The following is a 69,762-nucleotide window of genomic DNA, read 5'->3' as shown; positions in this document are numbered from 1 at the left end:
AGAGAAGTCGTGCTGAGGGAGGGGAAAGAGGGGCACTTAGGGGCCTCGGTATGGGGGGAAACAGCCAGGCAGAAATTTTTGACAAGGAGCTGGAACTTATTTTTCTGCCCGGGCTTGCATTCACAGGCATGACAAACAGCCGTGAGATTATCACTCCTGAATATCTGCTCCTGCTTGGGGCAACAGCTCCTTCCCTATGCCCGTGTTTGGCTGTGCCTGAGCCTGAGGAAACGCCTGTACATTTAAGGATGTCTGTGGAGCATTGGTCAAAAACGGGAAGCCGAGGGTGACCCAAGAGCGGACAGTGTGGCCAGGTGCATACTGAGCATTATGAGTAGTGAGCAGCCACCAGAAAGGACAGAAATGCGCCCCACTGTTCCAGCCACCACTGGGGGAGGATTACCATGCGCCGCTGGGTGGAAAGCGAAGATTGAGAAGTGTGTGTTTGACGAGACCCTAGTTTTAAAAGCAGCAGCCCAGCATGTCATGTCCAACTGCAGTTGGGTTGTATGTGGTGCACACATGGAGAAATATACCCGCATGCTAGAATTTTACAGAGTGCTGGTACTGGGGGACAGGACATTGAGTACTGAAATCTCCATCACATCTGTGCACGCTTGTTAAATTAGAGCTGTGTGATTATTTGCAGACACAAGACCGAAATACTGTTGGCATTTTCAGAGCTGTAAAGTTCTGCTTCCCTGTGAGGTCCACTCATCCATGCCTTTGCTGTAGTACAGGTGTGGCTCCCCACTTGGAGCAGCACAGCCAAGGACAGTGTGCCTTGGCCTGCTCAGCCAGCGCCCACCTTCCGGAGGTGGGGCTCCCCTTAGGGACTCTGTAGCTGGGTCCGGGGGTGAGTCAGACTGGAGGCTGCCAGTGCCTACCTCACTATGACTTGCATTTTGCTGCACTTTCCCACCACTCAGTGCTGTCCTTTGTCCTGGCTTTCTGGAAACCTGTGGGGCAGGAAGATCTGGGAGGGCAAGGAGAGGACTGGGACCTGGGCAGCATCCTTGGAGAGGGGAGAGCTTCCATCTGCCTCTTGCTGAGTTCCCTGGGCTGCAAACTTGCACCACAAGCCCAGGCACTGTGTGGCTCGTGGCAGGAAGAGAGATAAAGAGGCCCCAGGAGTCCCTCCGGCCTTTCTCCAGGAGGTGCGGTGAAGGCACCTGAGGCAGGGCCCCTTCCGACTGCCTCTGCTCCAGAGGGAGGCTCGGTCAACAATAGCTGACCAATGACCAGTGCTGGTGTCTTATTGCATCTCATCATTGAGCATTTAAGAGTTGTTGGAGCACAACAGGCATATGAAAAAGTGTTCAACATCACTAATTTGCAGGAAAATGAAAGCCATAAGAAGATGCTACCTCACACTAGTGAGAATGGCCCACATTAAAAAAACTGGAAACAGGGCCCTCCCTGGTGGCGCAGCGGGTTAAAGCACAGCACTAAGAAGCTAAAGCCACTTCCGCATGAGTTCGATCCCCACCCAGGAACTGACCCACATGGCGCAGCAACCCTCTCCTAACTGGCCCGCTGCTCCCCTCAGCAGTGTGCTTCATCGATCTGCCTGTTCTGCTCCCCACTCTGTCTCTGGTGAATCCTCTCACGGCCCCTGAGCCTCTGGCCTGTACCCTAGTTCTGTATGCATAAGTAAATAAATCTTAAAACAAAAAACAAAAAAACTAGAAATAACAAATGCTGGCTAGGATGTGGAGAAAACCACTATGGGAAGCTATGTGGCAGCTGCTCAGAACACTGAAAATGGATTGGCCATATGATCCAGTGATGCCACGCCTTGGAATCACCCAAAGAACACAAAAAGCTAATTGGAAGGGAAGCCTGCACTCCTGTGCCTACTGCAGCACTATTCACAATAGCGAAGATACGGAAACAACCCAAACACCCCAAAACAAACGAATGGATCAAAAAGTTGTGGTATATTTACACAATGGAATATTACTCAGTGTTCAAAAAAGACAACCAAATGCCACTTGTGGCAACATGGATGGAGCTGAAGGGATTACGCTAAGCAAAATAAATCAAAAGGAAAAAATAATTAGCAGATGGCTTCACTTATATGTGGAATATAGAGGAACTGAACAAAAGGTCAAGTAAAACTTGCAAGCTGACCATAGGTCTGAGGCACACAACATGGGAGGGGGATTGAGATGGGGGAGGGGGCGCACAGGGGCTTCAGTGATGGATCCTGGGTGCTGTGGTGGGAGAGAACTACAGGAGCACACCTGAGGGGAGAACCAAATACTGTCCAAAAACAAGCAATGGTGTAAGTAGACAAATTATTTAATTTAAAAAAAGAATTGTTGAAGATGTGGTACATATACACAATGGAATATTACTCAGCAATGGTAATGGAATATTACCAAAAAAAATAAGCACATGCCTTTTGCAGCCACATGGATGGAGCTGGAAGGGATCACGCTTAGTGTAATAAGCCAGAAAGAAAAGGAAAGTACTGGATGATTTCTCTCATAGCAGGAATATAATGGACCAGGTGAGAAAATAATAATAATAATAATGAACAGCTATAGACCAGAGACACTGTATGGGGGTGGGGTGGGGAATGGGATCAAAAACAGTGAGGGGAGAGAAATGCACTGAACTATGGTGATTTGGTGATGGGAAGCCCACGGGGATTGCAATTGAGATGGAAAAAGGCACAAAATGATGTAAAAATAAACTAATATATATATATATATGAATTGTTGGCCCAGACCCCATTTGCAGCTGCAGGAGTCAGAGAAAACCTAGGAGACCCTGAGGCCTGCAATGACAGGCTGGTGGGTGAAGCCAAGTTCTCCTGCCCCTCCTCCCCCTCATCATCCTCACTCCAGCCATGCCCCGGCTGTCTACCCTCCAGGTCAACACATCTCTCTATTGGTGCCTTCTCCGGAAATTTACATGACCGCGACACCCCCCAGCCAGTCACGGATGTGACATCATCTCAGTGGGGAGATGACAGCTGTGCCGTAGGAGGCGGCATCCACTGGGCCCTCAGTGGCTGCAGTGGAGTCCTTGAGGTCTTAGGAAATCAGCGTATAGGAGGATGGCAGGGAGACGGGGAAAATGCAGTCCCTGGAGGGTCTGCACCCAGACGGCCAGAAGCTGTGCCCTGTTAAGATCTAGCAAAAACTACCCAGCAAATAAATAATGGCCAGAAAACAAACTTGTTTGGGGAATAAAATGCCATCATGATGCCCGGCTTCATAGCTAAGTTAAGCTTCCCTTTTCCAGTGGACTGCTTCGGAAGGAATTTGGCTTCCTTCACTTCAAAGTGCTCCCCTGTAAGTTGCCTCATCAGGTCCTATAACTGCTTGAAATGTTGGCAGAACTGCTTTAACCAATGGGGTAAATCAGGCCCACAGAGGTCAATGTCTTCCCCAGTTCCTATAGCAGGAGAGCAGCGAAGCCAGAACTCAACTTACCCTATGTGCTAACTCCAAGTGAGTTTTTTTTAATAAACCTTTCCCTAAATCATTTTAAATTTACAGAAAAATTGCAAAGGTAGTACAAAGAGTTCCTGTATAGCCTGCACTCAGATCCTCCAATTGTACATACCTTTCGTGATTCATCATCACAACTAATGACCAGTGTTGGTGCATTATTTATTATTTCAGGTTTAAATGGATTTCTTATTTTTTTCAATTATGTATGTGTCTATCCATGCAAGGACTGGGGTGTAGGACCCCTGAAGGCTACCAGAGAGCTGCCTGCAAATGGTGAGTTCAGGGGATCCCAAACTTGTTGGAGACCAGCTCCAACTATTGAGGTGTCTGGAGGCAAGACAGGCAGGACCCTAAGGTGGGAAGGCGTCGGCGAGCGGAGATTCCTAAAAAGGGGAGAAGGAGAAAAAAGGGAAAGGGGGGTGAGGAAGACACGGGAGTCAGAGTTGGGTGCAAGTCTTCCTGCTCTGCCTTCAGCAGAGGTTTATTTTATACATTAGGAGCAAGCAGTGGGATGACATCAGCACAGGAACTGGGCTGAGAGATTACAATCATCTTTTTTTTCTAAGGACAGTTTAGGGTCGTATTGCCCTTTAGCTGAGATATAACATTCTAAAATCAATCAAAGTTAAAAACAGGTACATAGGTGCACAAAGTTTATGACTAATATTACCATAGTGGAGGCCAATTAATATAGAAGTCCCTTAAACCTTATCTACTACTTAATGGGTTTTTGTTTTTCTACCTGAGTCATCCTGGGAGGCAGAAGAGGAAATTCCTTGCTAATCAAATCTCTGAATAGGAGACATAGGTGAATTTCCTTATATGAAGACTACATAGTAGAACCCTAAAAGACTAGCCAGAAGACTTTTGTGGATTCCTTTAAGGTGTAGCAGGTGGAAAACTTGACTAGTTTCAAAACAGGCAACCTGGATGAATTTCCACATCTAAAGGTCAGACAATAGGAAGTTTGAGTAATTCTTTAGAAGCTGAATAAAAGGCTAGGTGAGATAATAGAATGATAAGATTTGGGTTTTCCTCCATCCATCCGGCAGTGAGAGAGAGTTTGCAAAAACAGCCCTTTTGTTTTATTTATCAGTCAGTAGTCAAGTCACTTGACTTCAGGGGAATTTTTCACCCTGGTGCAGTGCTTGCTTGTCAGGGCAGGCAGGCCTTATGCGGCTGAGGCAGTCCAATTGTAAGCTGAAAGTTGCTCAGAATATTTTGATATTATGATTATACAAAACAGGGCGGTCATAACATAAGTTAGCAGTGGAAAGTCTGATTTTTCAGAGCTTTTCCCGATCTACCCAGAATCTGTCAGACGATAGACGTTGCATAGCTTGTGTCACAAACTCACACCATGAGTATGGCGGCCGAAGTGGCAGAGAGGCATGAGGAGTGCCCAGATGTGCTCTTCTCCCTCTGCTCTGCCCCACTGGGTCACGGGGCACATGCCCAGTGGACACCAGGGCAGGTGTCCTTCCCAAGACTCTCTGGTTTCCTAGGTTACCACAGAGGGAGATTCCTCCTCACGGGTACTTGGCCCTCTTCTCTCCAACAGTAGGGCAGACCCACACACCGGGAGCCTCTGAGGAAAACCCCAGGCCTGCAGCTTCCCGCAGAGACCCCGGGGTCTCTGCCGCGATGAGCCCTGACAGTTGTGCAGCAGTCAGGGAGTGATGGCGCCTGAGAACACACCTGCGCTGCTGTGGCTGTCAGGGCATCTCTGGGTACTTCATGCACACTCATCATGATTTGTACCTTGCTTGCTGCCTACCTTATGTAACCAGTAAAACCTGAGAAACAATCTTGTCAAATTGCCCTTCTGGAATCTGGAAGAAGTTCAAGCCAAGCTGAATTAATCAATAGTCCCACGCCCAGGGCACACATAAACTCCTTTAGAAAGTTGAACTGGAGCCCCAAGCCTTCACACACAGAGACATCCTTGCGTTTCAGACTTGAACAAAAGCAGACACAGTGTGTTCTAATCCCCTAAATCAGGGCTGAGAGGGAGCAAAGGTCCAGATACAATTTATTCCATATTTGAATTATGTTTCTTCTTGTTATGCAAATTTCCAGGGTGGGGCCAAGGAAGCAGGAGGTCTTTAAATGTGTCCCTTGGGTGGATGATCCTTCCACAAGAACCTCTGCTGCTGGGAGAGGCTGTGTCTAAGGTAATGCGCCCCCACTTTCCTTTTTTCCTAGGTGAGGCTATCCAGCTGGAGCCTGCACTAGGGGCACCGGTGGGTCATCTCTGTGGCTGGTCCCTCCCGCCCCAGCAACATCTTCTAAGGATCCTGTGATTGGCAAGCCCACTAACATCCCCCAGCAGGGTGGAGGGCGGGGCCCTGAGGAACTGGGGTTGTGACTCCAGGTGAGAAGCCTTGACTCACTTGTAGCAGAGCCCAGTAGTTACAGGTGTGAGCAATAGAGCTAAAAGATGAAGAGGGAGGTGTTCAGGTTCTGGCTCGGCTGCTTCCTAGTGAGACTAAAGACAGCATTTCAAGTCTTTTGATCTCGCTTTAGTCATCTATAAAATGGACTCATAGAAATCCCTCTTTGTAGAAGGTCCTACAGAAATTTTGTGAAGATCAAAGTGGGTGGCCCAGGGAGAGTCACCCCCTGGAGCTCCTGGGGGCAAAGCCCCAGGGAGGCAGGAACGATACAAGGAGGTGGGAGGGAGGACTGGTCCTAGGAGAGGGAAGCCAGCTGCTTCCCTTGGGGAGCCTGCTGGTTCTATGCGTCACTGTAATCACCTGGAAGGGACACTGCCATTCACGCCATCCACAGAGGAGGCCCACTCCTTCCCAGGCATTCTGCAGGTCTAAGCAGTAGTGAGTGGGGGCTGAGGACTAGGGTCTCCCTCACACCAGGCCCTCCTGCACTGGGCCAGGCTGCGCTGGGGACCGGAGCACAGAGGCTCATCGATCTCTGGCCTGACCACATAAGGCCAGGGAGGGAAGCTGGATGTTGCTTGAAGGCTGTGTCACTGGGTGTGTGGTCAGCAGAGAGGCCAGGTTCATTGCCAGCTGGGCTTCAGGGTCCCAAGAACAGGGGTCCTTCTACTGTCCTGTAAGATGCAAATCAATTACAGATTGTGTGTGTGTGTGTGTGTGTGTATGGCTATTTCCATTTTAAAAAAATTATTTATGTAGTTATATAAGCACATATAAATACATGTATATAAGTACACATAAGTATGTATATAACTACATATAAATATGTGTATATACATACATGTATGTAGAAGTCATATATATTATAGATGCACATTCGCCCCATATACAATATGTAAATATCACATATTAAATAATTTTTTAAAAGATTTACTTATGCATACAGAACTGGGGTACAGGTCAGAGGTGTGGGGTGAGGTGAGGTGAGAGGATTCACCAGAGACAGAGTGGGAAGCAGATTGGCTGAAATACACTGCTGAGGGGAGAAGCAGGTGAGAAAGGAGAGTTCTGCTGAGCATGTGGGTCAGCTCCCTGGCTGGGGATGGAACTTGTGCTGCAGTGGCTTTGAAGAGCTTCAGAGAGCTGTGCTTTAACCCACTGCATCCCTAGGGAGAGCCCATATTAAATAATTTTATATACCATACAACTTACTACTTAAGCCATGTCATTTATTAAAATAACTATATGTGTGGAGTATATATGCATATATATTTTGGTAAAATGGAAATAGCCTTATATTTTGCTCTGATATTAGAAGGCATGAAATGTCTAAAACTGGATCAAAGCTCTCTGGGAGGGCAGTGTGGAAGTGCTGAGGGAAAAGCACAGGGAGACTTATTTTTCTCCTTGCTCTCTTGTGTTGGTTTTAAATTTTCTGCCATGAGCTTGTATAACCTACTAAACAACTTAACAAACATTTGAAAACTGAGAGTTCACTGAAAAAGTCAGGTCACTGGTAATCCCATGCCCACCAAGGTGACCATGCTGGGGCTGTCCTTGTCTGGTCTCGAAAATGCAAACACACACACGCACATGCACAGACCACACTGGCCCAGATGCCTGTTGTTCCATCTTCTCTCTGTCTGGGTGCCAGGACACACCCGGCCCAGAGTCCCTGTAAAGGTGTGTTCTCTCCTGGTCTGCACATTCACCCATCACACAGGTGCAGCACAGTTCACTGAGACGTGCCCTGCCAAGGGACATTTAGGATGTTCCCAGCATTCCTGCGATGAGCTTTCTAATTCATGGATATTTAGGAATGCTGTCATTTCTATAAGCTCCTGAGTGCAGACCTGCTATGGCACAGAGAAATATGTTTTAAAGGTTTTTGCTGGATGGAACCAATATGGCCCAAGAACAGCCATCCCAGTGTGTGTAGTTTATTGTACCAGTAGCAAGAATCCCCCCGTACTTCTGTGTGACACTCTAAAGCTCAGCTGGCTTCTGCTCTGGCTTCTGGTTTCTGATACGACACACACTGGTTTAACCGCCAAGCATTGCTCTGTCTGCCAAACAACACCTGCTTTTCAGAACAGTGGCAGGCCAACAACAGGGTACTTGGTTTCTGCCATCAGCTTGATGGTGGAAACACTACCTGCTCCTTCCAATCTAATCTAGAAAGTAGCCAGGCTGGGTGTGCAGAGTTCTTGGAATTTGCCTGGATGTGTCACCAGCTTTGTAAGCAGGTAGAGGCAGGAGTGGGACTTGAACACAACCCGGTTCACTGCCATGAGCAGGGCGATTCCACTTAGGATGGCATGTCTGCTTCCTGGCCCTTACTGCAGATAAGTTTCTCATCTGCTTAGTGGCGTATGGTGATTCCAGAAGGGTCTCAAAAGTGTTGGGTTTGAGCATCCAGAAGGCAAATGAATAGTTTGTCCCCGCGCTCCTAGGGAGAGCTTCCTCTTTCCATACCATACGCGGGCGGGGAGCAGCTGTCGGCTGGGGTACCGTTCCCGCGGCGCCCAGGTCCCAGACGGAGCAGGGAAAGTGCCCTCCTCTTTCCCCGCTCCAAGGTGCGTTTCTCCCCAGGAACCATGAGCAAAATCTGTGAGGTCGTGCAGCGGGCCAGAGATGCCTTCAAATCCGGCAAGACTCGCCCGCTGCAGTTCCGGATTCAGCAGCTGGAGGCGCTGCGGAGCATGATCAAGGAGCGCGAGAAGGACATTACCCGGGCGCTGCAGGCAGACCTTCACAAGGTGGGTCCCCGCCGCGCGGCCGGCCGGGAGGCCACAGCAGCAATCCCGGGTTCAGAGTGAGGAGGCAAAGATGGGGCTGCACGGGGGCAGTCGCTGCTTGCATTTGGGACATCTGGGCACCAACTCTACCCAAAAGCACCGAGTCTCAAACACTCTGTCAGGACTCTGACGAGAGGGGCAAGTGCCCTTTCTGTTGCAAAGATGGGGTGCTCTGGTGGGTCTCGTTACCTTCCCCTCGACCGCCAGCCAGGGGCTGGCCACGCCTTCCCTCAGTTTGTCTGCCCCTAGCTCCGGGCTTCACGTCCCTTTCCACCCTGGGGGGGACAGGAGGCTCCCGTTACAGCCGTCAATGTCAAAGCCGTGGATGCTTGCTGTCCTCAGCCTCAGCGCTCAGCCTCTGCAGGGCCGCCGGGCCCCCCACACCCCGTCCCGCGCAGCGTGGCCCCTCAGAGCCTCCCCGCTTTGCCGGGTGTCAGTCTCCTTTTGATTTCTAAGTATTCCCACGGGGACTCCCCGGGCAGGCTGCCGCGCTGAGCCAACCCCCACGCCTCGAGTCCCCAAGTCCTCTTGCTGTCCCCCAAGTCATCGGGACCTGTTCTAGACGTCTATTTGCCTGGAACAGAGGAACTGTGGAACCCAGCCCCTGTTTTTCAGTTTATACCAATAGAATTAACAAAATTTCTCTCGAAAAGAAAAAACCACAAGAGGAAAACCCCTCTGTTGACGTCACAGTTTCTGTTGGACTCGCCACAGCCGAATTGGGGCGTCCTGCTGTGTGAATCTGGCGCCCCATCCTCTTTGCCGGCTCCCACAGACCCAAGAGCACTTGCTCTGGCGGTCCGGCTCCTCCTCCTCCCAGCTAAGGCTCTGGAGGTCGTCCTAATTCTCTCCCCTTCTTCAAGGGGTCTCCTTAGGGCTCTGTGAGGGATTCAGTCTCGCTTTAATTTCTGTCTTCCCAGCGGGACTCCCGGGATGGTCCTCCCACTTGTGCTCGCCAATGACTGTTAAATCTGCACCTGCAGTGCAGGCCTGGCTCCGTGGCCACCATCCCCCAAACCCCCAGGGCCCCCTCAGGAACCTCAGCCTTGACGTGTTCAAACTGCTGGGGCTTTCAGCGCTGGCAGAGAGGGGCCCTTGAAGACTCGCTACCACAGTGGCTGCTCCCCGTTGTGTCCTGCCAGTGCTTCTTCCCGCCCAGCCCACGAGTCTGGGGAGCCTGTGGTAAGCAGTCCTGCTAGCCTCCATCAGGGAGCTGACATGCCAGGCTCTGCCCAGCAACCATGCACCCGCCCTGTGAGGTACAGGACCTACTCCCACGTTCATATCGCAAGACTGAGGTCAGAAGAAGGGAGGAAGCACATTCAGGGTCCCAAAGCTTGGAGCAGAGCCAGGAGTTTCTACACATGGTGACTTTCTTCTTCGGGTGCGGGTAGTGTGGCCTCCCTCCTGGGTCAGTGAGTTCACACGATACCTCTCACCGTAGAATGAATGGAATGCCTTCTACGGGGAGGTGGTCTATGTCCTGGAGGAGATCGACTATGCGATCAAGAAGCTCCCTGAGTGGGCTGAGGATGAGCCCATGGAGAAGGCTTCCCAGACCCAGCAGGATGAGCCCTATATCCACTCCGAGCCCCTGGGTGTGGTCCTCGTCATTGGCGCCTGGAACTATCCCTTCACCCTCACCATCCAGCCCATGGTGGGTGCCATTGCAGCAGGTAATGGACTCTGGTCTAAGAAGGGGAATTGTGTGGGATCCCTGTCCCTCACTAAGGAATGGGGTCCCAGAAGCTCAGGCCTGAGGGAGATGGGCCTGCCAGGTAACCCTGATGGATTTGGTCTCCCAGGAGGCTTCAAGGACCAGTCTGTTTAGCCAGGTCTCCTGGCACCGAGGCCCAGACTGACTTACATGTTCCCACAACCTGTGCCTTGCTGCCTGAGTGTGCGGGGACCGGGCTGCTCTCAGCGGTGATGCATCAAGCCTTGCTAGCCAGTTGGAGCCCGCTCTGCTCTCCTGCCAGGCCCTGGCCAGTTCTCACCCCTTCTTCTTCTTTTTTTTTTTTTTTTTAAAGATTTATTTATTTATGCATACAGAACTGGGGTGAGAGGATTCACCAAAGACAGAGTGGGGAGCAGAACAGCTGACTAACGAAGTACACTGCTGAGGGGAGCAGTGGGCGGGTCAGGAGAAGTCTGCCACGCCATGTTGGTCAGCTACAGGGCAGGTGGGGATCGAACTCATGCTGAAGTGACTTTAGCATCATTAGGGCATGCTGTGCTTAACCCGCTGTGCCAACAGGGAGGGCCTCTCTCCCCTTCTTTTTCCTCTTCCCTCACATCTTAGTAACTACAGAGGGACTGGTGGTGCATTTTCTGCAGCATGTCCTGTGTGCTGTGTGCCTGAAACTCTGTCCGTTCCCCTGAGGATGCAGAAGATGGGGAAATTCTCACAAATTCACTGGGAGGTCCCTGGCTTGGGTGGGGAACTTGGTGTAACCCTGACTGCGCTGTGCAGGGAACGCTGTGGTCATCAAGCCCTCGGAGCTGAGTGAGAACACGGCGAAACTGCTGGCCACCATCGTTCCTCAGTACCTGGACAAGGTGAGCTGCTCCTCAGGGCTCAAGGAGAACCTTGGTAAGGCCAGGTCTTTCTCTTGTGGGGGGTTGGGAAATGGTGGATTCTTGCAGCAAGGGGTCAAGCAACGGGTAGCTGCTCTCTGCCACTGGGTTGAATGGAGCCCCTGAGCCAGGAGAGGGGCCTATTTGTCAATGGCTGGCCAGGAAAGGTGGAGAGGGCTTGTTTCTGAGACTCGCTTCTCTCTTTGCATGGAAGGATCTGTACCCAGTGATCAATGGGGGTGTCCCTGAGACCACAGAGCTGCTCAAGGAAAGATTCGACCATATTCTGTACACGGGGAGCAGCAATGTGGGAAAGATTGTCATGACAGCCGCAGCCAAGCACCTGACCCCCGTCACGCTGGAGCTGGGGGGAAAGAGCCCCTGCTACGTGGACAAGGACTGTGATCTGGACATTGCCTGCAGGTGAGGCGGCTCTGGGCTCGTCTGCCCCAGAGCTGCCATCGTAGCTGCCTCCCAGCACACACAGACCACACGTCAGCATTCTCCTCTTGGGCACACAGACATTGCCCTGCCCTCGTGGAGCCTTGCAATCTGGGGTGGGAGCCAGGCGGGAGGTGGAACCACGTGTTCACAGGAGCGGCCTGGGCTATCCAGGAAGGCAGCTGCAGAGGAGAGGTCTAACAGAGCTCTTTCCAGCTTCCACGCCCCATTTCCAGGGGGAGGGGGGCTAAAGCAGCAGTGATACCTGGCAGTGTAGGGTTAAGGGCATGATCAGACAGGCAACAAAGACCACCCACCCTAAATATGTCCCAGAAATCCCCACTGGTCACTGATGAGTGACGCCATGGCACCCCAGCCCTCACCCCCACCCCATCTTTGGTGCTTGTTCATGGATGTGGGTCAGCTCCGTCTGCATTCTGGAAGCCAACGGGATGCCTAGGGAGCCCCTGGTGCAAAGGGCACAGCTTCAGGCTCCAGCCTGCTGGGGAGCCTCTGGGGGTGCCTCCCTGGCCCTTGCGCCGAAGGGAAAGCCACAGTGCTGTTCCCGAACCTCCCATCTAATCTGTTGTTTTCACAGGCGCATTGCCTGGGGGAAATTCATGAACAGTGGCCAGACCTGCGTGGCTCCAGACTACATCCTCTGTGACCCCTCCATCCAGAGCCAAGTTGTGGAGAAGCTGAAAAAGTGTGTGAAAGTGAGTGTGGGCTCCTGGGGTGAGCGAGGGGCCGCCCAGCCCTGGCGGCCCTCACACCTGACTTCACGGACCGTAAACAATACTGGGTTAGCATTGCCGATGTTCATATATTCATTGTGGCTGATTTGGAGAAGCTTTAAAAGCAAATATCTGGGGAGAAAGCCTCCATCAGAGGGCTGCCATGAAAGAGCCACTGCTAAGCCACGGGCCCCTTCTCTTCATTTTCCTTTCTGGGAACACACGGTTTGTTCCTAATGTAGTATCTGCTGGGCTAAGCAGAGGACACAGCACTGTGCATCCTGAAAGCCGTGGAAGACCTCGGACACGGCAGGCAGGTAGATCCTGGTGTCATTGGCCAGGCGGGGCGACATGTGCCCCACACCGGGACCGTGACTGTGCAGCCTCTGGCCATGACAGGGGTCCCTGTCCTTTCCTGAAACTACCGTGTCTTCTCCACAGGAGTTCTATGGGGAAGATCCCCAGAAGTCCCAAGATTACGGAAGAATCATAAACTCCCGTCACTTCCAGAGGTTGATGGGTCTGATGAAGGGCCAGAAAGTTGCCTTTGGGGGCACGGGGGACGCAGCCACCCGGTACATAGGTGTGTGTGTGCCCTTTGAAGAGAATGTGCACTTCCCCAGACTTGGTGGCAAAGGTGCACAGACACTTACAAGGCAGGCACAGCCCTGTCCTGGGCATGTCACTTGCCCCTGCAGGCCTGAGTAGGCTCTCAGCGGCAGGGCCTGACCACAGGGGATCCCTCTTGAGCCCCGCTCCCCACAAGCTGAGAGTGTAGCTTCATCTCCTCCCTGTGCCACTGTCAGCTGGGCACAGGGACCACAGGTGGCCGTGAGGCTGGGTGTGCTCAGTTAGGCCGAGGGCTGTCAGGCCCAGGGCCCTGCTTGTCCTCCAGATTACTGAGGAGCCTGAGCGCTGCTGGACACTGTCCTGGGCCCCTGGAGGGGCAGCTCCTGGACTCCCCATACAGGTTCACTTGTAGTTCTCCTCAAGGCCTGTCAAGATGGCGGCTGGAGCCTGGGGCAAGTGGCAGGCAGTTTTAAGCCTCCATGGCCTTGTCTATAAAGGAGCTGGAGGGAGCTCGGGGGCCTGCAGGGGTCTCAGCGCCGACTGACTCTGGCTTGCTTCCTGCTCAGCCCCCACCATCCTCACGGACGTGGATCCCAAGTCCCAGGTGATGCAGGAGGAGATCTTCGGGCCCATACTGCCCATCGTGTGTGTGCACAGCCTGGAGGAGGCCATCCAGCTCATCAACCAGCGGGAGAAGCCCCTGGCTCTCTATGTGTTCTCCTTAAATGACAAGGTGCTCCCAGGTGTTTCTTCGGGGGAGCCAGGGCTCCGGGGCACAGCACTCACTGCAACAGGGTCCTGAGGCCACAGACCTGGGTGCGCACCCAACTGCCCTCTTCCCTGCTGTATGACCTCGGGCAAGTCACCTACCCTTTCTGAGCCCCTCTCTCTTCAGCTCTGAAGTGAGGAAATACCCACCCAGACCACGAAATGAGCTGGTATCTGAAACGGTGCCCTGCATGCAGTCTAGGGAGCAGGTGCTGTTACTACTTCCCGCACAGTGTGTGGGAGAGCAGGAGACCCTGGCCAGGGCTCAGGGGCAGCAGGTGTAGGCCTGGGCTCTGTACCCACCAGCTCTCCTCCGTGGCTCGCAGACATACCCCGACAGCGTGGGAGGGACACCTGGGGAAGGCTGGGGTGTTGAGGGCTGCCACTATTGCAGGTGATTAAGAAGATGATTGCAGAGACATCAAGTGGCGGGGTGACAGCCAATGACGTCATCGTCCATATCACTGTGCACTCTCTGCCTTTCGGTGGCGTGGGTGAGTTGGGGCTAATTTCACCACCTCCCTGGTCCCCTCAGGTGTCCTCTGGTGGGGCAAATCCTACCTGGGAAATTCCCGCTCACCTCTTGTGTGGGCCTCTGGCCTCCGCCAGCACACCCACCAGTCATGTTTCACCTTGAGCCTCCCAGGGGTCATTGAGGTCACTCAGCGCACTGGGCCTGATTCATAGAGGCCCTGAGGAGGGCGGCATGGGCAGGGGTCATGCCGCCACTTTGTGTTGTGGCTGGGTTTACGCTGGGCACTGTCTCTATTGTCCCTGGTTGGGACAGCTGGGAGGTGAGAGGAGTGCGTTGTAGGCAGGACCTGTGGGTCTGGGGTGGCCTGGGGTGGCCTGGGCCCTGAGCCGGCTCCTCCCTGCAGGAAGCAGTGGTATGGGGGCCTACCATGGCAAGAAGAGCTTCGAGACATTTTCTCACCGGCGCTCTTGCCTGGTGAGGGCTCTGCAGAGCGATGAGACCCTCAGAGCCAGATACCCACCGAGCGCAGCCAAGGTGAGAATGGGGGCCATGGAGGAGGCGGCTGCTGGGAGTCCCTGGGGGCTGGTGCAGGACAGAGGCCCACTGTCTCTCCTCCTGTCCTCCTCACAGACAACCCACCGCTGAAGAGACAGCTGCACCCCAGGGCCTCCCGGGCTGTGTCCTCACCCTGCTCTCCAGCCGGTCAGAGAGTGGCTCCTGGACACCCCAGCAGCTCTTTCGGGGGCCACTGCCTGGGCCAAACCACATTCTGCCCCAGGGCCTCACCTCTCCAGGTGCCCACCTCCTTTCTAGACACAAAGTGACAATAAAATTCTCCAACTGAAGGACTCACTCCAGCATGTTCCTTTGGCAGCCCTGCACCTAAGCAGACCCCTGGCCTCCCTTCCACACCATCCTCCCCTGGCGGCTGCCTCCTGCAGGGAGCTGTTCAAGCCAAGTCCCCGGAGGCTTGCTGGCCTGCCTGCTCTGCCCCAGGGGGGATTCGGAGCAAGCCCAGCCACCTGTCCTGTCATGCATCTGTGGAAACAAGTCAACTTGGCAGGAGGATGGGTGGCCCTGCGGGAGACGCAGCTTCCACTCGCCCTCACCACCTCCGGGGTTGGGCTCCCTCCCATGCCCTAGCGCCTGCACAGCTTCCCCAGCCTCCTCCTTTCTTCTGTTCTGGCTCCTGAGCACCCAGGTATTTCCTAAAACAAAATTCAGGCCATGTCCCTTAAGGGCAAATAAGAGGCTGAATTCTCCCTGCCAAAAGTAAAGAGACTCCTTTCGCTTCCCTTCTCTTTGAACTCTTCAGGACATTTGTCACTGTATGTTCTTCCTCTGTCTCTGATGTGTGTAAAGCTCTTTTTTAAAAAGGAAATAAGCTCTTCTTCCATCTGGCAAACTAGGACCTGGGTCACTGCTTTGAAGGGTAACATCCAGGGAGACAGCGCCCCCTATGGTCCGCCTGGGGCAGGGCGGAGCCGCCCCCAGGCCTCGTTGCCGGCAGCTGGTCTCCTACCATAAACACAGAAGTTTGTTTTTGCCCTGGGTGCAGCTTGTTAGCTAACACCGCGCTTTGCCAGGGAAAGCAGGGTGTTGTGTGTGTGAGAGCCGCGCCGCCGTCGTGCTGGAGGGCGAGCTGCTGTTTGTCCTACAAACATGTGTGTGAGGGTGTGTACCTGGCTGTGCCAGGGCTAAGGTTGCTTTCTGATTTTGCAATCTCTTAGCAGATCGCCAGGGACGTGCCTGACATCCTGGCTTACTTCAGAGACAAAGTTACTTTCATTCTCTATTACTTATGGAGAGGTTTTCTGGGTTAGAAAACTGTGGTTTTAATGGTTCTCCACCCCCCCACCCCCCTGCTGTGAATCTTCCCAGGAATTCTGGCTGTGCTGAGAATATAAACCCTCAAGTCCAGAAACTGCCCTGCAAGGTGTGTGACGTGGGTCCTCCCCTACTCAAACTCAGCCCATACCACCAACTCCCTTTTCAACACACACAGGCCCCTGAAGTTTCCTTTCCTCAAGCGGGGGATGCCCTCCGAGATCTTTTCATGGCTGACGCCTCAAACTTCACCTCTCCAGTCCTTTCTCCTCAGTTTCTGTCACTTACCCCTCTCTGCTTCTCCCCAAAGCCTATTTATCACTTGTCCTCACCTTGATTGGCCTAGCTGTTTACTGGCATCTGTCCTCAGTAAGTAATAAGCACTGACTTTTGTCTCCGTCAGCCCACCTGCCGATAACTGTGCAGTTAGGGCTGGGAACCCATTTACAGGTCAGAAAACTGAGGTTCAGGAGGCTATGCCACTTGGCACCACTTTGCCCGCTGTGGGCACCCCCTTGCAGGGCATCTGTGCTTTCATGGCCTCACGGAAGTGTCCCCTCAGCGGCATCTTGAGTCTGTTCTCAAAACCCTTGCGTCAAGGGCCATTGAGAGAGCTGGAAACAGCCAGCTTGGAGAAGAGAGGGTTCAGGGTTCCAAAGCCTTGCTCTGTATTGTCGCGGAGGAAAGAACGCAAAGGCACATGGGTTAAAACGATCACCATCTTCTCCTGTCCTTCTTTTCTTTGAGCTCTCCTCCCTCTCTGGTTTGCTGATTGTTACAGCACTTACAATGTGTTTTAGTTACAAATTTCCCAAATCTGCTCTGTTCTGGGCTCCTCCTATTTCCAAAGAATATTTAAACTAAAAAGAAACAATTGAAAAAAAACTTGGCCCCAACAGTATGATTGGTTCAATATGTTTTTCCCCCTTTCCCCTGCTTTATTTTTCTTTATAAAGAATGCATTGAGAAAAAAAAGTTACTCAACTGTGACCCAAACAAATGCCATTGTCTCAAACATAAGTGGCCAAGAATCATTATCACTTGTACATTGCCAGGAAACACAGGAGACATTTCTAGACACTTCTGGCTGTTTCTGGATAGCTTACACATCAGGCTGGACTCCCAATTCATGGCCCAGTGGCTTCACCTTTAACAAGTCATTCTTCAGTTCCATTGTCTGAAAGCTTCTATCTAATGTTTTCATTCTCAAATTAAAAAAAAAAAGATGTCCTAATCTCTTTCAAATTATAAACATTTTTAAAAAACATAAAACAGAGTAAATGTTTGTTCATTTACTTGCTTGTTCAATAAACATTAAGTGGTCTGTTCCGTTGGTGGGATGTTGGTGGAAGAAACAGAAATTTCTGAGCTCGTGGGTGGTAACAGGTTAACCTCGAACATCAGTGGAGAAGGCAGAAGGAGGTTGGGGGCCCCTGCTCCACAAAGTCCAGCAGACACAGTCACTAACAGGGACCCCACCACCTCCATGCAGGCATTGGGGGTTCACCCTAGCAGGGGGAGGGAGATCCATTGGCAGGACCACTCACTTGACCCCTCTGAGCTGAAAACAAGCTGGGATATGTGAAGAAGTTTGGGTTTTTGTTGAGAAGCAAATGTCTTTGCCTCGTGGAAGGAAACAGACAAGAAACAGAACTACCGGATGAGAAACATACCTGGCAGAGGGCAGTGTGAGTAGATGAGGAATCTCTAGCATTTGGACACAGTACTCCAGGAACTGACTGAGGGAACGGAAAATGAGGAACCCCTGCACGGGCCCCTGGATCTGACCTGACTGGCAGTGCCTGTTTCTCCTCCCACTGTCGTGCAGGCCACCCCTCCCTCCCCTGCAGGGCTCCCAGGTCACCAACAGAGTCCCTTCTCGGTCCCTCATAGTCTCTAGTCCACCACCCCACATCCCAGAAGCCTGTGGTGGCCGGATGCCACCCCCACCGGGCAGGATCACCCTGGGGTCGACAGAGGAGGCCTTGTCTCTGACTTGCCTCTTCCTGGAACCTCTCTGCAGTCACTTGGGTTGGTGGGGCTGACCATGAGGTCTTCACGATGTGGCAGGTGCTTTACCATTAGTGCCAAGTTCATCCCTCCCTCCTTGCTCACAGAACACCCATTTAGTCCAGATATTCAACTCCAGGAAAGGTCAGTGTTCCTAGGTCAGATTGACTTATAGTTTACTTATATGTATATTGAATTATAGTCTAAATCAATAGTTCCATACCTGGTGACACTCTATTGTTACCGTAATTTTAGTGAATAACAGAACACAAGTGCCTATGTTTCAGAGTTTTAAATTTTTTGAAAACACAGACTTTATTTTTTTAGAGCACTTGTAAGGTCACAGCAAAATTAAGTGGAAAGTGCAGGGACTTCCCATTTGCCTCCATCCCTAAGCCAAAATGGCTCCTTCATTACCAAACCCCAACCAGGTTGGTGTGTTTATTACCCATGACCAGTGCGCAGTGAAACAGTATCACCAATCCTGAGCTTTGGGGTCTATGTGTTGAGGTTGAGCTTGGGCACTAATGTGTCTTCTTCAAGTTCTCCAAGTGACTCTAATACATCCCCGGGGTGAGAGCCTCTGGTATAAGCCAATAATGAAGTGTGTTTTCCTGGCCAGTGATTAGTAAAGGGCACACATATGACCCCCCATGGGCAGTGGGGTCTGAGGGAGTCTTCCGGGGGATTCTGGCAAGTTCCCTTCCCCTATGAAAGCAGAAGTGCTGGAATGATGACTCCTCTTCTTGCAAGCTGGTGTGTCCAGATGTGACACAGATGTGCAGCTCTCTTTGGCCATGAGGACAGTCCCCCGAGGTCAAGCAGAGAGACTACTGAGGATGTTTTGACAGAAGCATGGGAACAATCTGGGTTCTCAGAGGTGTCCTTGAGCATCTGGGGCTGCCCTGTCTTTGGGCTCTTTGCTATATGCTATATGTGATAATAAATGACCTTAAAATATTTTTGGAGTCTTTTGCAGATACTTACACCTGCCACATCTAACAAAAGGAGGGGACCAAACATGTCCACAAGAGGTGTCAATTTCTTCCCTCCCTTCCACCAGCATCCATCTGTTCTCTTGACTCTCGGGCCACGTCTTGTTCTGGCGTCCTCCAAACAGATTTGGCGTGTTCCTTTATCTGCAACTCATGCTCCCCCACAGTTCCTCCCTCTGCACATGCTGCCCTCTGTCCATACAGCAATGGCAGCAGCTGTTCTCTCTCCAGCCAAGGGTGTTATAGGACCTCACTTTACATCATTTATATGAAAGTTTGGAAATATCAGGTGGGTGTAGAGAAGAGGTTTATATTCCTAAAAGCAATAGAAACTGTGCAAAGCACACCCCTACGCCAAGCCAGCGCTGGCCAGCAGCACAGCCGTTTGTGGTGGGATCTAGGACCTACCTAGCGCGCCTGGGGATGGCATGTGCTCTCTGACCACGCTCCACCAGGCTTCCAGCCAACTCCCTACGGGTTGGACCCCTGCCTCTCCTTCCCTGCCTGATCCTGAAGTTCTCTGTGGGTCCCAGCCCTCTACTCTGCCAGATGCTGCGTTGGGAGGAGGCAGGGGTGTGGGGAAATGGAGCTGACTCCAGGTTTCTGTCAGCACTCAGGACAGGCCTGAGCCGAGCAGGAGAGGGACAGCAGGCTGGTGTGCTGGGAGAAAGGGCAGGGGTGTGGGAAGAAGCTCTTACCCCTCCGGTTTGACATCAAAGCATGGGACAAAAGCTCCCACCTCTGTCCCTTCACAGTAGAGATGCAAGGGGGTCAAGCTTCAACGGCCTTGTCCATCCTGGGAACACTACCAGGGGTCCCATGGTGTCATTTTCCTTCTTTCTTTCTTTCTTTTCTTTCTTTCTTTCTTTTTTTCTTTCTTTTCTTTTCCTTTCTTGGACAGTTCAACAGAAGAGCCCTGTGGTCAACTCACACGTCTGCCATGGGCATGAGAGAGGGGAGTGACGGCAGGCGTGCCTGGACCGCCTCCCCACCCCATGTCACACTGAGCACAGGTTTAAGAACAGAAATAGAAAACACCTTTTTCTGTCTGCCAAGCAACTGGGGCCTATTCTCTGAAAACAAACCGACAGCTCAGCCTGGGAATGCTCAGGAAGGTCTAACAGCGCCTCCCCCAGGGTGTCTAGTGGGGCTGGGTCTTCTTTGTTCTCTCCCTTTATCTTGCTGAGAAAGGGAAGGTGCTACTCCAGTTTCTACCCATCCTCAACTTTTGCCAGGAAGACACTCTTTGGAAACAGCGAGCTGTTTTCTTTCTTTTGCACAGCAATTACCAATACGGACATTTATTATCCAGAAGGTCACCTGTGGACTTGTGAGCTCATGTCTGGTCTTGGTTCAAATGGAAGATGCTTATTGAATATGGCGCCTTGGGGGCCGTCACTGGTGGTGCAGCCGGTTAAAGAATAACACTATGAGGCTATTGCAGCCACTGCAGCACAAGTTCAATCCCCGACCCACGTGGCACAGCAGACCTCTCCTGACCCACCCGCTGCTCCCCTCAGCAGTGCATTTCAGTGGCTCTGACTCTGGTGAATTCTCTTAGCCTGCCCCCTACCCCACCTCTAGCTTGTACCTTAGTTCTGTATGCATAAATAAATAAATCTTTTCAAAAAAAGAAAGAGAGAGGCCCTCCTTGGTGGCGCAGCGGGTTAAAGCACAGCACTGAGAATCTAAAGCCGCTTCCGCATGAGTTCGATTTCCGCCTGCCCCGGAAGTGACCACATGGCGGCAGACCTCTCCTGACCCGCCCACTGCTCCCCTCAGCAGTGTACTTCGTCGATCTGCCTGTTCTGTTCCCCACTCTGTCTCTGGTGTATCCTCTCACCCTCCGCATCTCTGGCCTGTACCCCAGTTCTGTATGAATAAATAAATAAATCTTTAAAAAAATTATAGTCTATATTGTTAAAACATTAGGAGTCAAGGGCCAGAATTTAAAAAAAAAAAAAAAAAGAGAGAAAGAGAAAGGAGGGAGGGAGGAAGGGAGGGAGGGAGGGAGAAGGTGACCTAAGATGAGTTGTCAGTTAAGTTGCAGTCACTGCCATGTATGTTAACCTACTTAATTCTTGTCTCAATATTTTCTGTGAGGTTAAAAAGAACTTATTTTGAATTACGCTTTCTAGTCAGGTTTTATTACAAAGGAAGAACACGTCAAAGAGAATGAGTGACAGCATCAGAATTTAGTCCAATTCTCATTTAACTCTGGTTATATAATGTATTTTCTTTCTCCTATTAAAGAAGCTGGAACTGAAGTTCAGACCCAAGAGGGCCTCTGGGGTCCTGGTGGTGAGGGCCTCGGTGGGGGACAAAGGGGATGGTCTGGGGATGAGCCGGACCACTTTAGGGCTCTGGATATCAGAGGCCTGATAACCAGTCCCCACCACAGAGCAAGGCCCCTCCAGCCTCCGCCCCAGGCTTCTTCAGGAAACAGGTTCCCCCACTCTGGGGAGGAGCACATCACTCACACAAGGCAGCTCCTGGGATGCTATCTGGTACGTGGGAGGCACTCAAGAAGAAAATGTGCTTGTCAGTGACAGCCTCTGTTTCACAGGACACTTCCTGTCTCACCTAAGGCAGGAACAACAATAACAAAAAGACAAGCGGGCCTAGTTGCATACAGAAATGACCAACCTCTGATCAAGGAGGACACAGGTGGGTGAGAGGCAAAGGAGAAACCTCTATTATTACCAGCACTGAGGTCCTGGAATCTTGCGGGAGGAAAGGGGCAACCTGGGCCGGAAAGGAGAAGTCTCTCCTCTTTGCTGCCCACCTCCTTGGAGCTTGGTGCCAGCCAGGCTGGGGGAGGGGAGGTTTCTTCTTTCCACTCTGGCCCTCAAAGAAAGACCAGTCTGCAGCCAGACCCGCCACACGCCCCCCCTGGCAGCTCTAACGCCCAACCCCAAGGACGGATGTGAGTGCCTCCTCTTAGTGCAGCGCTCCTGCACCCCGTGGTGGGTGTTTGCCATCACTCCCTCCAGCCCTAGGTTCCCCATCTTTTTATCAGTTGTTGGACCCCTGGGTGGGCTCCACTTTTGGACACCTGTGTGGCCACCACTGTCTCTAACCTGTGTGTGAGAGGAAGGCATTTTCCTTAGAAACTTCAGAAAATGTTAATCATTCATATTACTTAGCCCATCACTTCTTCATGGGCGTTTTTTTTTGTTTTTTTTTTTTTTTAAAGCAGTTTTCTTTAAGCCCCAGCTTTTGGTTTAAAGAAAAATTGTTCCAAAAGTGTAAATTCCCACATGTCTCGTTCCTCCGTCCCAGTTGCCCCTATTTTTAGCATCTTGCATTAATGGGGCCCAGTTGTTGTAATTGATAAAACAATGTTTAATGGACACAGCGTTATCAACTGAAGTTCATCGTTTATATTAGGGTCCTCTTGCTGTGGTATGTTCTATGGACAAGTGTGTAACAGCATGGATGCACCGTGAAAGCATCATAGAGAATAATTTCACCGCCTAAAGAAGTCCTCTGTATTCTGCCGCGTCATCCCTTTCATCCCTTTCTCTCTGACAAACACTGGTCTTTCACTGTCTCTATGGTTTTGCCTTTTCCAGAAACATCCTATAGTCGGAACCATACAGTGTAGCCTCTGCAAACTGTCTTCTTTCACCTAGGGATACGCACTTCAGATTTTTTTTTTAATGCTTTGATAGCACATTTCTTTTTAGTGCTAGTGATATGCATTTTTATTCTGGTGAACCTTCCTCCAGCTGGACAACCCCCACCACCTTTGGCACTCCGCTGAGGCTTTGCCAGCTGGCTCTGTCTCCCCTGCCCTCACCCAGAGCACTAGATAGGTGCCTAGTGAAGAGGGGAAGGGGGCCCGGAAGGGGGTGTTGGGTGGGGGCAGAGAGAAGGCAGCAGCTGCCAGAACCTAAGAGGTGATTCCAGAATCTAGGGGTGTCAGGGGTGACACAGGCCTTTTGCAGACATTGGTCATCACTCAGTACAAGACCTGGGGACAGCCAGGAGGCAGGCAGCTGGCCTTGCCCAACTGTCCTTTGCCCTGAGGTGTATGTGGCACTGAGGGCACTAAAGGCCAGAGTCCCCACCCTCCCCCACAGAGAACTGGTGTTTTGCAGTCATGGGTCAGTGAGGAGGGCTTGGAGAGAGGGACTTTGGCTGTGCCTAGGGGTACGTGGCTCAAGGTGATCAAAGGGCAAACGCAGTCATTTGGGGCCTATTGAAATGTAACCAAGTGAGAAGAGGTTAGCAGAAGTGCTGGCCCCGCCTGTCCGGCAGGACCCCAGCAATCAGTTACTCGAGGTTAGGACCCCAGGATCAGGCCCAGGCCCACCCTGAGTAGGATTTGTCCTTCCAGAGCTGCAGGAGTTCAGGAGGGGTCTGTGCCCCCAGCTGCAGCTGGTCAGTGCCAAGCAGGGAGCCTGACAGCACCTCCCTGCCCCCTCCCTGGTGCCTCAGGTTGTGGGGCCACCCCTTCTGCCTGGGCTGGCGGCTTCTGGGCTTACTCCAAACCTGCTTGCTCATCCCATGATTGCTGGGCCTTTCTGGCCTGCCCCAAATACCTCAAGGCAGGTGTATTAGAGCCAGCTCCTCCTTGTTGGTTGGAAGCCTCCTTCATTCCAGGCTGTGTGGGACGACTTTGCAATGGCCTGCCACTCCCTTTCCCTGCTCCCCACACCTCCTACCACTCCCAGACAAAGCTCTGGGTCCTTCTCCCTGTGAAGATCCCGAGTAGGCCTGTGCCCTCTCTCCCCTAAGTGCAAGAGACTTTATCTGCTCGGTTATCGCTCCAGACAGAGGTGTGGGAAGTGGGTTGGACAGAGGAGAGGAGACAGCAGAAAGAGAATGGAGATGGGTAGAAAGAGGGGGAGAGCTGGTGCGTCTGTGTGCCTCGGGCAAGTCAGCCTTCTCGGCTATTCCTCCGTCACAGTGGAGGCTGCTTCCTCTCTCGTGAAGCCAGGGCCAGCCACAATTAGTTCTGACCCACAGAGCCAGGCCGAAGGGTCTGTAACTTCCCATAACATGGACGTCACCACCACTCATGCTCCTGGAATGCTCCTTGTCGGCCCCACCTCCACACTGAGAAGCCCAAGCTGCCCGGGACAGCCTGTCAAGGAGGGTTCAAGTTTGTCACATGACGGCCAGCCAGCCCAGCTGAGCCCTGCACCCCCTGCCCCCCGCTGCTGTTACTCTGCACAGACACAGCGACACCAGGTGGAGCAAAACCACCACCCGCTGCCCTCAGGGGGCAATTGGTGGTTGCTCCAAGACACAAAGTTTTGGGGTCATTTGTGAGTGGTAAAGGAGAACCAAAGCGGGATGGACAAACCACGGCTCTTTAAGCGTCCATACAGCACCCACCCTTCGGGGTGACCCAGCGCCCATCCCAGGGGCCCACACCTCGCCCGCCTCCCCCCCACCCCGCCCCGTCCCTCTCATCCCACCGGTGGTGGGCCCTCCCAGGCTCTCCGGGATTGGTCTCTAGACCAAAGGCGTTTGGAGCTGAGTCACCTCCGGAGCTCACCCCTGAAAGCCCTGGGTCCAAAGGTGCCCTTACTTTCTCCTTCTCAGGACTGACTGGAGTTTTCTTCTAGCTCGTCTGCTAATAACTATTTCCTCCTTCCCCTCCTACATTGCAGCCTTCTTCTGCTTGAATTATCCCAAATTAGTGCCTTTTTAAAAAATTGTTTATTTTACATCATTCTTCATTTTGCGCCTTTTCCCATCTCAGCTGTCGTCCCCGTGACTTCCCACCCCCAATTCACCCGTGTGCCATCACCGTAGGCCCATGCACCTTTCCCATCCCAGTTTTGATCCCGTCCCCCTCTCCACCCCCCTAAAATTTCTCTGCTATAGTTGTTCAACCATGTAGGATTTTGTGTAAACAAAGGAGGCTGCCTGTGGGGAGAGAGCTGCGCGGGTGGGGTCCACCTCCTTGCTTGTTTTTGCCTGACTCCCTCCCTGGGTGGCCCCAAGAATGTGTTGTGGGACCCCATGGGAGCTCCCCCACGGCCGGCTGGTGGAGTGGGAGCTCGGCCCTCTCCTCGCAATGTCCTGCTGCTCCTCTTGCAGACCCCTCACCTGCTCCTCCTGCTGGGGTGAGCCCACACCCCAAAGCAATCCAGGGGTGCCAAGCGAGGTAGTGGCTGTGGCCTGCATTGCCCAACCTGCCTCAGGGGTGCCCCCCAGCCCTGCATAGAAGAGAAGAGCCAGCAGAGCAGGCAGGCCAGAGAGGAGCACCAACATGGCGGGATGCGGACTGACAGCTTCACTGGGCAGAGCAGGCGCATTTCAGGACGCTGCCGAAAGGGTGATGGGCACAGAGAGGGCCCAGCGCACCGAGATGAGACGCTGCGCACCTCAGCGTGCCCTAGGTGTGCCCCCACAATGGACCAGGCCTCCGCTGGCCTCTCCAGGAGAGCAGACACAGGCACCCACAGACACCAGCCTGGGCGGGTCGCAGGGCCCAGGCTCGCTCTCTCCTCCCTGGGGTCAGGGCAGGCCAGCAGGTGGATGGCAGGGCCACCGCGCCTGGGAGCTGACCATGTGCCCCTGGGGCTGTGGTGGCCCCTCCTCCTACCCCTTACTCATTAGCCAGGCTGCAAGGTGACGTGGGCTAGCTGGCTTGGGAGTGCTCAAGCGTGCAGAGTGGCCAGCGGCCCTGGCTTGGAATGGACAGCCTCCAGGACATGGACCCCCAGGCCCGAGCAGTCTGCTGCCCGGCCCTCCGCAGGATAATCCCTGGCGGCTTTGGGGCTGAGGCGCGGACACTCTTTGTCCTTTCTGGACCCCTGGTAAGCAGGCAGGGTTGGGGGTAGCTACTGCATGGGCAGAGCATGAGGTGCGCTGGGGCTGCTCAGACCCTTCCCCAGAGACTCACGTGATGTCCAGGCTGCTCCTGGACCACCACCTCTCAGAGCAGGGGAAGGGAGGGCAGCTGCCCTGGACAGTGCCGGGGTGCGAGTAGGGCCTGGCCAGCTCCCATGTAGAAAGGAAGAATGTGTCCTTCAGAAACCCATAGGGAAGTGGCTGAAAGACCCTGAGATGAAAAATGAGATGCCCTGCTGTGGGGAGACCGTGCCCCCCCTCCCCCACCAAGGGAAAAGAAGGGACACATTTTATTTCCAAAAAGGAAAAAATAAGTTCATGCACATTTTAATCAATATGTGTGCCTTGTAAAAATTTCAAACAAAATAGAAAGTTAGAAGGGAGAAAAAAATTCACCTGTCATCCCACCATCTGGAAAAGTCACTGTTAGGATTTTAGCATTTGGCTCTGATGCTCCTGTTTGTATGCGGCTTCACCCGTGAGCTTCTCCCCTGCACTTTTATGTGGAAAGCAGAGGCCTGGAGGTCTACACGCAGCTTGCTGTGTCTGCTCCTGCCCTAGGCTCTCTTCCCGCAGGTGGGAGCTGCCCCGGGGCTCAGGGAGCTTTTTCCAGGTGCCCCCTTCCCAGGGGCCTGAGCTGGAAGCCGGACTGGAGGGGCAGGGGGCTGTGGGGCTGCGGAGCTGAGCCTGACCCGGCCGCGCCTTCCAGTTCCTGTTCCAGATGCTGACCTTCATGATCTATGTCGTGAGCTCCGTGTTCTGTGGGCACCTGGGGAAGGTAGAGCTGGCGGCAGCCACCCTGGCAGTGGCCGTGAGTACCCAGCTCGGTCTGTGAAAAGACATTCTCCCGGGGTCTTCCCTGGGCCAGACCTGGTGGGGTGGGTCAGGACAGGGAGGCTCATCTGAGCTGAGGGCTGACAACGTCCCCTCCTGGGGGCCTGGGGGTCCTGGCGGCCCTGCCCGAGGGCACAGGCCTGTGGTGTAGCCAGGGCTGGGGGGAGGAGGGGGGTGGCCCCCACACTTGGGAGCTGCTGCTGAGCAGCCGTGCCCCAGATCCAGGGCCCCCTCCTCACACCCTGCCGGACAAACCCCATGTGTTTTCTCCTGGGTGTGGTTCCAGTTCGTCAATGTCTGTGGAGTTTCTATAGGATTTGGCTTTTCCTCGGCATGTGACACCTTGATGTCCCAGGTAGGTGGGATGCTCTGAGTTTGGTTAATCCCCCAGACCCTGCAGACGTGGCAGGGGCTGGAGTCTGGATCCTGGAGCCCATCAGACTGGCTCTAGGAACATCCCCCCATTCCCACCCTCAAGAGACCCTGTGTTGTCAGGGAACCAGACCCCTTTGAAAGATCCTGACTGCTAGGTGAGGTGGGTCCTCCTGCCCAGGGGGCTGATCTTCCCAAAGGGGCTTCTGGTTTCATGGCGGCCCCGGGACCTGGGCTGGATTCTGGCTGCCACCTACCAAGAGGGTGACTTGGCAAAGTCTCTGTTGAGACACAGGAAATGCCACTGTCCATGGTAGGGACGTCGGGAGACCTGGGGAGAGTGGGCAGACAGAGGCTGGCACAGGGCCTGGCACCGGGTCACTGTCAGGAGGGGTTCCTGGCATTCATTTTCTGAGTGGGCCAAGCGCCCGCTGAGGGAGCCGCCCGGCTGTCATCGAAGGGTGTCAGAAGCGGCCGCTGAGACATTACATACAGGTCGGTCTCACCACACTGGGGATGCCAGCAGGTTGATGTGCTGGTCAGGCTCACCCAGGGGCTGGAGGGAAGGACGGACACGGGTCAGGGTGTGGGCAGGCTGACCAGGCTTGGCTGTTTTGCAGAGCTTCGGCAGCCCCAACAAGAAGCACGTGGGGGTGATCCTGCAGAGGGGTGTGCTCATGTTGCTTCTGTGCTGCTTCCCATGCTGGGCGCTCTTTCTCAACACCCAGCAGATCCTGCTGCTCTTCAAGCAGGACCCGGATGTGTCCAGGTACCACTTGGCTCCTGCTGGGAAGCTGGGCCGGAGGCCCTAAGGGAACCCACCTCTCAGCCTGCAGTTCTCTGGGTCTCGAGGGCTCTCTTCTGGCAACCATCCCTGGGCTCCGTCTGGGGATTCTTCTGCACAAGTTACTGCTCCGGTTATGACCAGCAGGAAGCAAACAGCCAGCTTTGATTTAGGGGGAAAGGAGAGGAATCATTTGCAGCTTGTGCTTTCTTTGCACTGTGCACCAGCACAGGGTCAGAACTTCAGTGGTGCTTTGGAGAAATGAAGTGGAAAGCACCCTGTATCCCCCCAAAGAAGAGAGCGGACTGAGCCAATTTCTGATGAATTACATAGTTTACTGTAAAATTTAGAAATAGCCCCCTTCATCTTATATTAGCTCTGCTTCTTTTTTTACTTCTTGTTAACATAGAGCTCCTCCCCCACCCCCCGCCCTGGCAAACAACATGACTCCAAATTAAATCCCCTCAATCAAAAGGCCCCCAGTGGCGGGGTCCAGCTGGTCAGCTCTTAGCATCTATTGTCTTGCAGGCTAACCCAGGAGTACGTGCTGATCTTCATCCCAGCCCTTCCGGTGAGTCTACTGTCTGCTGAGCTTAAAGAGGGTGAACTCACACTTCCTGCAAAAGTGCCAGAATTCAGGATTCCACCCTGTCTGCTAGGGAGGCCCACTGAAAGGATAGAAGTTCCAATTCCGATTGGTGTAGCTACAACTTTTTTTTTTTAGATTTATTTATTTATGCTTGCAGAGCTGGGGTAACAGGCCAGAGGTGTGGTGGGTGACAGGATTCACCAGAGACAGAGTGGGGAGCAGAACAGGCAGATTGACAAGGTACACTGCTGAGGGGACCCGCACCATGTGGGTCAACTCCCTGACCGGGGATCGAACTCGAGCTGCAGTGGCTTCGGAGAGCTTCATAATACGGTGCATTAACCCATTGCACCACTAGGGAGGGCCCACAGTTACGACTTTTTAAAAGCAACATAACATGGTTTTCTCATTAGAAAACAGTTGAAGAACATTTGGAACACACAGGGAAGAAAAATTTCAAGTCACCTCAGAAAGAGGAGCTAGGTTAATATCTCTTTCCAGGTTTATTTCTATTCATGATGTTTGTGTTCAAACACACACAGTTTGACATGGAGTCGGTGTGTGTCTATTATATCATAACCTGCTTTTTCCTTACAAATGTGTCATGAGTTTCTTGATATACTCTTCCACAATATCCATTTCAAAGGCTAGCCAGTTTCTACTAGTTGTGCCATAATTTATTCATCAGTCCCTATTAGTAGACATTTAGGTTGTTTCCAGTATTCACTATTATTAGCAAGATTGTGATAAACATTCTTAGAGAAAAATCTTTGTGAAAATCTGTAACAATGACCTTGGCATGCTTTATGAGAACTGAAGTTGCCCATCAATGGCTTTTGATACACAAGACAAATTGTACCAGTTCTGCCCCCTGCTAGCAACACTCTCATCTGCAGAGTATTATTATTAAATGTTTTTTGATAGGAACAAATTGCTTTCATAGACATTTTTTTGTTATTTACCAAGGCTGAACGTATTTCCATGTATTCGTTGATAATTTGCTTGTCTTCTGTGAGTTCTCATATACGTTGCTTATGTAGTGGGTCAGTCTTTCCCTAATGATTATATCTCCAGTTAAATGCTACCTAAACTTTTTGTAATATATGTCACATTTTCATTCTGTTATTTGCCTTTTAATTTCTGACTTACAGCATTTTTAATGCAACAGACCCACAAATCTTATCCTTTATTATTTTTTTTTAGTGTTTTAAAAATAATGGACATATATAACATTATATGGGTTTTAGGTGTACAACAGTCCTATACTTTTGTACATTGTAGAATGTTTGCTACATCCAGTCTAATTACCATACAAAGATAACTTTTGGATTCATCTTCTGCCCCCTTTACCACTTCTCCCACCCACCTCCTGGCAACCACGATTCACAGATGTATGCTCTGATGAGCTTACTCACACTTAGCCCATTGCAAGATTATAAACCTGTGCATTTTCTGGTTTCTATTTTTATGTTTAAGACTTAACTCCATTTAACTTAAATATTTTCTAACAGTAATTGACTACTTTCTGCTTTCTCCATGAATGTATTAAGTAGTGCATCTACTCAAGACAATTTCTGAGGTTTCTAGCTGACCCAGGGGTCTCTATGTCCACTCAGGGACACTACTGCACTGCCTGATTTGTCGTCAGTCAGCCATACGCATACTGTCTCAGGGATGGCCTTGCCAGACTTTGATACAGCCTCTCTCGCCTCCGGGCTCCACGGGGCAGAATCCTTGGGGCAGGAGCTTCTAAGGGAAAGGGTCAGAAAAAACAGATGCTGATAAAGTGTGCCCAGGCCTGGGAGGGTGGAGCCCAGTCACACCCACCTCCCTGAAAGGCCAGCACCATGGCCTCTTTGGGGCCCAGCCAACTCCAGATTTCTGCTGCAACATGGAAACCACCTAAAAAGGCTGGTCTTTCTCCTCCGAATCTTCCCTACAAACCATACTTAGACTAAGTTGATGCTATCTTGTCAAACAGGGCCACTGGGGGCAGGCAAAGGAAGGTGTTCTGCAAGGGTATCACTGTAGCCTCGCCTCAGCAAACAAAGCAAGTCTTCCGTAAACTGCTGCTGCAGTTTAGCTGCCAATGAAGCGACCGTGGCGCCGGCTGACATGTACTTGCCTGACACTTGGAATGCTTAAATGTGCCAATGCGATCCTGTGAGTGCACATGCTTATATGAGTATGTAAATGCATGTGCTTATATGTAAATTCCAAACAGATATTAAGTATGCACACACAGGATTATATGCCTACACAATTATCTCCACCAGAGATAAGGAAGTAAGCCCAGAGAGGTCATGAAACTTGCTTAAAGTGACTAGGGCAGGTTGTGACAGGTTCAGAAAGAACAGGGCACGCCCCCACACAGACACCGGGACCATGGGCCCCTTTGTCCACCAAGGCCAGGGAAGGACCCCATAGGTCTGGCTGCTGGCAGCTGGCACCGCTCTGTGCTCTGTTCCCTCCACACTCTCCGTCCAAGGCCATTCCTTTCAGAATATTGCTTCGGGCACCAGAGCGAGGCCCCCAGCCCTAGATTTGGGCTCTGCTGGGCCTCCTGTGGGTTGCAGCCTCAGCTGATAGAAGGCCCAGGTTGGCCCCCCCGAACTGACTCTTGCACAGCTGACACCCCCTGCTGCTCTTGCCCACCCCCTCGCCTCACCCTCCCCCCTTCCTGATCGGCAAGGTAGCTACCGTGTGGGCTTCGCCTCCCCCAACCCCCTCATCCTGGGATCCCAGGCAGACTTTGGCGAGATAATGGCCTCAAACTAAGAAATAGCTGCTGATGTTCATGTGGTGTTTTTCACTGGTGTTTATTTGAATGTATGTGTTTTTATACAGGCGGTTTTTCTTTATGGACTGCTAGCAAAATATTTGCAGAATCAGGTATCCAGCTAGAGGGGCACCCCTGCACCCGCCTGACCCCCATATCCCCAGCTGGTGGGAAGGGGTGCACCTGGGCTTTCTCTCCTCTGCACCACCTGTGACCTGCCCCCACACCCGGCCTCTTTCAGACGCCGAGGCGTGCCTGGGCTTGTCCACACTCCCTTGGCCCTGCCCACCCCTTAGCAAGGCCAGTTTTCATTTATTTCAGGGGATCATCTGGCCCCAAGTCCTCAGTGGCGTCCTGGGCAACTGTGTCAATGGCTTGGCCAACTACGTCCTGGTTTCCGTGCTGAGCCTAGGGGTCAGGTGAGCACGGGGGCAGGTGGCCCAGAAGCCCTGCCCCTGAGGACACCCCCCAGCGAGGCAGGTGACATCCTTGCCTCACCCAAGACGAGGACTGTGGAGGCTGTCTGTGCCATCGGAAGCTAAGGGTCACGTGGAAGTGGGGGGCCTACTGGCTCCCTGAGTTCGGGGAACTGCCCATCAGGAGACAAGGGGAGGAACAGCACCCCTCTGTGCCCCAGCTGGCCAGGAGAGACTGAGAGGGGGGACCTGGGTGGGGGTGGGGCGGCTCCTGGGACACTGTAGTCATGGTGCCACGGCACTGGGGTCCCTGGAGAAGGTCAGTCCTGGGATGGGGTACCCTTTCCTGCCCGTGCTGGCTTCAGTGGGGGAGGCCTCAGCCCCGCTCTCTCTCTCTCCCAGGGGCTCTGCTTATGCCAACACCATGTCTCAGTACACGCAGGTCACCTTCCTCTTTCTCTACATTGTGCTGAAGAAGCTGTACCTGGACACGTGGGCAGGTGCGAAGGGCCGGTCTGTCTTCCTGGGCTGAGCCGGCGGCAGCCGCGTGGGCCCCAACACAGGACTGGGCCTTCTTTCGGCAGGTCGAGGGCCCGGGGGGCCCAGGCCGCCCTCCATTCCTTTCGGGCCAGCTCCCCTTTACTTCTTCCCTCGGTACCTCCCAAGAGCCCTGGAGCCCCCCACCCTATGGGTCACAGTGCAGAGCCCTTTGGTGACAGGTTCACGAACTTTAACTAATCATGGAGATTAGTTAAAACACCGGTGGAATATTAGGTGCTAGGTGATCATCCCCGTGTGGAGGAAATTGAGACAGCGGTTAAGCAATGTGCCCGAGATGCCAGAGATGATAGGTGACGGGGTCTGGCCCGGACCTGGTGCCAGACTGATCCCAGACGGTGGGTTCTGCGCTTTTCTGCCTCCTGTGAAGACCACACCTGCCTTTCCCAGTCATTTCAGGAGCGGCTCTTGAGTGTCCATTGGCGGACAGTGGGGTCCTGCTGGGCCGCACTGTGCCCAACTCTGCTCAGCCCCAGATAGATTCGCAGCTCCCTCCAAGGTCCTGACCTCGTGCCATCCGCCCCACAGCTCTTCTGAGGCCAGAAAGGGCCTCGGGCGAGAGTAGGAAACTGAGCGGAGAGGGCAAGAGAGTGAGATGGAGCCAGAGGAGGACCCCTGCCCTGCCCGAGGCGCCGGTGGGGGAGGGGAGGGCAGCGCTGAGCTGGCACGCCGTCCGCTTCATCCTCCTGCCCCAGCTGGCATGCCCTGTGTGGAACGCCACGGGCCTGACCTGTGGCGCGGAGCCCAGGAGCGGGAGCCCCAGCCATCCAGGGCTCCCGGCTGTGGGCAGACAGGAGGGCCGGCGGCTGCTCAGCTCCCGGTTCTGTTCCTAGGTTGGTCCAGCCAGTGTCTACAGGACTGGGGCCCCTTCTTCCACCTAGCCATCCCCAGCATGCTCATGGTATGCGTCGAGTGGTGGGCCTACGAGATCGGAAGCTTCCTCATGGGTATGTGGAAGAAATGGGGTTGGGGGTGTAAGGGAACCTAGGGAGGCTGCCCAGCTCAGAGCCCTCCCCAGGATGGGTTCACACGACTCCCCACTGGGCTGTGAGTACCCAGGAACAGGCCTGGTCCCTTCATGCTGGGACCACATCTCTGCCCAGCAGGGAGCTGGCCCTGGGTGGGCACCCTGGAGGAGGCAGTCGGGTGGATGAGGGTGAGGGGTTGGATGAGCCAGCAGTGAGCCGGCCTGGCAGATGCGCGGCATCTCTGTACTCAGCCCAGAGTTCAAGCAGCCTGTGAGGCCCTGAGACAGCTCTAGTCCAGCCCCTGCCCCCCATTTACAGACAGGAAAACCGAGTCTCAAGAACAAGACGGTGACAGTCAGTCATGCTGTGACAGGGCTGAGGTCTGGACTTGGCTTCCTGATCCTGATTTATTGTCCATCCCTCACATGCCACTGGACACAAAAGCCAGTCAGGGCAAGAGACTTCAGGAAATTCCTTAACAACTGGCCAGGATTTTCCTGGAAGGCTGGAGGCCAAGCAGACACGCTCTCTGTCCTTAGTTATTTGCCCCTTCGCCTTCGAAGCAGAGGGGTGTGCTGTCAGCTGAGGGTTTGGGCAGCGGCTCACCAGGCTGGGAGCTGACGGGCACCTCCCCACAGGCCTGCTCAGCGTGCTGGACCTCTCCGCACAGGCCATCATCTATGAGGTGGCCACGGTCGTCTACATGGTAAGGCTCCTCGACCGGGCCCAGCCTCCCTGAGGCCTGGCGGTGTCGCGGAGAGAGGCAGGCTGCCGCTCACAGGCCATCCTGGTCTCCCGAGGGCCCTTCTCCCACGTCCAGGCCTGGCCAGACACACAGGTGGGCCAGAGTCACCCACTGGAGGAGCAGCGAACTCTCATGAGAGAGTTTTGTTGTTTTTTTTTATTCACACCATTGAAAAGTGGGCAATTTCGTGTCTTAATCAAAATTTTTACATTTTCCCGGAAAATGTTACAATCTATTTAGCAGCAGGCCATGCTCCAGCACCCCTCAGTGAGCTCTGGGGACCACGTGCCAGTGAGGGCGCTGTCCTTCACCACAGTCCCTCCTCTCCCCTGGGAGAGGGACATGGGACAGCCGTGTCCCTCACATAGGCATCTGCTGGCCTCGCGGGGGCCTTCAGTCTGAGCCTTGTCATAAGCAAAAGATTCACATTTACAAAACTAATTTATGATTCTTATTTTACAAACGGTTTCCACTGAATTATTTTTTTCTTACAGGGATCTTTTCTACATGCTTACGACCACATTCACCTCATTAAAATGCATGTATTCATGAATTTTTGGCAACACACTGATTTCAGTTGCAAGGCCAGTCTGCCTGCGATATTTGGTGGAGCAGGTGGGGAGGGCGGGGTTGGCTGGCTCATTGGGGTTTCAGCACCTCACCTGGCAACCTCAGGCTCACTGCCTGTCGTTGGCCACCACCAATGCCCTCCCTCCTCAGGCCCCCTCCCTGGGAGGCCCCGCCTTCCCGCTCTCCTCCCTCTGACCCAGGCTGGGGGCCACCACCCTCCCCAGGCCTCTTCCTGGCTCAGAGCCCAGCCCGACCTGGGGCTGGAGGGGTGCTCCCTGACGGCCTCCTCCTTTCTGACCCCAGGTTCCCATGGGGCTCAGCATTGCCATCTGTGTCCGAGTGGGGACGGCCCTGGGAGCCACAGACATTGTTCAGGCAAAGCGGTCGGCCGTGTCAGGCGTGTTATGCTCAGGTGGGTGACGCCCTCTCCCGGGCAGGAACTTGGCAAGCTGGCAAGTTGGCGTGATGGAGCAGGGTTGGCCTTGGGACCCAGATTCATCTCCTGAATCTGTTACACCTGTGTCTGGCCCACAGCAGGCCCGGCTGATGAGCTGAGCCGACAATGCGCCCATGAGCAGCGGGCGCCCTCCCGGCTGCTGGGCTGCTTGGGCTCCTGGTCAGCCTCCATGACACACGTGAGTGTCACTCTGGAAGGCCCTTCCTCCCCTAGCGCCCGGGATCCTTCTACAAGTCCACCTCCCAGCGCCCCAAGCTCGGCACTTGCCCCCCTTCAGAATGGACTGTTCCGTGCCCTCAACCCGGGTCCTGTGTACTAAGGCCGCCAGCATTCTCATTGACTTCCCTGGAGAGCGGCATTTAGAGTGTGTTGGGACCCTTGGAGACTGTGTCCACGCACAGATCCTGGGTGTGGGCTGGCAGCTTCTGGAGGCTGCAGATGGCCAGAGGGAGGCGGCCTGGGAACCTGCATTTCTAATACGTTATACTGGGAACCTGCATTTCTAATACGTTATACCGTGATACTGATGCTGCTGGTCTAGGGAACCCACTTTGAAAACCACAAGAGGAATATGTTGTCCTTTCTGGAATGCAAAAGAGGGACTTGACGGCAGGGGGCTGCGGGGCTGTGACCTGGACAGCTGAGCCGGTTTGCGCTGGCCTCTGCAGGGCTCCTCTGTGGGCTGGGGCTGGCCAGCGTTCTTCCTTTTTTCTCTTCCAGTTGGCACCTCGCTGCTGGTGGGCATCCTATTGTTAATCCTGAAAAATCAACTGGGGCGTATTTTTACCAATGATGAGTAGGTAATCAATTTTCTTCACTGACTTCTGGAAAGGTCAGAGCGGGTTCCTGCCGGTCCCCAGAGAGGGCGCACAGGCCCTGCTTGATGCTGGCTGCAGAAGATCAACCCTGACTTTGCTGTCACTGGGAGACTTGCATCTGCTGCGCCCCCCCCCCCGCCCCCGGCACCCCAGGCCATGGCTTCCACCACTTGCTTGTCCTTAGACAAGATGCTAATCAAAGGACCACACAATTGTGAGATTTCTGGGAGGGTCAGTTACATTTTCATGGGGCAACGACTCTAGTCCAAAAACTTGGAGAAAGAACAGAATAGAAAGGGTGGATATGGGCTTTAAGCATGTAGCCATGTCTTAGTGTTCAAAAAGGATGCTCTTTCCTGTATCTTTTGCAGAGAAGTCATTGCCCTGGTGAACAAAGCATTGCCGATTTATATCATCTTTCAGCTATTTGAATCCCTCTGTGTGAGTACTGCACTGATGAAGTCTGATACCCCCAAGTTCCCAGTCCTGAGGCCTCCTAGGGCTCTGAGGATTAGTGCATTAATACAACAGGCCATCAAATAACCTTGTTTCCCACAGCATCGCTTCACTGTAATCTTACACTGCTGATGAGAAAAAACAACCCCTAAGGAACTGCTTTAAAAAAAATTTATTTATGGACACAAGAACTGGGGTAGAGGCCAGAGGTGCAGGGGTGGGGGTGGGTGACGGGGTGGGTGACAGGAGCCACCAGAGACACAGTGGGGAGCAGAACAGGCGATCTACTGAGATACAATGCTGAGGGGAGCAGCGGAGAGATAGGAGGTCTGCTCTGACATGTGGGTCACTCCCTGGCCAGCTGGACATGGGGACTGAACCCAGGCCACAGTGGCTGGCAACAGCTTGATCCCTGAGACTCTAACCCCTGCCCCCCGGGGAGGCCTGGGACCTGCTTTTTGTTTCTAAGAGCCTATCCTCGCAGGTAAGTGACGGCTCACTGTACATGCAGAGGGCTAACTGTACATTAAGTTCCCAAAGTATCGGCTCATATTAGTTCCATAATAGTCAACACAAAGATTCCCCTTCTTTTCTGCCAATTTCTGCCAATTTAATGAGCCAATGCTGGAAAACTGCAGCATTGTAAACTCACAACTCCCTTCCTTCCTTCCTGCCTCCAGAGCTGACCCATGCCCCGAGTGGTTCAGGCACTAAATAGCTACTACACTCTGTTGCCAAGAGCAAAGGGGCTTTTCATAGAGAATCAGCCTTAGAAGGACCTAAGCTTTCTGTTCTTTTGATCACTAAAGGATGTGTTCCCGGGCCTCGCTGGTGGTGCAAGGGTTAGACAGCCCTATCAAGTTATCTGCAGCCACTGTGGCCTGGGTTCAATCCCTGATCCCTGACCAGGGGGGTGACCCACCTGGCGCAGCAGACCTCTCCTGTCTCACCCACTGCTCCCCTCAGCAGAATATTTCAGTCAATCTGCCTGTTCTGCTCCCCACTCTGTCTCTGGTGGATCCCCTCACCCCCTGCACCTCTGGCCTATACCCCAGCTCTTGTATGCATAAATAAATCTTAAAAAAAAAAAAAGTGGATTCCTTTAAAATATGCAAGTCTTTAACTTTAGCTGACTTTCTGTTTTTTAATGTGTTCTGAGTCATCACTTCAAGAACTGTCATTTAAGAAACAGGAGAGAGGTTGAATCTAAATTTTCAATTCAGGATTTCAACGAGGTTCAGTGAAATGGAAATACTGAATGATCCTTTAATGGACTTTGCCTGAATTAGGCCCTATTTTCAAGTAAGATCACCTTCATAGATACTGGGGACTGAGACTTCAGCATCTTACCTTTTTATTATTGAGTTACTGAAGATAATACTATTACTGAAGATTTCTTTGTAAGTTCTGTACACAAGTCCCTCATTGGGAATATGACTTGCATGCCAACTTCCGCCTGACTTTCATTTTCTACCTGGTATCTTTGGAACTTCAAACATTGTCATTAACATAGTCCAATTTGTCTTCTTCCCCAGCTCATACTTTTGCTATGGCAGATGAGAACTCTGCTTAACTCAAGATCACAGAGATTTTTTTTTGTGTCTTCGACTAGAAGTTTTAGCCCTTATATTTAGGTTTATGATTCATTTTGAGTTCCTTTTCGTACAGGGTATGAGGTAATGGTCTAAGTTTACTTTTTCACACACAGAAATCCCATTGTTCCAGAACAATTGTTGGTATGAGGAAAATTTCTTTATACCAGTAGTTATTTCATTTCTGATTTTAATAACCTGTTTTCACTTTCCTATTTTCCCGGTCTCGTTTCATCATGGTCAAACCCTTGATAAATGTCAATTTTGTGGCAGTTATCAAAGAACTAGACTTTCTGGTTTCATTGGTTTTCTCTGTTGCTTATTTCGATGACTTTTACTCATATTTACTATTCTTACCTTTCTGCTTTATTTAGGTATAGTTTGCTTTTGTTTACTGGTTTCCTAGGGTAGTTAATTAAGTTATTGGTTTGAGACCTTACTTCTTTTCTATACATTTTCTATACATTTTCCTCTAAGCATGAATCTAATATATTTTTCTTTATATTCAGTTTAAAATATTGCATTCTATGCATTTTACAGTTTCTCTTGTGATTTATTCTTTGGCCCATGAAGTATGTTGTTTGACTTCCAGATATGTTGGGTGTTTCTAGATTCTTTTTTTCTGGTAAATCTAATCCTGTTGTGATCAGAGACTACATTTTGCATGCATTTAACCTCCTAAAGTGTACTGAGAATGTTGCTGGCCTTGCCTAACATAGGTCTATCCTGGAGAAAGTTGCATGCAACCTTCCCTCCGGGATTGCTTGTTTGTTCAGTTTCCCCAAGGATTGCTTTGCTTATTTAGTTTCCCCAGGGATTGCTTTGTTTGTTCAGTTTCCCCAGGGACTGCTTTGTTTGTTTACAGCAGAACCTGTAGCCGCTAACATCTCTGCTTAGTTTTGTTAACTTATTTTCTCTTATTTTAATTTTTAAGCTTGTTATAGCTTGTCCCTGTGTCTGCATAGCTTAGTATTCAGCCAGTTATTGGTATTCCAACACCTCTGAGAGTTGATAAGGCTTCCCCTCTCTGCCAAAGGATCATGTGTGGCCTGGGGGAGGCCCCAGATTTTACTTCCTTTTGGGCCTCCTTGTGTTTCTCCTGCCCATATGCTGGCTCCATTGTCCAGGACCGTTCAGGAGGTTTGGGGCTACTCTGGTCCCCACTACTTATATATATATGCAGAGCTTCCAGTCATGGGAATGTGTCAGGCCCTCAGCCTGCCTCCTTCTCGGAGCTCTGGGTCAAATCCCTGTCTAAGCCACTGATCCACTGCCTCTCCCAAACAGGCCCACAGCTTTAGGCTAGAGGGGCCATCGCTTTTTGTGTGCCAGCTACTGAAACTCACTGTCTAAATCAGGGCTTCTCAACACTGGCATAACTGACATCTTGGGATGGACCATTCTCTATCATATGTGGGGTCTGTCCTGTACATTGTCAGATGCTGAGTGGCAATCCTGGTCTCAAACCACACTAGAAGACAGAAGCACCTCTGAACTGTGACAACCAAAACCATGTCCAGACATTGCCCTGGTGCCCTGAAGAGTAGAATCACCCTAGGTTTGAGATAAGGGCCCAGCACACATCAGTTATAATTTGGAGACATTTTTTAACCCAAAACGCACCATCATCTTCTATGTCATGAAACATAATGACATAGACGTCCCAAAGAGTTATGAATGTTATTTGGCAAAGGGAGACTTTGTGTGTATGATTAAGTAAAGGCTCTTGCCATGGGAAGATTACCCCAGATTATCTGGGATGCCCTATTTCCAAGTTTATAATCCCCAGTGCCTTGTTGCTCAAATGCGTAAAAGCAAACCATGAAATATCTCACATCCTTCATCTTAGCAAAATAAAGGCCATCAGATATCATTCAATAATATTGACCAAGCATGAGCTACGCCTTGCGGTTTTTCAGTTTATTAGGTCTGAAGTCAGTCAGAGGCTGAGCCTAGACCATAAAGCAAAGTGGCAGCATGCTTCAGAGCATGTGTGCACATGGGCAGTGACGGCAGGGTGGCGGCTGCCTCCCACCGACCAAGGCACCTGGCTCCCAGGGAGGTCTAGCGCCGAAGCCAGAGCTGTGTGTTATGTGGCAAAAGGAGACGGTGTGCTTGTGATTAAATGAAGGCTCTTGCCATGTGGATTTTATCCCAGTTTACCTGGGAGGATAAAGTTAAAGACAGGATCTTTAGCAGTGACTCACCCGCTGAGAATCAGAGAGCGACGTGCGACAACAGAGACAGCAGCTGGAGTGGTGCCACTGTGGTCTGGAGACCGTGTGCCCAGGACTGCGGGGGGCCTCTGAAAGCCCCGAAAGGCCAAGGCACAGGCTCACTCTTGGCCACTTTTACTTCCTAACGAGGCAACAAATGGTGTAGAGGGGAAGACGGGGGTCTGGCGCTGTGAGTTTTTTTATGTAACACTGGGCAAGTGACTCGACCTCTTTGACCCAGAGTCCTCATGGAAGAAATGGGGATAAGCGCACCCACCCTGGGGCTGTGGGAAGTGGGCATGCAACGGAACTGCATGGCAAAGTACCTACGGCATGCACTGTGCCATCAGCCGCGTCAGCACTAACCTCCCCCGTCTGCCTCCCTCCCAGTGTGTCTATGGTGGAGTCCTGAGGGGAACAGGGAAGCAGATCTTCGGAGCGCTCGTGAACGCCGTCATGTATTACGTCGTCGCCCTCCCGCTGGGCATCGTGCTGACCTTTGTGGTCAGGATGAGAATCATTGGTATGTGCTGTGAGGAAAGTCCGAGGAGGTCTGGGTGATCACCCGACATTCCCCATGGTCACTTGTCTCCTGCAGGCCTTTGGCTGGGCATGCTGGCCTGTGTCCTTCTGGCGGTTGTCGCCTTCACTGTCTTTATGGTCCGGATAAACTGGAAGCTGGCTGCAGAGGAGGTGAGTGAGTCAGCCGCACAGACCTTAAGGCTGGTTCTGGCCAAGTGGATGGAGACAGCTCAACCATAAGTGCCCAGAGCATAACAGGCCTCAGCAGTGATCTGGGATACAGGTTGGGGGGCTGCAGGGTCCCTGAGGGACATCTCGGCCTCAGTGTCTGCTCCTGTCACTGTTACTGGACTGCAGGATGTGCCCCTGCGAGCAGCATAGCTCCAATTCACAGAGAAATGCAAAACCTTTCTTAGCCAACCCCCGCTCCAGAAAACCAAACACAAGCAAGTTGCTCAAATGAGGCCGAACCCAGTGAACCCGAGTGTTCCCTGACTTTGGAAGAGAACAAAATCACCCTGCCAAATGTCTTCTGGAATGAACAGTTGAAGCCACAGGCTGGCAACTGTTTCTCGGAGAGAGTTAAGGCACAGCTCAGTCTTTAGGCAGAGGGGTGCTCTTCTATGAACCTGAGTCCTAGCCAGCAGTGGCCTTGTTTCCTGTGTGGATCTAGTCATTTTGGCATTTAAGCCAATGGATGAGAAAGACTTAGAACACTTCCCCCCAACTGTGAATAAGTGAACACGAACTGCTTTAGCACAGTGTTTTACAGGCAGTACACAGATGAGGCCAGCGGTGAGGGGAGGTGGGGTTGCTGGCAGGCTGACCCAGCCACGGTTTCTCTCCTTCAGGCTCAGAAACGCGTGGGGCTGCCCCAGTGGAGTGCGGAGAGCCCTGCAGGCCCTGTGGGCCCCGTGAGCACGATCCCTGTGAGCACAGGTTCCAGACCTGGGCCTGAGAAAGCTGTGGGATCTTCAGGTAATGCTTTGACAGCACTTCTGCTGGGTACACACAGCTGCTCTAGTGCCTCAGGCGGCTGGAAATGACGTCCCACGTGCCAGAAAGATCCCATTAGCATCCATTAGTTGCCTGGGCTGGCGAGGCAGGGAGGTGTAGTCCTACTGTCAGATGCGGGAGCAGAGCAATGTGTTCTGCAACTGGTAAAGGCTAAGAGATGACCCAAGCATTGCCCTCCCAGACTCTCGAGTGTGCTCTCACAAAGACCCCCAGGGGATCAGTCTGGTGCCACAATCTGGCATGGCGGGGTACTTCCCCTTCTACCTCTATTCACCCCATTACATACACAGTGCCTCTGTCCAATGTGAGAAGTGATGGCCCCAGACCAAGATGCAAGGCCCCAGGCTGCTGCGGAGTGCCAGACTCCTGTGAAAACAGCCCCGAATTTTAGTATCTCCATGTCCTGGCCCATCCCGGGCTATGTCTGCACAGACACTGCAGGGAGCCAGCTAACAGGCTGGGGCCGCTTGTCACAGCAGGCATGACTGCGTGAGTATTTAATGTGCTCTCTTCAGCGAAGTGTTACATGAAAGTTACGTTCCCTGTGTCACATTCATCACAAGAACAGCTTAAACAGGAAACTACCTCCTCTGATATCAGTAATAAATTTTGCCAAACACCAAATACACAACTTTGAATGCTGTCCCATAATTCCCTCCTCTGATCCTGGTAGACCAGAGAGACATTTTTCTATTGAATGGGCCTTTTCTGTTGTAAGGCACAGAGGTCAACTAATGAGTCATACAGTAACAAATGCAGCCAGGAACTTAATCTGGGCTTCCTGATTTCTGAGGTGACATCTTTCTCTGGTTCTGAGTACAACTGGCTTCTGCTTATGTCTACAGTGGCAACGGGCAGTTCCCCAGGCATTATCCTGACAACGTACTCACGGCCTGAGTGGCATCTGGACCTCTTCAGGAATCCTGAAGCAGCCCATTCCCTCTCAGATCCTGGCAGCAAGCTGTCAATGAAACAGCTGGCCATCCGCCGTGGGGCTGCTCTGGGGGCAGCGTCAGCCATGTTGACAGTGGGCATTGTCTTCCGGGCCCTGACTACCAGATACTAGCAAAGCGGCTTGGAAACAGAAAGCGAGACAAGGATGGCTAGAAACACACACACCTGCAAAGGTATGAGCAGGATCTGGTGCCAGTAACTCCTGTAACAGGAGAAGTCTGCCTTATGCAGACAATCTATTGTGGTCAAATTGACTTCTTCTCCTCTGACCTGGACTACTCTTTAGAAGACAACAGGCAACTGGAAGAATGAGAACACTGAGATCACTAGTGTTATTTATAACGGCAACAATTTCAAACTGGAAACTTCAAATCAAATTTTCAAAACCACTGTTACATTAAAATCTACTTATTTCCTAAGCAGTCTCTAGTCTAGGCCAGTTCATAAAAGCTTTGTGAGGCTCTCGGCGCAAGGGCTCAGTGGGCTACCCCCGCCCTGTGCCACTGAGACTCAGGCATAAAAAACCTCAATTAAGGCAGGATAGCAGTTCGTAGACCCTCAACTCTCCTCCAATCCTTTCATTCTACTGGCATTTTTACTTGCCATAGACTTTGAGAAATACTTGTTCTTGTCCCACTTTCTCCTACAGTAGTGGAATGAGGTAAACAAGAGCAGCAAAACCAACGCTGTCTAATCTGAAAGGAACCTGCACTCTTATGTTCCTAGCAACACTATTTCCAATAGCCAAAATACGGAAACTTTAATAGTTTCCCAAAATAGATGACTAAACCAAGATGTGGCATATATATATACACAATGGAATACTACTCAGCAATCAAAAAGGATAAACTCGCACCATTTGTGGCAACATGGATAGGTCTGTGAGGCATTATGCTAAGCAGAATAAGCCAGATGGAGAAAGACAAATACTGGGTGGTATCACTTCTATGTGGCACCAAAAGAAGAGAAAAAGACAAACTTTAAAACAACCCTTAAAACTGACCACAGATCTTTGACTTTCAGAGTAGGAGGGAGGGGAAAGGAGCGAAGCAGAGATGGGGTAAGAGGGAGAACACAATGGACCGTGGTGGAGGGCCACATGGTACTCTGGAGGTGGAGAGCTACTCTACTGGGAGCGCAACTGAGGGAGAAAGCTTATGCTGTTGAAATATTAACAAGGGTGTAAAACAATGGTGCTCCATTAAAAGCAAACAATTTATGAACAAAACAAAAATACTTGCTTTAGATCAGCAAAGTGTATAAGAGGAGACAGTAGGAAAACCCTGCTCATTACCACAGGGACTCAAACTAAAACAAAACCCACATGTGACAGAAAATTAAACTTGAAAAATCTTCTTGGTTCAGAATTTAAAATGAAAAAGTATGACTTAGAGAAAACTGATGAGTACCACACCCTTTTGCTAGATAATAGCAAAAAAAGTGGATTTATAGTTGAAAAAAAATTATGATTAAAAAAAAATTCCAAAAGGGTACCTGAGGTTCCAAACTCAGAATGTTATGAAAATTCATGCCAACTGTATTGAATATAACATATTTATTTTGAAGCAGGATATATTAGGAGACAAGGAGATAATTTATAGTTAAACTAGAAATTATAACATACAATTTAATATATTAAATGAAAATCCCATACTGAAGTTTTTTTCTAAAGTGTATTATGGCTGACTAGTTGGTTAAAGCCACGTTTGAGCAGTTTATTCTAGTTCAGTGATTAATTTTCAACACTCACACTTCAGGCAGCCTTAATGGAACCGATTCTTTGAGCAAAGCTGATCGCACATTATGTAAAGTGAGTGGCGGTCTCTCACTGAGTGGGCACAGAAGTGAGTGGCGGTCTCTCACTGAGTGGGCACAGTCCGTCTCAAACACAGGGCGGGGTGGTGGGTCACACAGCAGGGCTCTTCCTTAGCACTTTCCCAATGGGCTGAGGTAGCTCAGTCATGGCTGTGCAGTCCAGCGTCTTCCCACGTCCTTCACACCTTTCGGCATGGCAGCTACTGTGGCTTACACACCTCTCCAAACTGCTCCAAGAGATGCACCATCAGCCCTATGAGGTGATTGGGATCCAAAGTCCATGACAGGAAATGGCGTCACCACTTTAAGTTCTGTAGGCTGAACTTATTCAGAAAGTGCTCTCTCTAAAGTTTAAAAAAGTGACATTTTACTTGCATTGTGCTACAGAAATATGAAACGTAAAAGATTTGTTCTTGGAGGTCTGCAAACTTATAACTTTAGGGTCCTGAGTTAGATAAATACTTTAAAAATACTTTAATTACAGCATTTAATAAGATGCAGAATTCTACAATTCCTACATCATTGAGAATAACAGGTGATACAGGAAACTGGTAACTGTTTTCTAGGAAGCCCTATGATAGACATAATGCTCTGAGTGACAGTGGTCACTGAGAGAATTGTGGATAGTCACAAGATACTGTCAGACTAAACCCAAGACAGTATGGAGACCAGATGAGAAGGGAGAAAGCGCACTGGTGAGATGGGCCGACTTCTGGAGGCCGGCTCTCAGGCCCCAGGGCACCAAGGAAGGTGCCCCCACCACAGTCACACTGTTCTAGTGCTTACGGGGACCTGGGGAGATCGAGCCTCACCCCTGGGCTGCAGGGGCCTTGCTGGGCAGTGTGGCGCTCTTGGGAGCTTCAGAGGAAAGGTGTGCCGTGTTTCATGAACTGCAGTGAAAAAGTTATCAAGTAGGTTCTAAGACCCCTTCAGGGTTCCCCAAAGAACTTGAGTTTAGCCTAACATACTCCCCTCCTCTAGTTCAAAGTTCTAATATTGGGGTGACACAGTCTAGAATGGGTTCTGTGAATATCCTCGCTATTAGGGGAATGTTGGAATTTGGTTGAAAAGCCAAGTTTAATAAAAGTGATTGGCAATAACTTTCAGGTTAGATCACAGTGCATTTGCATACTTTTGTAGGATTTTAAAATTGTTGGCTCATTAACCATTTAACAGAGGCATAATTCAGTAGAGGCAAGTAGGAGGTTGAACAGGATCATTCTTCAGTAGTATACTACCTGGAGAGAAAAGAGGACCCAGATTACTCTGCTAGTTTAAAAACCCTCTGACCTGGCTCTGGAACATGAACTTAGAATCAGGACACTAACAAATATCCCTTCTTAAAAGAATCTGTATACACTGTATCAAAGCCTATGTCTTCCTAAGAAGTATAAATGTGGCCTGGGCTGAAGATGAATGATTAATCCCTAAAACAACAAGAACACTAAATGGTGGAGACTCGATCTGTCCACTATCAATGAGATAGTATCAGAGCAGAGACAGGGGTAGAAAATACAAATTTACTATCCTAGCATCAGAAGAAGTTTCTACGAGGAATCTGCAAACTGATTGTTTTGTTTCTAAAATTCCACAGTAGTTCTGAAATTAGTTTGTGTCTACTAAGCTAAGGCGCGCTGCAACACCCTCAAAGAGTTCAATGTCATATTTAACTTTCAAAGGCCTAAATTCATGCACACATTCATGAATTTTAACCTTTCAAATTTCTGAACCTTTTAGGACCCACATCTCCTACAATGTTTTCCAGCAGGTATTCGGCTTTACTGGGACTTGGCTTTGGATGTGTGTCTGGTTGTGTGTATACAGTAGCAATATACATAGACTTTGTATGCAAACAGAAGTTCCTCCCCACTCAGATTCTAATTAACGTGGCCCTTTTTAGATTGATAGTCACACTTTAACTTCCCATTTTAAATGTTCTGAATTCATTGTAATTTTAGAAAGTAAAGTAACAAAATCAAATCTAAGCATATAACAAAATAAGTGCAAAAGAAGTAACTCCAGGAAAATATTTGCAATCACAATAAGGGCTCCTCAAGTGAATGTACAACATAGGCTGAGAGTCTTTAATCTGAAATAAAAGATGATGTCCTAAAAAGAGGATAAAAGTACAGAGAAAAGAACTGAGAAGCAGCAAAGAGGAAAAGAAAACCAAGTCTTTCTCTAGGCACAATGAATCCACAACAATGTGAACATCAGCTCCCGGTAAGGAGAAGCAGAGCTGGAGGGGGCCCAGGAACTCCTTGACGCCTCCCTTCTACCAGGCCGAAGTGCCTCGGCATGGGCTCAGAAAAGGCGGTGCCCACTCACCATCAGCTCCCTGTCAGAGCCAAGAGCCAGAGTCATGCTTTCCTAAATGCTGCTAAATGTTTTTAAACCTTGCTGCTTCCCTATCGGAGAAAGGCTTGTCTGTCAAGCGGTTTGGGGAACTCTGGGCGGCAACGTGGCCACCTCAGCCTGTCTCTCAAGATGTGCTGCACCCGAGGGAGCTCTCAGGGAGCTCTGGGGGACTGCAGCAAGCCCAGACAGCAGGCAGACTCCCAGTTCCCCAGGAGGCTGAGAAACCTGACTCCAGCCACCAACATATTTATCAGGTTGGGGACCGGTATCCTTGGAAAACAGCAAGATAGGCAGATAATGACCTCAGATCCGACCACACGGCCAACTCAAATAGCCCTAATCTGCATACTACGCTGTGATTTGCATATGCATTTGATTTGCTAGCATGAATTCAAAGCAAACTTTTAAAAATACGAATCAAACAACAAAAAGTGACTCTGAGGTTGTAAATTATTCTCAAATGATGAAACAAACAGTTCAGGGTCTAAATAGTGACTGTAGGTCTGCAGTCAGCCAATGCTTCCTCGGGAAGACTGAGCAGACAGATTTGAGAAAGGGGACCTTATGGCTACCCCTCTTCTAGAAAGGAGGCCTGCTGCACCAAGACCAGCTAAGCCACTACCGCTACACATTTCTTAGATTCCTCACCCTTTAAGAACTGTGGATAAGTAGTCCTAAGACTCTGACCTGTGGGCCAAGACCCAAAATGTCTAGAGATAAACTGAATATTGTTTAGTCAACACCCGTAAGCCTACAATTGAAATCAACAAACAATTCAAAGAAAACATAACCCATTTTGCCTGCTTATGGAAAGAAAACAAGGAGTTCCTACCTCATTCTTAACAGATAGAGCTGGGTTCTGAATTTTCATCATTGTTTACTGGAAAACACAGTTTGTGAACAACCAGAAAAATCAACAGGGCCTTTCTCCTCAGCACAGCTTGGTATTTCTGAGAAAACCCAAATGATTTCAAATGTGACTGGTATCTCCAGTTCCACAAAGCTGTGTTAATGTAACATGAGCCAACCCCCTTTCACATTTTAAATACAGATGTAAACACAGCTGTTCTGTGACATGCACGCATTGCCGAGCTTCGTGATGGTGTCCATTTTTCATGTCCCTCCTTGAGTTGGCTGGCAGAGGGCTTCGAGCACATAGTTCGTTACCTTTCCCCATGCCATTTTAACATTCACTGTCTGGGATATTCTCTTTGCCCCAAAGATGCACTACCCGCCTTAGGAGGGCAGTTGTCTCAGGGGCCTCTTAGCAAGCCCACAGCTGTTCTAACTGATTATCAAAGGCAAACATGACATGGCAGTAAGCTGTGGGGGACAGACATTCAAGTCGCCCTCACCAAAGCTGCCGCACCACCACTATGGTCCAAGAGCCTCTCCACACATGCTGAGTTCATGCACATTCAGGAGCAAAACAGAAACTGAAACACCAATGGCGAAAGGGTCACTGGGTTAGACAGCTCCAAATTCTGCACGCAACTTCTAGACTGAAGGTTAGCAAACTTATTTTTTAGGCTTTGTAGGCCTACAACCCCACAACTCTTCCCTTTTGCTATGTAGCACACAAGCAGCCAGAGAGGGTGAATGAACAAATGGGTAGGACTGTGACCCAAGCAGCTTCATTTATAAAAACAGGTGCTGGCCAGCAGGCAGCAGTTTGCCAACCTGGTCACAGCCTCGAAAGCAGATGCAAAAGACAGTGAATTCACAAAGGGAGAGGAGCCCCAGAAGAGGGCACATCAGGCAGGCCCGGAGCCGGGCCGCGGCAGCAGCCGAGACTCACCTTGAGAAGCACAGCGGCCACGACGCCCAGGAAAGCGAGGAACAGCAGACTGAGTTTCCCTTTGCTGAATCGTTTCAGGATGAAAAATTTTGCCCAATCCACCTTTGACTGGCTGTTGGGAGGATATCTGAGTTTGTTAGCACTCTCTCCCTTTAAACTTTTTACTAAACAGGGACGACGATGAGAAAAAGTATCGAAGCTATGTTTTCCATGATAAGCACCCATCCCACTTGAACCTGAAATAAAAGAGACAAAGAAGGCCCCCTGTAGGTGACACAAGCCACACACGCGTAGAGGAGACCCACAGCTCCCTGCTGCCTGGGACGCCCCTGGACTTCCCGGCCAGCTCGGCGGCGTCAGAAGCTGCCTAGGACGGCCTCCCGCCGGCGTGCCAGCAAGGTGAAGGTCTACCCACAGCGTGGTTTCCAAGAGCAGGCCAGGGGCAACTCTCTCTGGTGGGGCTCCCTGATGCTGGCACTAATGCATCCCGTAAGTCATTCTCACCACAGCCCTGCAATGGAGAGAGCATCACCCCCAACGTGTTTCCCTGCAGAGAGGAAAAGGATCTAGGAGTGGCGCATAAAGCCATCCCAGTTCTAAACACAAAGCCAGAGGCAGCCTTTCACAGCCTCCCCATGTGCCTGAAGGTACTCTCACCCACTCACCCCCTTGCTTCTGCTAAGGTCCCAGAAATCACAAAGTCCAGGACAGCAGGGCCACGCAGCTAGTGACGTGGGCAAGCGTAAATCTCTGCCCTCTTAAAGAGCCACACGCTGTGACAGTTTTCACTTCTCTAATCTACTCTGTGTGCTGGACAGAGGCATGTGCGTGGCTCCGTGGCAGAAGGGCAACTTGGGGGCTGGGCTGAGGGACCTCACGTAGGCAACAGCTGATGCTGTAAGGAAACGTGGCAATATGTATAAAAGCTTAGGCATTTTAGAAAAAAATCTAAACTACATGCCAAATTATTACTTTAGAAGTGAAAGAAAAAAGCATTTTGAAAAAAAAAAATTGTAAAAGCCCTTTTAACACAGTAATTATACTGCTGGATGCTTTTCCTGAGGAAGTAATCAGAACCTGCACAAAAAATATAGAAGAATCATACACCACAAAGAATTGAAATGAAAACGCCTAGTAACAGGACTCAGTTTAGAAAAGACGCTGCTTTCACACGGCAGAACAGCACACAGCTGCTGCACCAAACAAGGCGTGTGCCGGCCCGGGCCAGCCGACCCGGGCCACGGCAAAGGCAGGGCGGAAACAAGACACGAGAGGATACGGTTTGGAATAAATAGTTACACATGTGTGACTACGTGTATGCACTAGATGCAAGGATAAGAAATTTCAGAACATGTACCTGGGGTTATCTTTATAGTGGGGTTATAGGTAATCCACATTTTTATTCTGCGGGTTTTTTCTATCTTTTCTGAGGTTTTTTAAAAAGCCTGCATTCTTTTTGCATTTGGGGGCAAAAGGTTTCTGTTATGTTCTAAAAAAAGAGAGATAATGCCAAACCTACCAACTCATGCAACTGAACCCAAGTAACATCCCGTGGTTTGAAAAGAGCCTTCAGTGGCCATCATGTGGAAAAAGCCAGGGTCCTCCGGGTGCAGGATCTAACCAAATCTTGGAAGATTTGAGGGAGTGAAGCTACAGTAACTTCAGCCTACATCCCATAAATCACCCTTACCTTGAGTCACCATCTCTCCTCCCCATGCATTCACTCCATCAGCAAATCTGGCTGCTCGACACCACCCCGACCTGCTACATATCCTCCCCTACCATCATCCTATTCTGGGTCCTGCAATAGCCCCTGATCTGCCTCTCCCCATTTGTGCTTTACAGATGCCAAGTGGTAGGTGCTGATATTACACTTACATTCTAGAAACATACATGTGGCAACCATGCAAAGTCAGCCAGGGCTTACAGGACAAGGACACGCTTGCCTTGACCGAGAACAGTTGTTCCTGACAAATGGCCACCATTCACTCTCATGGCGTACTTGATTTATGCTATTACAGAGGACAAGAATAAAGCAGTTGCTTTCATTAGTTGCTTTTTGCTATGAGAATTTTCATACATTCATTATTCTGTAATATCTCTATTAGCCACCACTGAGGCTCCAAAGGAAAAATAAAAAATTGAGTCAATTATTTCAGATGTCAAAGAGGCAGACAGGATACAACCCAAAGAGAGCAGTCTGTATTCACAGAGTTTCAACAGAATGAATTTTTGCTCAACTTCTCTGGAAAAGAGTCTCTTATTCTCAAGCTGTGAAACAATTCAAGGACAGACCACTCCCTGCAGAGGGGCAGGAGAGCACTGCCGGTGGGAACTGAGGGCTACTCGATGTTACCAGGGTAGGCAGCACAGGGGAACTCAAACCCTCGGCCTGCTGTCTGCTCCTAATATTCTGGGCCTGTCATCACTTTAAAAAGAGACTGGGAAGTGGCACAATGGGTTAAAGTGCAGCACTATGAAGCTAGCTGCAGCCACTTCAACATGAATTTGATCCCTGGCCAGGGGGATGATCCACACGGCGCAGCAGACCTCTCCTGTCTCACCCGCTGCTCCCCTCAGCAGTGTATTTTAGTAGATCTGCCTGTTCTGCTCCCCACTTTGTCTCTGGTGAATCCTCTCACCCTCTGCACCTCTGGCCTTTACAGCACTTCTGTATGTAAATAGATCTCTAAAACAAAGAGAGAGACAGAGGGACTTCATTTGAGACCTGACTGTTGGTTGGAAAAATCCCATAAATGTGGGAGCAGACCAATAAACAAGTAAGCCAGTGAAAAGAACAAAGTAATCATAGATCGTGGTTAAGTGCTGCTAAGGACGGAAAGTGGGTGGCAGGAAAGGGATTAGCCGCTCAGCAGAGGGTCTGGTGGGCAGAGGGAAGACAACTCGCAGGGGGAGGTTAGGGAAATCCCCTCTTGGAAGCAAGAGATCAAGCAGAGGCCTGCAAAAGCAGCAATGCCAACCACTTGAGCAAAAGATTTGTGCAATGATGCTTCTAGAGTGTTTTTGAAATACTGACCGCCAGCAGGAGAGAGAACTACTCACCCACTCCACCGAAGGGCAAAGAACTGAGTGTGAAGTGCATGATGACATCGTTGACTGTGACACCACCGCTGGATGTCTCATCAATCATGCGTTTGATGAGCTGAGGAACAGAACAAGACTCCAGGTCAGCAGTGCCTGGGATAGAGGCTGTGTGCTCTCAGGAAGGACCTCCTGGCTGTGTACATTGGCAAGACTACTGGGGTTTGTGAACACACTTGAGGAAGAACCTGTTTACTCAATCATCGCCTGGAGCTACTACCTAAAATGGCAGCCAATGAAGAAGCTGTCCTTTAAAATAAGGGACAGTTCATATGACATTCTGGTTTTAAAAAAGTGTTAATATTCCTATCTCTGCTCTAAATGATCACATACGATTAGTAGTATCATTTAGTCTTTATGAATTGCAAACAAAATTTGAGGTTTCAGATTTCCTGTTTTTGAAGAAATGGCTGGCCTGATACCTGAATAGTGACTGAATGTCATTTCAGCAGGCCGCTAACAAGCTCTTGAGAGTCCTTTATAAACAGTGTCAGAGGACAACAGTTACCACAGGTGACCCCACTGCCTTGTACCCTGGTTGACGGTCATTGAGGCTTCTGTTATCCTACCCACCATATTTCCTGTGGTCACCTGAAATGCCAACCAACTATTGTTACTAATAACCCAGTCCTACTGAGCCCTAAACATTGGGCTTCACTTCACAAGCTGTAGAAGTTGCCATGTTATGGACTCTCTAGAAAATGTTTGGTTTGCGAACTTCTCAGATCTTTTTTTTTTTTTAAGATTTTATTTATTTATTTTTTGTATAAGAACTAGAGTATAAGTTAGAGGTGCCGGGAGGCAGGGGAGTGGTGAGAGGAGTCACCAGAGTGAGGAGTAAAACAGGCAGGTCTACTGAAATACACTGCTGAGGGGAGCAGGCGAGACAGGAGAGGTCTGCTGCGCCATGTGTGGTCAGCTGCCTGGCCGGGGATCTAACCCAGGCTGCAGCGGTGACAGTGCTGAGACTTAACCCGTAGGCCACGAGGGAGGCCCTGAACTTCTCAGATCTTAATTGGTGCCATCTTCCCCCTTCTTGTTTTCCCTTCCCCTCTCAGGAACAGCAGGCACCTGAACCTACCTGCCCCCCTTTTCTTAAGACCACTATTCCTTAGCAGCAACTGGTCACTCTGATGTGAATGATGTGAACCAGGCTGATACAGCTCTACGACTCTAACAACAAAGGCGCAGTTTCAAGTCCCAAACATCACAATCATCTCCAGAAAAGTGCCAGAAATCCCTGTTTCACACAGCCCCACCCAAAGGTTGTAAATACTGTTACAGTAAGAGGGGAAGACTCTTCCACAGGAAGGCCTGTGGATTAACATCAGGAAAGCTTCTAGCCCTGGTACACACGAGTCTTCCAATTATAGGGGAGGTGTTTATGAACCAAAAAAATTGTGACACCCACCCCTGAAGACTCAGAACTAACCCCAGGGAGTATGGCAAAGATTACTGTGGTGACCCGAGGGCCTCATTAACCAAGACAGCAATCTGTAAGTTCAGCCTCACTTGATGGATGCTGGTATTACACAAAATAAACCATTATTTTTCTTACAGTAACTAAGAAACATGATTTATGATAGTGGCAAATGCTAATAAGCTGTTCAAGTTTACCTGTTTGTTATGAGAAAATACATAGAAAGCCAGAGGCTTTTCACGTTCATTTATGAATTGTATGGCTTCATCTGCATTCTTCACAGGTACTATTGGAAGAATTGGCCCAAAAATTTCTTCTTGCATCACCTTGGTTTGAGGATTAACATCAGTAAGTATTGTTGGGGCTGAAAAAAAATACCAAGCAAAATGAAAATGTAAAAGTAAACAGAAATGCAAAACTCATCTTACATTTATTTCATCAGGTCATCTATCTACTGGGAAAAAAGTGCTGAAGATGTGGATGAACAGTGCAAATTATATTTGTCTCCAAGCATGTGAACGGGTCTCTGTGCTAGAAGGGGATAATCTATAATTGGGAATAGCCTATTTGGCACCCCTAAAATATTCACTACCTATCCCTTTATAGAAAGGAACGTTGGGCCATTTTCTATCTTCTCTGAGCTGGTATTTCTCCCAGTCATAGATGATAATGAAACCACTCAAAAAAACCCCAATATATCTTTAATAATCATCTTTTTAAAAGTTTATAACAAAGACAGTACATAAAAAAGCAATGTTCAGTAACTTTTAAACAGTATGTATAACATTTTATTTATTCTTAGTAAAGAGTGTTGGTAAAAACTATCAAGCTGCCGTTGCCCCTGGGAAAGGTGAAGTTCCATTACCTACGTAACGTGTGGCTTCGTCAGACTCCCCACCAAAAGCTATCTTTTGTCCTTCAAGCAAACTTAAAATCCTCTTAAAATGACGAAGATTGATGATCCTTTCATAATCAGGAGATTCTTTGATATTTTCTCCATAAAATTCCTGTTTAAAACAACAGTATTTAATTCTCACAAAAGGCCTGTATTTCAATTTAATAAGTATAAAATCTACTCAGTCCCCCAAATCGATCTGCTTTCTATCTTCCAGACACGCACACCCCACTCCCCATGGACTGTATGAGGAGCAAAATCACAGTAAGTTTGAGCTTTTTGGCAGGCCAAGGATACAAATTCAAGAGCACACACAGGTCCATCATTTTTCAGTTCCGGGGCAGGAGTCATATGGAGTGAACGTGAGAGAAGATGTGGAGGAGATCTACTCTCCTCCTGAAATGAGAGCTGGGGCGTGGCAGCAGAGATCCTATGACTGCAAGTCCTAAAATATGGACTACTTATCCCGTTAGAGAAAGAGTGCTGAGCTCTGCATGGTTTTATTGTTTTCTATCTTCTCTGGATTGGTAATTCTACCAGTCATAGATGACAGTGAAGCCACTCAAAAAAAAAAAAAAATCAAAAATTCTTCTGGTGAAAGAACTCCAGAAGTCATACAAAGTTTATTCTGTACAACACATACAAAATGCTGTAAGACTACAACACTACAAAATCTTGTCAGAGTTCTCAATTTATTCTCAAATCAAATCACTCACTCACCCACCACCACCAGCCTCAGACCCAGGAGGTTAAGACTCACCCAACATATTAAAACTCACGTTCCAGGGTCACAATTCCAGGCCACTAACAGGGTTTGTCAATGTTGGTGGTGCATTACAAATCACAGGAGCCCCAGACCAATCAAATCACAATATTTGGAAAACGAGGACTGAGAACTGTTCATAAATGGCTCTCTTGTGAACCTCAGTTGAGAACCACTATGCTAAGAGTATACAAGAATCAAAGGAAGGCAGAGGATGTCTTTCTCCTTTGAACCTGACCAAAGTCAGTAACCGCACGTAAATAAGCAAGTCTTTTCAGATTCCCATGTATTTCCAGTCTCACAGGAATCTTTCATGAACCCCTCTCTGTGCCACACTATTTCCCCCGGATCTGGACAATTCTCCCTCCATGTTCTTTAGGCCTGACTTTCTCTTAAGAGATGTACAATTCCCACACTAAGACTGAGCATCTCATGCCCAGTGACCAGCCTGGACTACTCTACTTTCCTGACACACAACTTCATTTTCTGACCGTAATGGTTACTCTTAGCATTCTTGATCCTTTACTTCTGTGCTTAATTAGCACCTGTTGGGTAAACAACAATGGTTCCAATAATTTCTTCACCCAGAGGGTCACACTGGTGGGGCCCATTCCTTTCTTCCAATCCAAAGCCCATAAGTCTTCAAGGTCTAACTCAGGACACTACCATGCAGCCTTCCTTTACTCCCTTAGAAGAGATCTTCAAACACCTGCAAGTTAGTAATCATGCCAAGAACATGATTCTTGAATAGATATTTAGTTAACTCACTCCTCCAAACCACTGACCTTACTACACCCTCTACCTACATAGGAACCTAAGAGCAATGGCCAATATATTGGTTGTCAGAGAAGTCACGATATATTCTTTCTACGCAAAAATGTGTCATGACTTTTCTGCCAATGCAATACCAAGGGGCCTCTGCTTATACCTCAAAGGACTGACAACATTCTCTCAAGACAAAACCCATGCTTTTATTATTTCATTCATATATCACAACAAGTCAGTCATTACATCAGTCAACTAAACAGTTCAAGTGGTTTTAACACAGTCTAACCTTGCTCCCAGAAGACATTCTATGAAAAGTATACAGAGAATTTTTAAATAGCAACAAATCCAGTCACATATGCTACTGGAATTTGCCTGGGGCAGGGATTGGGAATAGGGATGCTCTCAGCAAACAGTCTGAATTCGTATTTCATGAAACCAATGGAGTCAAATACAAACCTTCACTGTCTCCTTAATCTTCTGCACGATTTGATTCTGGAGAGATGGTTCACAGAGAACGTAGTCGGGAGCAATGCAGGTTTGACCACAATTCATGTACTTTCCCCAGGCTATGCGTCTGAGGGCAAGGGGAAAATCTCAAATAACTATGTAATTCAGTCAACTATTCATTTGTTACATACTTTTGTATTGCTTGAAGGTTTCACAAGTAGCAAGATCACTTCATAATCTTTAAAAACTCATCTCCAAATTGGTTGGTTGGTTGGAACTTAGAATTCTAGTTTTCAACTGACATAAAATATTTTCAGGAGCAGGGGAAGTTCTTACTCTGCTCATGAGAAATAGTAGTTTATAAGCACTGTAGTCAGTGGCTGCTGCAGGAAAAGAGAAACCACCTTCCAACGCCCTCCTCCTCCTCCAGCTCCATCAAGAGAATACTGTGGACGCAGGAGTTCTAACAGGCTCTACCTCTGCTGGCTGTAGCACTGGGTCCTGCTAGCAAGATGTTCAGGTGTAAAGCAGAACAGCAGTCAATCTCTAAGATCATCCTCTTCTATGGGGAGTCCCTCTCCACTTCGGGAAGTCATTCTTATATATGGAATGAAGTACATGGTCTGGAAGCTCACTATCTGAGGGTCTCATTGTAAGAGGGACAGTAAGGAACAAACTCGGGGCCAATTGTTAGTGCTCTCAGCCAGCTCTATGGTACAAGGTAGAATGTTCTAGACTCCACCCCTGAAGTCAATTTGGTGGTAGAAGGTGGAGCTTTTCAAATTCCTCCTGCCAAGCGGTGGCTACTAAGAAAAGGGGCAGAGCTGAGGTTGTTGGCACTTAAACTGCTGAGTTCTTAGTCAGAAAAACTGAGTAGTTTTTTTGGCAATTAAACTGCTGAGGCTTTTGATCAGTTCAACTGTGGGACTTCTGGCAGGTAAGCTACTGGAGCTCTGGTGGTTAAAGTACTGGTGAGGAAGGGTGTTGGGAGAGAAGCCACCAGCTTCCCACATGCAGCTTCTGTATGTATCTTGGTTTCTGCTCGGTAGATATCACTTTGGGTAGGGCAGAGAACATCTGGTTACTTGCCAGTCTGTGAATACTCTCCCTTACCCTTATCCCCTTTTTTTCCTCATTCCCGGTGTAAATTAATCCTGCTATTACTGTCTTACATGTACCTGCTTTGCGTCATAAGCACATGGGTGAGGACCCTAGTGATCCCCCTGGGTTTGCTTCAATTTCATCGTGTTCTGGCAATTACATTTGTACCTATAATGGCAACCTGTATCCTGACCTAACTACTTCCCTGTATCTCCTCTTTGCACCCCACTACCTCTGAAGAGGAGGAAAAGCCTAAGCAAACAGTCAATTCAGGGTTTTGGCACATCCTGGTAACTAAACTGATTTAGTAGAGAACATGAAACCTCTTCCTTTCTGGTTTCCAGGTAAAAGATACTATTCTCAGTTAAAAGAATGGTAATACTGGTTTTGTCAACAAAGAAACTCAGTTAAGAAATCAACATGATACACATTCTATTGGGGATTTAAAGATTGTATTAGGCATACACAATCCCTTGCATTATCTACTTCCTATTTCATCTGCCCACATAACAGTACAATTTCTCGTCAGATCTATTATTTAGAAAAAATCATTTCATAACACCTAAGGACAACCATTTTATCTCAAGACCTACTGCACATTTTTCCAGACAGTGGCACCAAAAGACAATTTGTGAAAGAATTCTTTACCCTTGAGAACACCAACCATGAAAACTTAAAAAGCCAGAACACCTAGGGTTCAAGTGCAAAGGGAATATATACCCGCCTGTTGGGGAAATCTTCACTGTGTTAGGAAAACACCAGCTAACTGGAAGGTGAGTCTCACCTGCAGGCAACGTCCAGGTCACACTCTTTGTCAATATAGCATGGACTCTTCCCTCCTAGTTCAAGAGTCACAGGGGTCAGATGCTTGGCAGCAGCTTCCATGACAATTTTTCCAACATTAGTGTTTCCCGTATAGAGAATGTGGTCAAAGCGCTGCTTCAAGAGCTCTGTGGTTTCCTCAACACCACCATTAATAACGACATACAGATCCTTAAAAAAGAAATACATAAATACTACCAGTAGAGTTAACTAACCCTACCATTTAACATGAACAATTTCTTCACCACAGACATATAAAAGACAGGGGAACATGGAGACTGGACCCTGTGAGGACAGAAGAGGCAGCTGACTGAGGACAGTGGGGAAGACTGATGGTGTCTGATGGCATCTGAGAAACAGCAACTGACTTAAGAGAGCCTGATGTTTTCCACATGAGCTCAGTGGTTAAAAACACAAAGGAAATCAATGGCTGAATTTGACCAGGGAAATGCATGAAAAGCGGGGTGGGGTGGAAGCCGAGGACACTGGAGTGAAAGCAGCCATCGTCAGTGACCAGCCATCGTCAGTGACCACGGGCCAGGTCCCAGATGATCCATCTTCACTGAACATTTTCTCTATACCCAACACTGCACGGAGCTTGGCCTACAGTCGGAATCAAGCAAACATCTGCGCAAGAAGTGCTTAGCCACGAGCAAGAGCAAGAGCACTCACTCCGGAAGCCAGATCCGGGCTGAATCTGGGCTTTACTACTCACTAGGTGACCTTTGGCCACTACTGACAGTCTCTGAGCCTCAGATTCCTCGTCTACTTGCTTTGGACTGAACCTTTTTATGTCCTGTGATATCTTTAGTCAATAAAGATAATAATAACAACAGCATGAAATACAATAACAACAACAGCATGAATAATAACAACAGCAAGAAAAACAATGACAGAGAAGAGATGGCAAGGAAGTCAGAGGAAATGTTCAAAAGATTCTGAGGTTAAAAAAAAAATGACAAAATAAGATTATGAGGTGTAGCAGGAAGTAAAAGTTGGCTTTGTAAACTCATGTTTTCATTTCACTTCCTGCTAATTAGGAGGGCTCATTCTCATTCGTTTCCCAGTTCAACTGCCCAAGTTTTAACTTGCATGTGGCTTAATCTACAGAGCATATGTGACTGGGTCCCCAACAACCTAAGTGAGACAGGGCTGGCATTATTAACTCCATAAGGACAAAAATAAAGAATTTACTCATAATAAGGGACAAAGCAGGACCTTCAAATCTCTACTCCTAATTCTACTCAATCCCTGATATCTCACTGTCTTCATCACTCTTCTGAACTAGATAGAAACAGCTATTAGAACAATTAGTAAAACTGTTCTGTGACCTGCCTTAACAGTGATAAGGTAACAGAGACCATTGTTATTATAAGAGCCAGAGCTGGCCTCTAGACTATTATAAATTAAAATGTACAATTTCAGGTATAAAATTTTAAAACTGCCTTTCAGTGAAAGCGACATAAAGATTCTTGCAGCGACTCCATGGATAACTAAGGGGCCCAACTTCACGGAGCATCATGAATTTCATCCCTAGAAGGGCATGAAAACAGGCTGGTTTGGACAGAACTGAGATCATGGATGGGTGAGATCTCATCTAGGGATGAGAACATGTTTTTTATTCAGCTTTTGATACTCTTCAATACCAGCATCTTAATCTAAGTGAAGAGGCCATTTTCTTCCTGTAATTCTCATGCAAACAAGCCTGTCCACTAAAAGCAGAAGTGTTCTTACATAACCAAACCCCATTTTGACAAGAGGTTATCAGTACCCAATACAGTACCGTCCTCATTAAATAACTCACTTCATGAATAGACCTAAAACTCTGTGAGATCAAACAAGGGTTAATTCAAAATGTCAAACAGGAGAAGAGGATGACTATGGCAAAATGAGAGGTGTTCCTTTAAAGCCAGGGGCCTAAGCATATAGTGTAGCCACAACAGGTGAGCCATTCCACAGTTTATTTTGGAACTTAACATCTCTGACCAAGTCAATACAGGCTTAAAGAAATGAAAACAAATCTCCAGTGCTCAGTGACACATAAAACTAGAAGACCAAGTGGGAGTTGCCCACAATAAACAGAAATGCTGAACATGAATGGAGGAGTTCTTACCTGATCTAAGTATTGAGGGAGGAGCTTAGCCAAGATACTGGCTGTATTTTCACTTAGTTCAGAAGGCTTCATAATCACAGCATTTCCTAAGCAAAGCAAAAAGCAGAACGGTATCTTTTAAAACTAGAGTAACTTAAAAACCAAAACAGTGTTCACGTGGAGAGTACAGGCAAGATAAACACTCCAATTATTTTTTCAGCTCTGAATTCTGCTCTTTCCCAAAATAAGCACCTTTTCTCATTATCTTCAGGTCATTAACAATAGGTTCTATCAGTCTCCCCAGTCCTCCAATTTCCTCTCACTTTTTTCATTTGTCCTTGGAATGATGGGCCAAACAAGTTACATCAAGATAAAACTGTTGAGCTGTGTGGGGGCCCTTCCTGGTGGCACAACAGGTTAGGACGCAGCACTGCAAGCTAGCTGCAGTTACTTCAGTGCAAGTTTGATCCCCCTACCCCGGAGGTGACCCACATGGCAGGGCAGAGCTCTCCTGACTCGCCCGCTGCTCCCCTCAGCAGTGTACTTCCTCTATCTGCCTGTTCTGCTCTCCACTCTGTCTCTGGTGAAGCCTCTCACCCCCTGCACCTCTGGCTTGTACTCCAGTTCTGTATGAATAAATAAATAAATCTTAAAAAAAAAAAAAAAACAACTGTTGAGCTGGATCTCAAAGAAGTGATAAAATAATCTGTTAGCACTTTCTATATAGCCAAGCATTACCGCCTTCTCTAAATGAGGAAACTGGTCAGACAGAATCAAAGAGCTTATTTACAGTCAGAACTGGCAACGAAAATCACATTATACTATGGATGCCTGACTCCAAACGTCTGGACTCAGACACCTCTATGGTCTCACAGGTTCATTCCTTGTGTGTTTCAAGAAATAGTTGCCACACGAATATCCTCCAGAGTCCATTTAAAAAATATATTCATGAATTCTCAATATATTCATGAATTTTCAACTGCCAGTGTAAAACAAGGCTAATGTCACTATCCTTAATTTACAACCAATGAGAGGATAAGTCCCAATAGGTACAAAGATATCAGCTAACACCAGACCTGCAGCAATGGCTCCTATCAGAGGCTGAATGACCAGAACAAGGGGATAGTTCCAAGCTCCAATAATCAGTATGACTCCCAGGGGCTCTGGTTGAACATAAGCCTCATCCATCATCGTGAGTAGGTTCTTCTTAGCTGGTTCAGCAGTAACCCATTCAGGAAGCTTCTCCAGGACAAGATCAATTTCTCCAAGGACAGTAATAAGTTCATGACTGTATGCATTGAGTTCACTCTGTTGTTAAAGAATCACAGTTAACTTTGCAGGAGTGTGACACACACAGCCCTAAATGCCTGGGACTGCAGGTCAAGCACACCTACAGTGACAACTACCATTATCAGACCAGCTGGTCTGACACTCAGATTCCTTTTGCATGCTCCAAATCCTCAATAAGGAGGTGTTAACTCCCTAATATTTAATTCCTCAAAGACCCTTCAGACACAAACCATTTACAACTAGGTTTAAAAGGTGTCTCTTTCTGGAAGATTTCCCTGATGGATAGTGATCTGCCTTGATCATACCCTATGGCAACTGTGCTTTTGATTTATATATTAGTATTTCACCCACAGTACACTAGTTTATAATTATGCTACGCTGTATATATGTTTTGCCAAACTGCTATGCAAATTGTTTTCCAAATTTTAAACCTTGAAGGGCAAGAAATTTACTGTATTTCTTTAGTGATCCTATATCACATATTCACACAAACACTTGATACTTACAGAACAAATGATTCAGACTTCTTAAGTATCTTACTTTTACCACTTCCTCTTCACCAAAAGTGATATAAATGAAATTTTATAGTTAACTAATGTTGCTACTCTGGTTGGGGAGTAGCAGAAAAGACTGACAAAGTCAGAGCAGGGTCTTGTTACTCTTGGAAAGAAAATTAAAAACATAATAATATTAGAAAATATATTTATATCCTAAACACTACTTCATAGCACCTTGCTACTCATAGCATAGCTCCAAAACAGGTAGCATAGTCTCATCTGGGAGCTCATTAGAAATTTAGGATCTCGGACTCCTTTTCTAGCCCAAATCAGCCATAATTTGCAATTTAACAAGATCCCCAAATGATTAACCAGCTCACTGGAGTGAGGAGCACTAACCTAAAACAAAATAATGGAAGAAAATTTGGGAGCAACAATGACAACCAAAAACCCCTCTGTCTACCAAAGCTATCATACATGAAGTTAAAAGGCAATAAACAGACCCGGAGACAATTATCTGCAACATATGAAATGACAGAGACCCCGAATAAATAGCGTTCCTCGAAATAAGGAAAAGGGTCATAAATGCAACAGCAAAACAGCCAAGAACACAAAAAGCAATTCACATAAAGAGGAATTCGGGCCCAGAAACACGCACTTTTGTGTCTGCACAGAAGAAATACACACAACAGGACTGGCTAGGCAAGATAGGCTGACTGGCCAAGTCGGGGGAATCGTGCGCTTAATCCGCACTGCTCCACATAACACTCCCACAGTGCTTGCATAATCAAAGTTTTTAAATGCAAAAAGCTAAAGTGGGACGTGGGGCGCACGCTCCTCCCTCGCGCGCGTACTTTGCACAGGTCAGCACCGATAGCCGCCAGGATGTCCTTCTCGTGCTCCTGCATCATCCTCCGCAGGGCCTCAAGCTGCTGCAGCCGGAACCTTAGGGGGCGCGACCGGCCCGACCGGAACGCGTCTCGAACCCGCTGGACTTCGCGCTCCATGGCCTCGTCCTAAGGAGAAAGGGAAGTCGGGAGGCGCCGCCCGGCTGCAGCGGGCGTGCAGGGCCGGAGGGGCTGGTGCCGTCTTCTTTTTCTTCCCTCCCGCCAGGCAGACCCCCACCGCCGACCCGCAGCCGTACCTGTCTCGCTCGCTAGCTCGCCCCGCAGCGCGGTCCTCTACGCCCGCCGGATGCCAACTACCGGACAGTGACGCGGAGGTGCCGGCCTCGACCCGGGCCCACGCGCCGATTGGCCGGGGCGAGTCACGTGATGCAGGCGGAGGCCCCGCCCCGGCCCCGCCCAAGCAGCTCCAGCCCTCCGGGGAATCTGACACTGGGATGAGTTGTGGGATCCGCTGCCCCGGGAGTTTGCACGCCGCGGGGGTGTACCCAGGCCTAGGGGGACCATGCTGGTGAAGAGAGCCGCTGGATGTCTCCAGGACTGGGGATGAGGCGCCGAGGGCGAAAGGCTGAGGCGCTGAAAAGAAACAAACTGGAAGCTCTGGTCCCTAGAGCCTAATGGAACGCAGCCCTAATGGAACGCGGCCTTAATGGAACGCCGGGAATGGGCTCGTCCTCCCTGCTCCAGCCCGGAGTAATCAGATGTGGCAGAACAAACAGGAAGGAGGCTCGGTGCCACCGAAAGCGCACGGCGTTGCCTCTGCGTCTGTGGGAAGTGGACCCCACCACCCAGTGCTGCGTGAACCCTGGGGCCCCAAGCCATGGTCTGGTGAAGAAGGCGCATTTCTCCTCTGGTCAGCCGACCCAGCTCCTTCCCTCACTATCAGTTGCCCCAATTTGATGCAGCCTGGGTAGATTTCAAGACTGTCCTCCCAAAACAAAGGAGAAGATAAATAGCTGGGACTACATAAAACTAAAAAGCTTCTGTACAGCAAGAGACAGAAAGGAAGAGCCATCCTGCAGAATGAGAGAGAATATTTGCACACCATGCAACAGATAAGGGACAGATATCTAAGATGTACAACAGTGTTCACACAACAAAAACAAGTAAGTTAAAAAATAGGCAGAACTGAAGGTACACCTCTCCAAAGAAGAAATGCAAATGGCCAGAATGTGCAACCTAACTAATTATCAGAGAAGTGCAAATCGATACCACAATGAAATACCACCTGACACCAGTGAGAATGGCCCACATTTAAAAAAAAAAAAAAAAGACAAAAAACGGGAAACCACAAATGCTCGCAAGGATGTGAGGGGAAAGGAACCCTATTACGCTACTGGTAAACTGGTAAATGTAAACTGGTCCAGCCACTATGGGAAGCTGTGTGGAGGACCCTCAGAACACTGTAAACAGATCTACCATATGATCCAGATATGCCACTCCTTGGAATCTACCCAAAGAACACAAAGACACTAATTTGTGAAATGAAACCTTCACTCCTGTGTTTACTGCAGCACTATTTTATAGTAGCCAAGATATGAAAATAACCTAAGTGCCCCCAAGAGACATATGGGTCCAAAAGTTGTGGTAAATCTACACAATGGAATACTACTCCGTGAACAAAAAACACAGACTCGTGCCACTGTGGCAGCATGGATGGAACTGGCTAGCCAAAATAAGCCAGAAGGAAAAAGATAAATATCAGATGGTTTCACTTATATGTAGAATAGAGAGAAACCAAATATAAGGTCAAGAAAAAAAGACAAAACTAGTAAGCTGACCATAGATCTTTCCTCACAAGGGAGAGTGAGGAAAGGCGTCAAAACAGAGGAGGGAAGAACACAGGGAATAGGGTGATGATTTATAGGTGATATGGTGGTGGGAGAACTAAGGATTCTACACCTGAGGGAAGAAATCAAATACTGTACAAAAATGCACAACTATGTTTAAAGAAAAAAAAAAAAGAGAGAGTCCTCCCAGGTTAGTGCCCTGAGGGCAGGAAGCCAGGCCGTACTTATCCTCCATGTTAGGCAGAGGAACATCATCACTGGCAGCCCATGGCTGCAGATCGCTCCCCAGCTACCATATCATTGCCTGCTCCTCTTTATAGCAGATTGTCTCCAGAGTGGGATTCTACTTCAGACTTTTCCCCCCACTTCGTGGTTGCCAAATCCAAATGAGGTCATTCTCACATCTCCTCTTATCTCAGCAACAGTTGACACAACTGACCATGGCTTTATTCTGTAGATCTCTTTTTGGCTTGTTTCCCATTAAGGTGTAATATATTCTTTACATATAGTAGTACTAATTCCTACTGGACTTCTGCTTCTTGACTCTCTGGAGCTTATTTACCTGTCATTGTTCATTTCTACACTTGCCCTTTTATAATCTTGTACCACAAGGGACCCAGAGTATATAAATTACTTTCCCAGGTTCTTATGCAACCAAGCTCCCAATACAATTCTACCTCTTGGAGGTTGGAGTGGGTAATCAGGCAGGTGGAGGAGAAGCAAATAACTTTCTGCTTCTGGATTCAATAAGGTAGTAGTTGCTGGCCATTTTTGTAGTGGAAGTAGAGGTAGAATGATTTCTGACTAGTAGTTTGTTCATTGGTTAAAAACAAAAGACTGTAGATGAGCCAGTTTCTTACATTATAGGGGAAATCTATAGTCACTAACACATACCAAATCTTTAGGCTAAGTTTCCTAAGGGTTACTTGTACTTAGTAGGCCAGCCATAGAATGCCAGTATTTAAAACTGAGTACCAAGGTTTAAATTAGGCCAAAGTTCACCATAGTACAGCCAATTATCTTTTTGATAAGATATGAAATTGGCTGATATTTTTAAGCTCTGAGCTAATAAACATTATTGTAAGGAACTAGATATTTTGAGATATGAATCATGTTATAATTATTAAAAATAAAGTATCTAGAATTCCAGTATTAAAATATAACAGTAATCAGTATAATCTAAGGTAAGCATGAACTACTTCTGCTGCTGAAGATAAATTATGGGAATTTCAGGACCTCCCTGGTGGTCAACAGGTTAAGTTTTAGTACACTACTTTAAGTCTTAGTGCTACCACTGAGATAGCCTGCATTTGATCCCAGCCAGGGAGCTGACCCACATGGTACAGCAGACCTCTCCTGTCTTGTCTGCTGCTCCCCTCAGCAGTGTATTTCAGTAGATCTGCCTGCTCTGCTCCCCACTGTCTCTGGTGAATCTTCTCATCCCCTACACCTCTGGCCTACACCCCAGTTCTTCCTCATAAAGATAAACAAAAAAAAATTTTTTAATGTGGGGATTTCTTCAAAATAATCCATTGTGTTTCTACTGGAACAGTTGCCAAGAACTTGACTCTACTAACTCGAACATTTTATCAGTTAGAACATGAATTGGAGACATTTTGTTGGGCATACTTAAAACCACTACAAAATTCCTTAACAGAACAAGGTCATATATTTCAGTAACCAAAGAGAACTAGGCATTCTTTTACCACACTCCAAGTTGATTTTGAAAAATATGTACCCATTGATTTAGGAAGCTGTGATGAAATCACAGTAGATACAGCACTGGGTGGAGAGTGTTCACAAGTTACTTCTTCGGTGTAGACTGGTAATGTTAGTACACATGTTCACAGACTTTTCCTAACTCCCCCTTCTTTGTTACAAAAGAGACTTTCTTTACTGTGGGTGATTCACTGCCTGATCCCTTCCTAACACAACCTCACAGTTTCCCTATGACCTGTCCATCTAATCAGAGAGTCAAATCTCCCTAGCCACAGTGACTGACTCAGAAATGTGTGGATGACCCAAGCATAACTAGTCAGTCCTCACTGTGTAACTGTAATCCCCAGGGAAAAGGGAGGTTCCAGGTTCCCTGCCTAGCCCTAAGGAAGTGTAGAACTGGGCAGGGAGTTGAAGTTGGAAAAGATTGGGCAAAGAACTCAAAGAAGCAGAAGGAGATGGAGGAAGAAGACTGGAGGAGGCACATGGAGCAGAGAAACCTGTGAAGAAGCCACGCTTGCTTCTCGGCCTTGGGCTTGTACCAGGGACCTGGGGCACGTGGGTGGAGACACTTGAAAGAGACAGAGACGCAGGTGAGACACCTGTGGGGGGCTGACACTGGCACACTTGGGTTTTGATTTTGCTTTCTTAGGCCCACAGCTGCCTGGCCCCTTCTTCCCCTTCCTATGGTCCCCACCGATAGCGCCTTAGCCTTGTGGCAGGCTTTTGGGCCCCAGGGGCCCCGCTTTGGGCCAACCCTTTGTGGCCGAGCACTTGCTGATGAGGGGATGGCTAACTTTTGTGTTTCATGTGGAAACCATTTTAACTATATTCTTTCTCTTCTCTCCACTGCATACTAATTGTATTAAATTTCTTTTTATTGAAGGTCTTATACACTAAGAGTATGTCTGTCTTTATGCAGCAGATGGCAGAACCCACTGAGCACAAGGGAGCTTGGGGTCTGAGCTATCCTTCAGTTTGTCCTGTAACACTACAACAGAATTTCTGAGTAAATGCAAATACAAGTTTAACAAGAGCGGTCAATTTACCCGCCAGTATGCTTATACCAACTTATATTCTCCACCAGTCTCTAATGCCTCCTAATGCCCATTTTTTAAAAGTAACCATTCTGGAAGGTGTGCAGAGCCATCACGTAATTTTAACTTGCATTTCCGGGATGACTAATAGTGGGGGCACCTTTTTATGTGCTGGCTAATTGCTTATATTTCTATGGCACAAGATAATATTTTATGACAGGTGTTTAAGACAGCAAACTTCAGTCTCCCTTGGGCTCCTGTCCAAATGCACATCACACACTTTTCCAGCAAATACTTCCATTATATCTGTGACCAAGCTTAGTATCAGTCAGAGAACAAACATAAGAAAACACCTATACAAAAGGAACATCCACATGTATAATTCTCATAATGCTTTGAGAGGTTGAACCATAATCTTTGGGAGGAAAAAAAGCCCAAAAAATGATGTAAAAGATTAAAAACAGATGATAAAAAACTAGGGGAGCACAAGCCATGAAAATTCTGTTCTGTATCACGGTGGCAGTATTTGATATCATCCCTTTGAGTACATGTTTCTCTCTACAACCTCATTTTCTTCCAGTTGCTTCCTTGTAGAATTGGATTTTCAGAGTGTCAGATAATCCTACGTTGCTTGGTCATATTTCAGAGGGAGAAGAAAATCGAATGGGAACATTGGTGATGTGAGGTGGGTTTGTGTTGGCAAATCTACAAATATGAGTCATTTTTCTTTTTAGGATTTTTTTTTAGTTGGCCAAATTCTATATCTTAGAACTTATAAGAGGGGCTTTAAAAATCTCCTGTGGGAGAGTGAAACCATAACTGCCAAACTTCTGGGAGCTGAGCAGCACAAGAGAACTTAGATGTGTTTAACTTTATGGAAGTTGCTACAAAAATTTGTTAAAAGGCAAAAAACTAAAAGTTATCAATTAAACTGATATTATGGCCCTAAATATTTTCAGCACACATTTTAAATGTGAAGTGTTCATTTTATAAAAGTTCATATGGCAATACCTGAGATAGGACTTCACCAGACATGTAATAGACATTCACTGACAAGATGAAGTCCAGTCACAAAGAAATACAAATAAAACTAGATAGCAATTCTTCTTGTAAGATACTGAACTGCTTTCCTGAAGAAGAAAAGTATTCAAGATAAGAAAGAGTAAAGAACACGACGGCCAGCCGGGAGAACTACACTAACACATTTAAAGACCATGATAAGAGTTAATACTTGGGAGCAAAGTTCACTTGAAATTGCAATTCCTTTCTTCATGTCCAATAGGATGATGAATATTCCCAGAATAAGAAAACATCACTCTCATCTTTTCACTCCGTCGTCGAGAATGAAACTGTCTCAAGGACAAGGTTGCTTCCCATCTTTCACATAGACCATGTGTTGTATTTCCAGTTTCTGGACTGGTGACAATTCTTCCATTTAGGCCATGCCCATAGGAAAACTCTTATTAAAATTCCTGCTAAAAGGGAGTATAATGGACCCGGTGAGAAAATAACAAAAATAATGAACAACCATATACCAGAGACATTTTGCGGGTGGAGTGGGGAATGGGATCAAAAACTGGGGGGTTAGCGAGGGAAGTGCACGGGATTATGGTGATGGCACACGGGTGACTTGGTGATGGGAAATTACAATTACAATCCGCGGGGATTACAATTGAGATGGGAAAAAAAATGTAAATGATGTAAAAATAAACTTTTGTATAAAAAAAAAAATCCTGCTAAAAGAACAGCAACAGCACCAGCTATTGCTATTCCATGATAGAGAATCAGCTGGCTTATTGTCAAGACACCTCCAACATGGACAATACATGCTGGCTGTGTCCTTTCATCCCCGTCAGTTGAACTGTCTGGTTCTCCGGTCTGATGATATCAGGTAAAATCACGCCATCAATTGCTTCTTTTTCCAGAATAGGGAGATCTGTTTGCAGAGTGTAGCGGGGAATTGACTTAGGCACTGTAAGATACATTACTGAAGGCTACATGAAAACACATGGTAAACAAAGACCAGCAAGCACTGGTGAGAGAAAATGCACTGAAAACACATGAGAGGCTAACCCAGAGCTGACCTCCCCGTTATCATCAGAGATGACTTTTTCTGAGGAAGAGAGCAGGACCTCACACACTAAGCATTTGTGGCTGTACTAAGTTTCAGTCTTATAAGACAGGTGTAGAGTCTACTAGAATGGATGTGCTCCAGTGCCTGCTGGAGTAGGCGTGGTCTCTGGCATTCCCTTTAGCCCAGCTCGAACCTGCGCCTAACAACAGGTGTCACATAAGAAGAGACACAAAGCACCATTCCACACCAGAGACCTAGGATGTCAAGTGAGTGCCACACTTTAGCTTTCTTAAATTCTGTTCCCATCATTAAAATTCTTCCTTAAGTACTGTCTCCACAGAGTAAGCTTCAATTAAATTAACCACTCTAAAACTGTACTTCATTATATACCAGGGTATTAGACTCAAGCATACCATTGAGCTATAAAGGTAATCAGGTAATCCATCTATAATGGACAAAATATACCCCCCAAATGTTTTTTTTTTAAGATTTGTTTTATTTATTTATGCATACAAGAACTGGGGTGTAGGCTAGTGGTGCTGGGAGTGAAAAGA

The 69,762-nt window shown here is 48.8% G+C and overlaps 3 protein-coding genes across 7 annotated transcripts; 2 read left to right on the top strand and 1 right to left on the bottom strand.

Moving 5' to 3' along the window:
* Positions 1-5,605: 5,605 nt before the first annotated feature.
* ALDH3A1 (aldehyde dehydrogenase 3 family, member A1) lies at positions 5,606-15,043 on the top strand. The gene is made up of 11 exons (XM_004685062.2): positions 5,606-5,641; positions 8,456-8,622; positions 10,106-10,337; positions 11,135-11,220; positions 11,453-11,661; positions 12,278-12,395; positions 12,855-12,996; positions 13,550-13,716; positions 14,146-14,245; positions 14,630-14,760; positions 14,857-15,043. Exons 2-11 carry the CDS (start codon positions 8,461-8,463, stop codon positions 14,869-14,871), a joined length of 1,362 nt encoding a protein of 453 aa, XP_004685119.1. The 5' UTR covers positions 5,606-5,641; positions 8,456-8,460; the 3' UTR covers positions 14,872-15,043.
* Positions 15,044-25,714: 10,671 nt separating this feature from the next.
* SLC47A2 (solute carrier family 47 (multidrug and toxin extrusion), member 2) lies at positions 25,715-42,630 on the top strand. The gene is made up of 17 exons (XM_004684565.1): positions 25,715-25,837; positions 26,581-26,682; positions 26,992-27,060; positions 27,698-27,846; positions 28,390-28,432; positions 31,298-31,342; positions 31,551-31,648; positions 32,048-32,145; positions 33,037-33,150; positions 33,810-33,877; positions 34,790-34,898; positions 35,664-35,739; positions 36,133-36,202; positions 40,416-40,548; positions 40,624-40,762; positions 41,482-41,525; positions 42,410-42,630. Exons 1-17 carry the CDS (start codon positions 25,715-25,717, stop codon positions 42,628-42,630), a joined length of 1,701 nt encoding a protein of 566 aa, XP_004684622.1.
* Positions 42,631-44,270: 1,640 nt separating this feature from the next.
* Positions 44,271-62,929, bottom strand: ALDH3A2 (aldehyde dehydrogenase 3 family, member A2). 5 transcript variants are annotated; one of them, XM_012726467.1, is made up of 12 exons: positions 62,831-62,929; positions 62,541-62,702; positions 60,976-61,207; positions 59,921-60,006; positions 57,770-57,978; positions 55,894-56,011; positions 53,877-54,018; positions 53,209-53,375; positions 51,553-51,652; positions 48,490-48,725; positions 47,524-47,641; positions 44,271-45,571 (listed from the first exon to the last, which is right to left on the bottom strand). In XM_012726467.1, the coding sequence occupies exons 2-11, from the start codon at positions 62,691-62,693 to the stop codon at positions 47,531-47,533; spliced, it is 1,554 nt and encodes a 517-aa protein (XP_012581921.1). In that variant the 5' UTR covers positions 62,694-62,702; positions 62,831-62,929; the 3' UTR covers positions 44,271-45,571; positions 47,524-47,530. The 5 variants fall into 5 exon arrangements, with proteins under 5 accessions (XP_012581921.1, XP_012581922.1, XP_004684621.1 ...); XM_012726468.1 differs by having other exon boundaries at positions 44,271-44,677; XM_004684564.2 differs by lacking the exon at positions 47,524-47,641.
* Positions 62,930-69,762: the final 6,833 nt, after the last annotated feature.

Source organism: Condylura cristata, unplaced genomic scaffold, assembly GCF_000260355.1.
Source record: "Condylura cristata isolate star-nosed mole 26May11 unplaced genomic scaffold, ConCri1.0 scaffold00017, whole genome shotgun sequence".
NCBI classification, from domain to species: domain Eukaryota; kingdom Metazoa; phylum Chordata; class Mammalia; order Eulipotyphla; family Talpidae; genus Condylura; species Condylura cristata.
This window is presented reverse-complemented; position numbering and strand designations above follow the sequence as displayed.

Bases quoted from the DNA above. Each gene is read 5' to 3' on its own strand.
- ALDH3A1 (XM_004685062.2), top strand. From the start codon at position 8,461: ATGAGCAAAATCTGTGAGGTCGTGCAGCGGGCCAGAGATGCCTTCAAA. The intron at 10,338-11,134 runs GTAATGGACTCT...TGCGCTGTGCAG, and splicing joins GGTGGGTGCCATTGCAGCAG to GGAACGCTGTGGTCATCAAG. The intron at 13,717-14,145 runs GTGCTCCCAGGT...CCACTATTGCAG, and splicing joins TGTTCTCCTTAAATGACAAG to GTGATTAAGAAGATGATTGC.
- SLC47A2 (XM_004684565.1), top strand. From the start codon at position 25,715: ATGGACAGCCTCCAGGACATGGACCCCCAGGCCCGAGCAGTCTGCTGC. The intron at 31,649-32,047 runs GTGAGCACGGGG...TCTCTCTCCCAG, and splicing joins GTGCTGAGCCTAGGGGTCAG to GGGCTCTGCTTATGCCAACA. The intron at 41,526-42,409 runs GTAATGCTTTGA...TTATGTCTACAG, and splicing joins GAAAGCTGTGGGATCTTCAG to TGGCAACGGGCAGTTCCCCA.
- ALDH3A2 (XM_012726467.1), bottom strand. From the start codon at position 62,693: ATGGAGCGCGAAGTCCAGCGGGTTCGAGACGCGTTCCGGTCGGGCCGG. The intron at 53,376-53,876 runs GTAATGGAACTT...ATTTTTTTTCAG, and splicing joins CGAAGCCACACGTTACGTAG to CCCCAACAATACTTACTGAT. The intron at 48,726-51,552 runs GTGAGTAGTTCT...CTTTTATTTCAG, and splicing joins TTTGCCCTTCGGTGGAGTGG to GTTCAAGTGGGATGGGTGCT.